This window comes from Hevea brasiliensis, chromosome 9, assembly GCF_030052815.1.
Source record: "Hevea brasiliensis isolate MT/VB/25A 57/8 chromosome 9, ASM3005281v1, whole genome shotgun sequence".
NCBI lineage: Eukaryota > Viridiplantae > Streptophyta > Magnoliopsida > Malpighiales > Euphorbiaceae > Hevea > Hevea brasiliensis.
Genome location: NC_079501.1, coordinates 20,993,667 through 21,054,614, shown reverse-complemented (window position 1 = coordinate 21,054,614; position 60,948 = coordinate 20,993,667). Strand labels below are relative to the sequence as shown.

At 33.0% G+C, this 60,948-nt stretch overlaps 4 protein-coding genes, 1 long non-coding RNA gene and 1 pseudogene across 5 annotated transcripts; all 6 read left to right on the top strand.

The window, feature by feature from the left end:
- Positions 1-1,030: 1,030 nt before the first annotated feature.
- On the top strand, positions 1,031-2,607 carry LOC110656021 (transmembrane ascorbate ferrireductase 2). The gene is made up of 4 exons (XM_021812533.2): positions 1,031-1,335; positions 1,496-1,544; positions 1,853-2,052; positions 2,146-2,607. The coding sequence occupies exons 1-4, from the start codon at positions 1,192-1,194 to the stop codon at positions 2,449-2,451; spliced, it is 699 nt and encodes a 232-aa protein (XP_021668225.2). The 5' UTR covers positions 1,031-1,191; the 3' UTR covers positions 2,452-2,607.
- A 14,188-nt stretch (positions 2,608-16,795) lies between these two features.
- Positions 16,796-20,111, top strand: LOC110656020 (cyclin-B1-2). Its single transcript, XM_021812532.2, has 4 exons — positions 16,796-17,056; positions 17,145-17,245; positions 19,286-19,383; positions 19,814-20,111. Exons 1-4 carry the CDS (start codon positions 16,931-16,933, stop codon positions 19,912-19,914), a joined length of 426 nt encoding a protein of 141 aa, XP_021668224.2. The 5' UTR covers positions 16,796-16,930; the 3' UTR covers positions 19,915-20,111.
- A 61-nt stretch (positions 20,112-20,172) lies between these two features.
- LOC110650745 (probable translation initiation factor eIF-2B subunit delta) lies at positions 20,173-24,774 on the top strand (annotated as a pseudogene).
- Positions 24,775-29,116: 4,342 nt separating this feature from the next.
- LOC110650743 (uncharacterized) lies at positions 29,117-29,623 on the top strand. The gene is made up of 3 exons (XR_009151316.1): positions 29,117-29,251; positions 29,403-29,497; positions 29,586-29,623. It is a non-coding gene; the product is annotated as an uncharacterized LOC110650743 (long non-coding RNA).
- A 3,613-nt stretch (positions 29,624-33,236) lies between these two features.
- LOC110656006 (small polypeptide DEVIL 3-like) lies at positions 33,237-33,828 on the top strand. Its single transcript, XM_021812513.2, has one exon. The coding sequence runs from the start codon at positions 33,448-33,450 to the stop codon at positions 33,586-33,588; it is 141 nt and encodes a 46-aa protein (XP_021668205.1). The 5' UTR covers positions 33,237-33,447; the 3' UTR covers positions 33,589-33,828.
- Positions 33,829-50,547: 16,719 nt separating this feature from the next.
- Positions 50,548-52,147, top strand: LOC110656018 (allene oxide cyclase, chloroplastic). Its single transcript, XM_021812531.2, has 3 exons — positions 50,548-50,858; positions 50,959-51,080; positions 51,576-52,147. The coding sequence occupies exons 1-3, from the start codon at positions 50,627-50,629 to the stop codon at positions 51,975-51,977; spliced, it is 756 nt and encodes a 251-aa protein (XP_021668223.2). The 5' UTR covers positions 50,548-50,626; the 3' UTR covers positions 51,978-52,147.
- Positions 52,148-60,948: the final 8,801 nt, after the last annotated feature.

Here is a 60,948-nt window from a genome sequence, read left to right as displayed (position 1 = left end):
TAATACATGTTAAGTCACACCCATAAAAGCAATATGAAATTTCAAATGACAAAAAATAGAGCTCTTTAAACTTATATAAAAAAAAATTAATACTCTCTCGAAGAAAGGAGGTGAACTCTATATATAATTACGAATAAATATGCATTTGAACTAAAAACGCCCAATAATTACTCGTGCAATGTTAGCCACCATATAAAACTTCTTTGCTCTAAAATTTTTGTAAATGAGAACTTCTCATTTGCTCTAAAATCGAAAGGTATGCATATATTTTTCTTTAATTCCCTATTGCAATATGTCGATTAATTGGTATTTGTGAATCATTGAAGGAAATTTTTTTTTTATTTTTATTTTTTTGGGGGGGAGGGGGAAATTATTTTATTTTATAGTAAAGGGTGTTTTAGCCAAGTAATATGCAAGACAACATTTTATGATGCTTTTAGGTATAAATTTCAGCTATTGCAAATTTTTTACTCTCAAATATTATGAATATTAGGTGATTGGAATTCTTAATTGGAGTGGACAAGACAAATAAATAATTAAACTGTCAATTTAAAGTTTCAAAGGCAAACCCAATTTAAAGTTAATTGAATTAATTTTGTAAAAAAAAAGTTAATTGAATTGATAATTTCAAATAATTTTTTATATGATTTTCATTTTATTAAATATTTCATTTAAATAAATGGATAAAAAGAGAAGAAAACATAAAAAAAAACTATAAAATAAAATTCTCCTTTTTTTTTTGGAAGTTTAATAAAATTGGAAGAAAAAAAAAGGCTTTATTTTTTGTTTTTTTTCAAAAATTAACAGATAAAAATGTTTATTTCTCGCTTAGTCTGATTAGATTTACTTCTTAAAAACATGTCACCCAAGATACATACCTAAATTTGAAGCCCACCCCGGCTCTACCTATATACTAAAAATTGAATTTCCCTAGAATCGAAACGCAGCGAAGCAAACGTGGATCGGGGAACTCTGAGTGGTCCGAGTGGGACCGAGGAAGGCACCGAGTTGAAAATTTTGAAAATGGTTAGAAACTTCCTTTTATGATCTACCAGCAAACAAAGCAAAGCACAGATCCAATACCCAATTCAACTCAAAAACCCTAATTACAAAATCTATATATTCCTCTCTCTTTCTTTGTCTTCGCCCTCTTTCCCTTGTCTACCTGCAATTACAATTAGAGTTAAAACAATGGGAGTTCCGGTGATCAAATTCCCAATCTTCGCTGTAGTCAGGTTACTGGGGTTGGTAGTCGTGGCTCTTGTGCTCATATGGACGGTGCTTTACAGGGGAGGATTGGCTCTCGCCTCCGATAGCAAAGATCTCATCTTCAATGTAATGTGAAGCCTCCAATGGCAATGTTTCTCTCATTTCATAATTTTCTATCTGCAATTTTAATTTGAAAACTGGATTTCATTGTTGACTTTCATTTCTGTTTTTTGGGTTTTAGTGTTTGGCTAACTTTAAAGTAGTTCGTTGTCGTGCTCTCTTGTAGGTCCACCCTGTTTTAATGGTGGTAGGGTTCATACTCATGAATGGTGAAGGTAAGTACCCGTTTTTTCCTTTTTAGATATAAACGCACACTAGAGGGTGGAGCAGAGATAATTAATTTAAATGGGGAGGATTTATAAATCTAAGTGAACTGTTGAATGCTTCTATAATTTTTCTTGAGATGCTCCCAAAATTATGGACATTAGTGATAACTTGGTCATTAGTGAATTATGGATTTGAGAAGTAAATTAATAACCTGTAGACATTCTTAACTAAAATCATGGATTTGAACCTGGTCATTAGTGATGCCATGCTGGTATTTCTGAATATTGTTTTAAATATTTGTTGTGGAATATTACAGCCATGCTAGCCTACAAGACAGTTCCGGGGACAAAAAGCTTCAAAAAATTAGTTCATCTTATACTACAGTTCCTTGCTTTTTGTTTAAGCTTGATTGGTGTATGGGCTGCTTTGAAGTTCCACAATGATAAGGGCATTGAGAATTTTTACAGCTTGCATTCTTGGTTGGGTCTAGTTTGCCTGTTCCTCTTTGGCATCCAGGTATTTGAACATTTCATCATCTTTTTTGATGACCCAATTCTTTTTTTCCCCCTTGTAGCTAAATAATTTTTCAAAACCATTTCTTGTTCAAAGTGGGCTGCAGGATTTGTGACATTCTGGTACCCAGGTGGCTCAAGAAATAGCAGAGCCACTTTGCTGCCTTGGCATGTATTCTTTGGTGTATATATTTATGCCCTGGCTGTTGCCACTGCTACTACTGGTATCTTAGAAAAAGCCACATTCCTCCAAACCAACAAAGTAATATCACGCTATTCTACTGAAGCATTGCTAGTGAACTCGGTGGGTATCTTGATTGTTGTTTTAGGTGGTTTCGTTGTCCTCGCAACAATTTCACCTCTGCATGCCAAGGGTGATGTCACCAGAAATGCAACAGAATAGGCATAAAATGTATATTACCATTAAATTGTCATTGTCCAGCAGCTGTATTATTTACTGGGTGTGAATCAGGGGCTTGTTCTTGTTACAAGATGAATAGATCACAGAAAACTAATTGAAAATTGTGTTTGAATAATGGTAAAGAAATGATTAACTGGATTTTGAGTTTGGTTGGAGTGGTTTGTCTGTTCTTAAAACTGAAACTATTGCTTGGGTTTAACTGGCATAAAGGAAGGCTAAATGTTTGTTTCCTTTCTTTTTCCCTTGCTAATCAATGATTTTCAGCAAATCTGATGGGAGTATGAATGTAGTTTATCATAAATGTATGTATAGTTTAACATAGTGGTATTAAAGCTATCTTCAAAATCATAATGGATTGAATTCGAATTTTAGTTAAAGCCAAGTGAATAGATAATTAAAAAAAAAAAAAAAGGTTCTCTGGGCGAGAAAGAAAAACGAGATTGTGTCAATTGCAGAATTGATGGTGAGGTTATCCTAAAATTTCAATTGTCGCATCAGCGAATATGTCAATATAAAATTGTAGATTAGGGTTTCTCTAATAATTGCTTTTAGTTTTTTAATCATTGAACGTTTTTAGGTCGCAAATTGTATTTTTCATAACGGATAGTGGAGGATGATAAAGATGGAAATGGGCATTACAAATTACCTTAAATGTATTCTTATATTTTGATAATGAACCAAAAGAGTCAATCTTCATAGCTCTTTTAACATTTTATCATCTTTTTTGATGACCCAATGCTTATATTTTTTCCCCTGATGATGATTGCATGCAAATTACCTGGAGGATTGAACTCTTGAGTATTGAGACCTGAATTGTTCTATTCAATGTTCATGGCTCTGTCAAAGAACATGTATCTACCTCATTTCACTGACGATACCATTATCATAGAACGCCAGCATGACACTCCTTCAAATCTCAAACTCCCATATAGTGCCTCATTATGGTAAATATCATACACGATCGCTCAACTTGTACGTAATTTTATGTGTATTTTTATAAAAGTTATTAAACATTTATTTTTTTCATAAAATTAACTGAATTTTAATTGAATTTTAATTTAATTCTATAAAAGTTATTGTGACAGAAAATTAAAGATTTTCTGGTTAACTAATTTACCTTTCAACTACTTTACAAGAAAAATTACCTAATTACCCTTACTTTTTCTCTATTCTATTCCCCACCTCTTCCCAGCTTTCGCAAATGGCCGATACCAACCAAAGCAAGAAAAGTTGCCAAGCCGATTTAGAATCCTCCTCCTCCAACCAATCCCAACTCCTTTTCAAGAACCACCTGAAGCCCAATTCATTAATCCTTGTGATATTAGATAAATAAACAAGCTTTTAGATAAGTGAGACATGTTTGTATATAAAGTATTCGTATGTATGCTATCAAGAAAATTGGTGTGCATATGTCCTTGGAAGGAGTCGGACATCTTCAGGGCACAAACATATGAGCTTATATAAACAAGGCCCCATCTTAGAAGAATCTGGATTCTCCTTAAGCCTGATGAGATAGAAACCTACTTAGCAACACTCCTATCTTTTTCTCAATGTCACCCAAAACCTGAATCAAAGAAGGACGCCTGGCCAACTTTCACATCAAAGCAGTCGTATAGTTCTCATAATGAAAACTCCAGATGACTGACAGCCTCGTTAGATGAATTCACCACAACAAACACTAACCCACATTGCGGTAAACGTCATCAAAATAACATAACCAACATGTTGGGAAACTATATGGACAGCATAATTAACATCTATCATTATGATTACACCACAATCTACTTACAAGAAACAAGAAATGGAGATTCGAAACTACACAAGCATAATCCTAGTAATATTCAACTTGTTTAAAGCCTAAAGCCTTTCATTTATAAGACCAACATATGCACTCGTTTGGATAAACCAGTCAGATGAGGAGTTTAATATGCTCATATGACTAGTTATCATGCGTCTTTGTTGGCCATCTTGTACTAGGACTATTATTACAAAAGACAATCTGATGGGACCTCTTAAGTATATTCCTAGGATTAAGATAGCTCACTTGCAATGACTTTACACGTGTGAGATGAGTATTGGCGTGTTAATTCTATAAATAAAAATCCCTCCATGGTAGAAGGACAAGATCCAAATTCACCTTAGCTACTTGATGCATACTAGATACGATCTGAATCTTTAATTATCACCTTGAATCCATGTACTCGCTCTTAAAGTCCACTTCATCCAAGCGCTTAGTCCTTTCCCTTACCCGCTCCATCTTATTCAGCTTAGGCACATAGACACCTTTTTTTTCTCGATTAAGCATAGAAAGCTCATTTATGAGACTCAATATGCAGACAATTTCTTTAATTTTGTGTTATCTAGGGACCTGGATGAAGTTTTGGTCCCTACAGTTCTTGTGCTTGAGATTGAGCATGTTTTGAAGCCCGGTAGAATTGGGGCTATGTTTGTGGGTTTTAGTGTTTGAACTTAAATAGCTTGATTAGGTTCGTTACAATTGTGTCATCATTAGTAAAAGCCTTCAGTATGATACATGTTGGTTAAGTTCATGAGTATGCATTGGTGGCTTTCTAGAAAAGATTTGAAAAAGTTGGTTATTGAGCAATTCCATCTACCTGTTGATTGCCATTCTTTTTTGAACTTATGGAACATCCAGAGGCCCTTGTGGAGGAGAGGGAAATGGGATTTGAGAAAAAGTGTCACCACCCAACCTATGGGCCGAACCGGCACTAGGACCTAGGCCAGCCTAAAGCTCCCGAGGCCCGTAGTAAGCCTAACTGTTCATTAACCCAACTCTAAGGCCCATTTGGGCCCAATTTCAAGAAATCAACCGGACAGAGTCCGGCCATAAAGTGGACCTTTCAACGGGGAGTTTTTGACTCACCCGACCTGTAAACAAAATAAATACTCAATTGGGGAGCTCAGTTTACCCTTCACATACTCATAACATCATAAAATAAATGGGAGCTCTGCTTCCTCATCCAGTCCATCAACATGCATAGAATAATAAGTTTACAGGTCCAAAATAGCAATTTATATTACAGACCCAATTAACATGAATATTTTCAACACATACGAAAATTCTAGGAATAAATAAAATTACACAAATATTGATAAACAACCTGCAAAGGAGAAAAGCAGGTTAACCACAATAAAATCCTCTTATAGCCTGAAAAAAAAATATTGAACAGGAGTGAGCGTTCGACTCAGAGAGTAAAATATCAATTTTAACCATAATCTCTATAACTATCTAAAACTAATGCACCCTGTAGAGTGAAATGCAACACCAGCAATAATTTCACATCATAACATCAAAAAGGTAATTTGGAGCACTCACGCATCCAGCAATATCAATCATATATATATGGGAGCTGATCCCCTATACAACTCTCTTAGTTCCAACTGTGCGAGCGAAGAACTCAGCTCGGACTTCCACTTAATAACCAAATCGGGGTCCCAGCGAAGAACTCAAGCCGTGTTTAACCCGAAGGACCGGGTCCCAGCGAAGATCTCAAGCCGTGTCTACCCGTTCTATCCATAGTCCACACCACATCACACGCACGCCAACGCACGCACACTGCTCCAAATTACCACAACAACATACATGGCACTTTCACAGTTATGAATGTAACATAAATCGTGCCTAAAGTTTATCTACATAGATATATGCATATAAGTGATGCATGGGCATGCTTGAACATATAATAATAGTGAAATTACAATTAAAATTAATATTTTACTCACAGACTTGACAACGGTCATTGTGGCGGCTGGGCGGAGGAAGAAGGCTGTCCCGGCTCACCTGACAATTACATTATAATTACTTAACACAATTGACTCAATACAATTCATGAAAAGACCAAATACGTTCTAAGTCGTGCCGAAAATCCGGCAGAGTCTCCCCTATACCTAGGACCTACCCAACCTGCAAAAGAACTCAAAACACACTTCTATATTCACAACTCATATATCCACAATTCAATCACATCACACAGCCCCTCCTGGGCCCATCAAATCAGTCATCCATCACAATATGTAAAATTTCAATTTAGTCCTTATAATTGATCGTTTTTGCAAAAACTACCCAAACAAGCTCTAAAAATTCTAAAACTTTTCCCCGCGGTCCTTAGCAATATTACTAGACTATTGCAAAAAGAATCATAATTTTCTGAGCTACCACGAATATTTTATGAATTTTTAATCCTATTTAAGCACTAAAAAATTACGAAAAAGTAAGGTTCGGGTTTACCTTTTCCGATTCCGACTTCGGGGACGCGCTCGGGACGTCTGACAATGGGGGGGTAGCCAAAATCTCGGTCCAATTCGGAGACTTTTTCAGAACGGTGCATGCGGCGTAAATTCACGCATCGGTCAACTGTCGAATTTCCGCGAATTGAGGATACCTACACGGAGCCCACAACACGAGGGTTAGTACATAAATTTTTCAGAATTTTCTAAGCTCATTTAATGCTCGAAAAGACACTGCGAAGTTCCGTGGGACCCACCGAAAAACGGTGTCGAAAAAATTTGAAATTTATGTCGCCGCGAAGCTCTCGACGAGTGAAGCGCTCTGGTACTCTCAGTTTTCTCGTGGGATTCACGGTTTGCGAGAAATCTAGCCGAAAGTCAAAATGGGCTAAAACTTCCCGGGCAAAAATTGGACAAACCGCTGGATAGATTTCGGTGTTCTTGGTGTCCATGGAAAGCTTTTGACGAGTAGATGAGTTTAGACACAAGACCTGGTCCGATTGGTGGCCGGATCGGTCGGATTTTGGCCGGGAAGACTAACGGTCGCGCGCGCGCGTCGCTCCACTTCGGGCGCTGTTTTCCAGCGTTCCAGGACGCGGCTGGCCGTGGGGGAGGGGTGAGGCCGTGCGCCGGCGAGCTGGGGTGGCAGGAGAGGTGGCGGCGCGGCAAGGGGAGGAGGGAGGAGAGAGAAAAAGAGAGAAAAGGGGAGAGGGGTCAGACGCGCGCGGGGAGGAGGAAGAAAAAGAAGAAGACCGGTCTGATTCGACCGGTCCGATCTGATCCTGTTCAATTCGGCTGGTTCGATTCAAAATACAAAATTTTGAATTTTTACTCTGCCTCAGGACCGAAAATGAGGTCCAAAAATTCCGAAAAAATTCTAGAAAACTCAGAAAAATTTATAGACTCCAAATATATTTTTAGTTTTGCCACGTGGTTTTTAAATTAATTTTTTAAAAATCATCAAAAGTTATATTTTCGGAAAATCTAACCCGATTTTTAAAATTCGAAAAAATCTCAAATAATTTCTTAAAATTTAAATAAAATTAAATTACCAATATTACTCATAAAATAATAAATTTAAAATTTTTGGGGTGTTACATTCTTCCCCCCTTACAAAAAATTTGTTCTCGAATTTTACACAAGGCAGAATAAAGTACATGATTACACATTGAACAGATAAGGGTACTTGCTACGCATGTCCCGTTCTGACTCCCAGGTGCACTCTTCCACTGACTGACTCCTTCACAAAACCTTAACCATAGGGATCTGTTTTGACCTTAGCTGTCTCACTTGATAGTCCACTATGGCTACGGGTTGTTCCTCAAATGTCAAATTCTCTTTTAGCTCTATTACATCTGGCTGTAGTACATGAGAAGGATCTGGAATGTATTTCCTGAGTATGGAGATGTGAAATACGGGATGAACGTGAGAAAGGTTGGGTGGTAGCTCAAACCGGTAGGCAACTGCTCCAACTCTATCAGTAACCTCAAAAGGTCCAATATACCGAGGTGCCAACTTGCCATTCTTTCCAAATCTCATCACTCCCTTCATCGGAGAAACCTTCAGGAATACATAGTCGCCTACTGCAAACTCCACATCCCTCCGTCTGGGGTCTGCATAACTCTTACGCCTCGAAAAGTTTTCAATCGTTCCCTGATTAAAGGAACTATCTCTGAAGTGTACTGCACTAGGTTTACGTCATGCAGCTTCGCTTCTCCCATTTCCATCCAACACAGAGGAGACCTACACTTTCTTCCATATAGTGCCTCATAGGGTGCCATCTCTATGCTGGAATGGTAACTGTTGTTGTAGGCAAACTCCATCAAAGCTAGCTGATCATCCCATTGACCTCCAAAATCCAAAACACTCATGCGAAGCATGTCTTCCAGTGTTTGGATTGTCCTTTCAGACTGTCCGTCTGTTTGAGGGTGGAAAGCCATACTAAAGTTCAACTGTGTGCCAAGTGCCTCCTGCAACTTCCTCCAAAACTGAGAAGTGAACTGGGGCCCTCTGTCAGATATTATGGAAGCCGGAACTCCATGTAATCTGACTATTTCTCGAATGTAGAGTCGGGCGTACCGTGCCACAGAATATGTAGTCTTCACAGGCAAGAAGTGAGCTGATTTAGTTAGACGGTCTACAATTACCCATATCGAATCATATCCTCGCGTGGTACGAGGCAACCTAGTCACAAAATCCATAGTGATCATTTCCCACTTCTATTATGGGATAGGGAGCTCTTGCAGCTTCCCTGACAATCTCTGGTGTTCAAACTTCACCTTCTGATAAGTCAAGCACTTGGATACAAAGTCTGCTATGTCTCTCTTCATGCCATTCCACCAGTAGCTATCTTTCACATCATGGTACATCTTGGTGGAACCTGGGTAGACATTGTACAGGGTATAGTGTGCTTCTCGCATGATTTCATCTCTGAGATTGTCCACATCGGGCACACATATCCTAGAACTTTGCATAAGGGCGCTATCATTGGCAAACCCGAACTCACCACCTTCACCTTACTGTACTCTTTCTATGATCTTCATCAATTATTGGTCTCTGTGCTGGGAAACTCTAACTCTGTCTCGCAAGTCTGGCCTCACCGAAAAATGAGCCAACAATACCCCCTCATCTGAAAGATCTAGGATTAAACCTTGATCCATTAACTCATGTACTTCCCGAATCAACGGTCTTTTCTCTGCTGATATGTGTGCCAAACTGCCAGAAGATTTTCTGCTCAAAGCATCTGCTACTACATTGGCCTTCCCAGGGTGGTACTGGATAGTGCAATCATAGTCTTTCAGAAGCTCCATCCATCTCCTCTGTCTCAAGTTTAAATCCCTCTGTTGGAAGATGTACTTCAAACTCTTGTGGTCGGTGTATATCTCTCACACTTCACCATACAGGTAGTGTCTCCAGATTTTTAGTGCAAAGACTACAGCCGCCATTTCCAAATCATGGTTGGGGTAGTTCTGCTCATGCCTCTTCAGCTGTCTTGAAGCATAAGCCTCTACTTTCCCATTCTGCATCAAAACACACCCTAGGCCAACTCTGGAGGCATCATAGTACACGGTGTATCCTTCACCACTCATAGGTAGTGTCAACACAGGGACGGTGGTTAGACACTCCTTAAGCTTCTGGAAGCTCTTCTCACAGTCATCTGTCCAAATGAATGGAACATTCTTCCAAGTTAACTTAGTTAGGGGAGCCGCTATCCTGGAAAAATCTTGCACAAAATGCCTATAGTAGCCAGCTAAACCCAGAAAACTTCGCACCTTAGTGACTATTGTAGGCCTAAGCCAATTAGTTACAGCTTCAATTTTCTTGGGATCCACTTGAATGCCATCACTAGAAACCACGTGTCCCAAGAATGAGATGCTTTCTAGCCAAAATTCACATTTTGAAAATTTGGCATATAGCTGGTGCTCCCTCAAAGTCTGCAACACCATTCTCAAGTGCCACACGTGTTCTTCCTCAGTCCGAGAGTATACCAAAATGTCATCTATGAATACGATGACAAAACGGTCTAAAAATGGCTTGAACACCCTGTTCATCAAGTCCATGAAGGCTGCTGGTGCATTAGTGAGTCCAAAAGACATCACCAAGAACTCATAATGACCATATCTTGTCTTGAATGCCGTTTTGGACACGTCCTCATTCCTGATTCTCAACTGATGGTAGCCTGATCGCAGGTCTATCTTGAAAAAGAATCTAGCCCCTTGAAGCTGATCAAACAGATCGTCAATCCGAGGAAGTGGATACTTGTTCTTCACAGTCACCTTGTTCAGCTGTCTGTAGTCAATACACAACCTCAATGACCCATCCTTCTTTCTCACGAATAGAACAGGAGCGCCCCAAGGTGAAGTGCTCGGACGTATGAAACCTTTGTCCAACAGCTCCTGTAGTTGCTCCTTTAACTCTTTCAATTCTGCTGGGGCCATCCTGTAAGGTGGCATTGATATGGGGTTTGTACCCGAAACAACATCAATGCAGAACTCTATTCCCCTTTCTGGTGGCAACCCTAGAAGCTCTTCAGGGAAGACATCCATGAATTCTCTGACAACATGAACATTTTCCATGTTGACACCTTCTACAGATGTATCTCTCACTAATGCCAAATACCCTTGGCATCCACGCCTCAATATTTTTCTAGCGCTAATTGTTGACACCAAGTTATATGGAGCCACGCTCCTGTCACCATCAAAGCTAAACTCTTCCACACCGGGTATGTGGAAATACACCTTTTTGTTCCTGCAGTCTAAAGTGGCATAATGAGTTGCCAACCAATCCATCCCCAAGATTACATCAAAATCTATCACTGGTAGAGGAACCAAGTTTGCTGGGAGGATATTTCCATCCACTACCACTGGGCTACCCGGAAAAACCATATCTACATCTATGTTGTCACTAAGTGGGGTAGCTACCGACAAAGGGCACTCTAAAGTTGTAGGGTTTCTACCCAATCTCATGGCAAACACAGGGGAGACAAATGAGTGCGTAGCACCCGGATCTATCAAAACACGAGCCTCATAGGAACAGACCAGAAGAATACCTGCTACAACTGCATTTGAAGCTTGAGCATCCTGATGGGTCAAGGTGAAAACCCGAGCTTGACCCCTACCCTGAGTGGCAGAACCCTGATACTGACTTCTACCTCCTAATCTGCCTCCAAATCCACGCCACCCTTGTCCTCGGCCCTGTTGGCCACTGAACTGACTGCCTGCCATGCTGGAAGCACCCGGATACAACTGACGAGGAACATTTGCAACAGAACCCTGTGACCCCATCTGTGGCTCACTGAACACGGGGCATTCCCTAGCAAAGTGACCTGGTTAGCCACACCTGAAGCATACTCCTGGACCCATCATACAAGGTCCTGAATGTCCTCTTCCACACTGTGCACAAGGTGCCAAGGAGGATCTGAACTGCACCAGGCTGCTGTACCGAATCGTGACCACCGCTGGATCAGTACGCACTGCTCTGAACCCTCGAGATTTGTGTCTAAAACCACTCCTCTTATTCCTGCTTCTTCCTCTGTAAGTAGTTTGGCCACCACTATCCATAGTACCCATGTGGGGAACACACAAGAACCCTCGCTCTGTTTTCTTTGCTCTTCATTGTCATCCACAAAGATAGCTAATCTCTATCTGTCTGCTCGATCAACCACCACATCAAAAGATCGATCCGACATCATGGCCAGTTTGCATACCTCTGTCAAGCCCCTTTAGGAATCTCTTCACCTTCATAGTTTCGTAGCTACTGCTGTAGGGGCATACCGCTCGCCTGCAAATTCTCAGCATACTCATCTCTGCACTGCCATTCTATCTTAAGGCCTCAAAGGCCCACTGCTTTTAATCCCTGAAGCTTTCTGGCACAAACCGATTGATGAACAATTCCACAAACTGAGTCCACGACAAACCCTCCATCCGAGGTAATATGTAGTCATTCATCCACTGTCTAGGCATAGGCCCCATGACATGCTGCATACACTCTATAAGTCTTCTATCACCAATCAGAACTGCTCCTCGCCGCTCATAGAATCCAAAAACCGATATGCATCATCGGACACATCATAAGTACCAGGCACTAACTTCTTGAAATTTATTATCTGTTTGTAAGGTTCTCCTCTTGGTGCGGTGGACTGCTGCTGCTGTGGAGGGTAGACCATATATTGCGCCATCATATCGATGGTTCTCTGCAACCCAGCTAGAGTAGCTGCCATGGGGTCCATGGGACCCTATGCCATGAAATACTGATCCTGAACTGTTGGCAGCTGCTCTTCTACTTGAGCAGCTCTAGGCCTCCTACCCCGCCTCCTCGGGGCAGGCGCCTCATCCTGTGCTGACACCTCGTCAGGCACATCTGGTTCTGATGTAGTGGTAGCTCTCCTGCTTCTACGCATTTTCCTGAAATTCAGCAGCATTAGCCCATAAAATTCAAAACTGCACATTACATAGCTCTATAGACTCATATTTACACACAATATTTGAAGCAAAAACTAGAAGCAAAGATGACAATGCAAGACGAATGTGGACCCTATTTTTCCGCATGTGACTCCTAGTAGACTCTTCCCAACACTTTAGATGAACATTCCCTAAGAATCTGGAGCAAGCTCTGATACCACATTAGTCACGACCTAACCTATGGGCCGGACCGGCACTAGGACCTAGGCCAGCCTAAAGCCCCCGAGACCCGTAGTAAGCCTAACTGTTCATTAACCCAACTCTAAGGCCCATTTGAGCCCAATTTCAAGAAATCAACCGGACAGAGTCCGGCCATAAAGTGAACCTTTCAACGGGGAGTTTTTGACTCACCCGACCTGTAAACAAAATAAATACTCAATTGGGGAGCTCAGCTCACCCTCCACATACTCATAACATCATAAAATAAATGGGAGCTCTGCTCCCTCATCCAGTCCATCAACATGCATAGAATAATAAGTTTATAGGTCCAAAATAGCAATTTATATTACAGACCTAATTCACATGAATATTTCTAACACATGCAGAAATTTTAGGAGTAAATAAAATTACACAAATATTGATAAACAACCTGCGAAGGAGAAAAGCAGATTAACCACAATAAAATCCTCCTGTAGACTGAAAAAAAATATTGAACAGGAGTGAGCGTTCGACTCAGAGAGTAAAATATCAATTTTAACCATAATCTCTATAACTATCTAAAACTAATGCACCATGTAGAGTGAAATGCAACACCAGCAATAATTTCACATCATAACATCAAAAAGGTAATTTGGAGCACTCACGCACCAAGCAATATCAATCATATGTATATGGGAGCTGATCCCCTATACAGCTCTCTTAGTTCCAACTGTGCGAGCGAAGAACTCAGCTCGGACTTCCACTTAATAACCAAATCGGGGTCCCAGCGAAGAACTCAAGCCGTGTCTACCCCGAAGGACCGGGTCCCATCGAAGATCTCAAGCCGTGTCTACCCGTCCTAACCATAGTCCACACCACATCACACGTACGCTAATGCACGCACACTGCTCCAAATTACCACAACAACATACATGGCACTTTCACAGTTATGAATGCAACATAAATCGTGCCTAAAGTTTATCTACATAGATATATGCATATAAGTGATGCATGGGCATGCTTGAACATATAATAATAGTGAAATTATAATTAAAATTAATATTTTACTCACAGACTTGACAACGGTCACTGTGGAGGCTGGGCAGAGGAAGAAGGCTGTCCCGGCTCACCTGACAATTACATTACAATTACTTAACACAATTGACTCAATACAATTCATGAAAAGACCAAATACGTCCTAAGTCGTGCCGAAAATCCGGCAGAGTCTCCCCTATACCTAGGACCTACCCAACCTGCAAAATGGCTCAAAACACACTTCTATATTCACAAATCATATATCCACAATTCAATCACATCACACAACCCCTCCTGGGCCCATCAAATCAGTCATCCATCACAATATGTAAAATTTCAATTTAGTCCTTATAATTGATCGTTTTTGCAAAAACTACCCAAACAAACTCTAAAAATTCTAAAACTTTGCCCCGCGGTCCTTAGCAATATTACTAGACTATTGAAAAAAGAATCATAATTTTCTGAGTTACCACGAATATTTTATGAATTTTTAATCCTATTTAAACACTAGAAAATTACGAAAAAGTAAGGTTCGGGTTTGCCTTTGCCAATTTCCGACTTCGGGGACGCGTTCGGGACATCTGACAATGGGGGGGTAGCCAAAACTTCGGTCCAATTCGGAGACTTTTACGTAACAGTGCATCTAGCCGGAAATTCATCTTGGCCAATCGTCGAATTTCCACATATTGAGGATACCTACACGAAGCCCACAACACGGGGGTTAGTACATAAATTTTTCAGAATTTTCTAAGCTCATTTAATGCTCGGAAAGACACTGCAAAGTTCTGTGGGACCCACCGAAAAACGGTGTCGAAAAAATTCAAAATTTATGTCGCCGCGAAGCTCTCGACGAGTGGAGCGCTCTGGTACTCGGTTTTCTCGTGGAATTCACGGTTTCTGAGAAATCTAGCCCGAAAGTCAAAATGGGCTAAAACTTCCCGGGTAAAAATTGGACAAATCGCTCAATGGATTTCGGTGTTCTTGGTATCTATGGAAAGCTCTCGATGAGTAGATGAGTTTAGACACAAGACCCGGTCCGATTGGTGGCCGGATCGGTCGAATTTTGGCCAGGAAGACGAACGGTCGCGCGTGCGTGTCGCTCCACTTCGGGCGTTGTTTTCCAGCGTTCCAGGCAGCTGCCGGCCATGGGGGAGGGGTGAGGCGCCGCGCCGGCGAGTTGGGGTGGCAGGGGAGGTGGCGGCGCGGTAAGGGGAGGAGGGAGGAGAGAGAAAAAGAGAGAAAAGGGGAGAGGGGTCGGACGAGGGCGGGGAGGAGGAAGAAAAAGAAGAAGACCGGTCCGATCCACTCCGGTTTGATTCGGCCGGTTCGATTCGGAATACAAAATTTTAAATTTTTACTCTGCCTCGAGACCGAAAACGAGGTCCAAAAATTCCAAAAAAATTTTAGAAAACTCAGAAAAATTTGTAGACTCCAAATATATTTTTAATTTTGCCACGTGGTCTTTAAATTAATTTTTTAAAAATCATCAAAGTTTATATTTTCGGAAAATCGAACCCGATTTTTAAAATCCGAAAAAATCTCAAATAATTTCTTAAAATTTAAATAAAATTAAATTACCAATATTACTCATAAAATAATAAATTTAAATTTTTTGGGGTGTTACAAAAAGATTGCATTTTGCCCAATTTCATTAGTGCGCTTTCTAAAGAGAAGTTGGTATATATTGAAATTAGGGTAGCAAAGTGTCTGAACACTAATGTTGGTAATTGGTTCATTCCATCTTATCCTGTGGATCATAAGGCTTTCGATATTTATTTTGTTTATCACAACACTTTAGTTCTGCTTTCTTATGTTGAAAAGTTTGGTGTTACCTTCATTTACTATCTTGGCCTTGCTAAAGACAAGATTACTACTTCGATTTTTGATATTAAATATCTAGATCCGTATGTGGAAGATGAGGGATTTGATTTCCTTTCTTGGTTTAGATAAACAAGCTGCATGTTTCTCTTCTGCTTTGTTACTCTATCAACTTTCAGCTAATTTAGGTGCAATTGAAGAGGGTAAGCAAGTGTTTGGGCTTTTCTTCTACCCTATTACTCTATCAACTTTGTTTTAAGCTTGCTATTATCTATTGATGGTTGTCTTGTTGACTCGATGAATATTGAAATTTTGGGGTTTTTTTGCTATTGATGGTTGTTAAGTGTGGAAAAGGAAAGAGAAAGAGAGAGAGAGAGAGAAAAAAAAAGAGTGTAAGTCAGAGGGAAAAAAATTTAATGTAAGGGAAGGGTAATTAGGTAATTTTTTTATAAAATAGTTGAAAATTCAACAGGTAATTTAGAAACTTTTAATTTTCGATTGCAATAATTTTTGTAAAATCAAATTAAAATTCAATAAGTATTATGGAAGAAATTGAAATTGAGTGATTTTTATAAAAACATTCATAAAATTAATTTTATGAATGGTCACGTGTGATATTTACCTTTTTTTTAATATTTATAGTACCTCACATTATCTTGTCCACATTAGCCTAGCTTTCAAGGCCAAAATTTTCCATTATGCTCCTCTGTTTAAATTGTTTATAACAATAGGGTTCATGTGTAGATTTATCTGACTATTCCTAAGTTTGTTTTGTAAAATTAATCTTCATTTTGATAGTTTATTGCATGGATTTTTTTTTTCTTTCTTCTTTAATTAGAGCCAAAATCTATAAATTAATGGAGGGAAAAACACTTTTTTCTCCCACGGGGCTTTTTGGGTATTAAAAAATGTTAATTACATTGATCAACTAGTAATTCATTTGATTAACAGTGAATTACCTTTGATTCTGGTATGAATTAATTTATTGAATTATTAAAACATTAAGAATTAAAAAAGTAATTTTTATAAGTGCAAGGATTAAACGGTAGATTTTACTAAATTTTAGAGGTTAAATTTTTATTTAGTCACAAATAAATCCTGATGAAGCGGATAATGAGCCACTGGATGCACGTACGACGACGTTTCTTTGAGGACAGTTTAGAGCCCGGCACTCTTTTTCCTTGGCCGCAAAGTCAGTCGGACAATAAACCGGGTGAAGGAAAAGAAGACAGACGGAGAGGAGTTCAGAGAAGAGTGAAAGAATGGAAACGCCAAAGACAATTGCACATGAAATCGGAGGGATCCAAAACGACGCTCTTCGATTCGGCCTCCACGGCGTCAAAAGCGATCTCGTCGGAGCTCACCCTCTCGAATCCGCCTGCCAAACTGTAAGGATATTTTTAGTGCACTTTGTATTTTATTTTGTTGTTGCCTGTAATCGAAACTTCAATTAGGTTTTGCTTTGTTGGGTTTTAGGCGAAGAAGACTCAAGAGGAGATGAGAAGAAAAATCCTTGCAAACACATATGGCTCTGCCTTTCCACTCAAGATGGATCTTGATAGGCAAATTCTTTCGCGGTATGAGTTTTCACTGCTGGGTTTTATCATGATTTTTTTTTATTTAAATATTTTGTATCTAATCATTTCTCGGAAGGAGAGATGTTTTTGTTGTCAATTAGGGTTTTAAACAATGATTGTTGGAAATAAGGCCAAAATATTAGAATTAGATGCGAAGTGATAGTGGCCATGACATCATGGGCATTCAATGGTATCATAAGGACTAGTATGATTCCCACTACAAGAATTGAACAAGCAAATAAATCTGTAAGCCCAAGCGGGAAAGTTGAAAGTAGCTGCAGTTAATTGCTGGCAACAAAGTTGCATACTGTTGGATCTATTTGGTTTTTATGCAAGGGTTTGATGTCGTGCAGCTTCATTGATTTTAGTTGTTGCAGAAGACAAGACTTTAAAAGATTGGCTACCTACTTTTTTAGATTATGTTTTCTTTTGTAATTTGCAACTGGGACGAACTTTCTCATACTGTTAATACGCCCAGGGCACAAGGGGCACAATGACTTGAGGTCATCCTCACCTTCCTCCAGCAGTTTTCCTTTTAGAAGGGCTAATAAAATCATTTATTTTGGCTTTTTGACCCATATTGTAGGGAACCTTATTTGAATTTTTGTTGCGGAACATAAAAAAATGAATTTGAAATTGGGTTGAGTGAATAAATGGATAGACTCCTATGATCTGGCAAAAATGAAATATTCTCAGAATTCTTCTTTGACATACATATTATATATGTATATTGTTTATTTTACCAACTCTTTGTTGGTGCTAAAAGGGGGCAATGTGGTACCAGAGTCATTTTTGAAGATGTTCATGTTGTAGTGGTTAGATTTTTCTTATTAGAGATCTGAATTTCTGAACTCTTGCCAATCATATAAGGACTAATTTAGGGGCATTATTTTCGTTTATATGTTGATTATTAGAGGAGGATGTCATGGTCATATGTTTTGACGCCCTGGTGAATTATGCTATAGCTATTCAGTTCAAGGAAGATTTTGCCCCTACCTTTTGTTGGTGCCAGAAGGGAACCTTGTGGGATCTGCAAATCATGTTTAGAGATACTCATCAGTACTAACTAGATGTATCTGATCAGATCTGTACTTTTTGTCAAAGATAATAGGCATTCATTTTGAGGTGAGGGTGTCTTGGCTGTACATGTTGAATACCCTGTAATTCTGTGAATAAACCTATTCATCTGAAGGATACTTATGCAACATTTTTCCCCCCTGAAAGAGGAAATTATAGGATTAGGAAGTCTTGTCTAGAGCTGTTCATCTTGTATCAGTTAGATGTGTTTGATTAGAGCCTAAAATATTTCTGCAAAGCAATTAGGCTTAAGTTAGAGGTGTTATTTTCATATATATGTCATTTGTATTTTACATTTTATAATCCTTGTGAAAATAGGATATTCATTTATGCTGATTTTACAGTTTTGGGAAAAAAAATTTGTCAATTACTTTTTGGAAATCTGTTAGAAGGCATTTTATTAATAATGAATATCCATAAAGTTAAAATCACTGTTTAAGAACATAGTGTAGTTTTGCCGATGTAATTGAGATATTTTTTGACACGATGAATTAGGAAGGATAAATATGATGCTTTGGTACCATGGCATGTTTATCTTAAAAGTTACTTTGATACAATATTTTGGATTCTTGATACCTTGGAGACTGGATCAAAGAGAAGGTTGGTACGTAACTTGCTTATAAAAAGCCATCTTTTTGTTTTGGTTTTCAAAGGTATTTTTGTTGCTTATCTTCTTAGGATGAAAGGTCTGCACAAAAGATAATGCGAACTTATGAAACAAAAGATGAGAGTTGTAGCTCTCATTTTTTTTGAAAGATTGATCTATTCTGTTTTCCTTCTCTTTATGGAGATTCTCTCTCTCTCTCTCTCTCTCTCTCTCTCTCACAAATACATTTTCCATACGTATGTTATTTATTAATACAGAGCCAATTTTGTTGCATTCTTCCTTCTCCTTTCCTTTTTGTTGAGTAAATTATCTTTCTTAAATTTCTAGTCTTTCTATTACCTACAATAACTTTGCAGATTTCAGAGGCCACCAGGACCAATTCCATCTTCAATGCTAGGCCTTAAGGCTCATACAGGAAGACTGGATGATTTTGGTTTTGAGGACTATCTGAATGGTAAGTAGTTATACATTTGAATGCTGCATAAATGCTATTTCGAAGTTGATTTATTATTTTGTTAAAGTTGGTTATTTACTATGCAAGATGTTGAAATTTTTGAATAAAGTTGTTGAAAACTATCCTCCCAATTGCTGTTGTAGGATGATCAATATAGGCTATTTATCATATGATGGAGGTTTCAATTTTTGGTCAGTTATTCCTGAGCTAGATTATTCAAAGATTCGAGCATATGATAGCCAAATTCCAGTTCCTAATGAAATTCTAAACCCAAGCGGAACTTCTTTTTGTTAAACTTTTCTTTCCTTGATCGTCTATGTGCCTGGTTAAATTTGGAACCTCGGTATCAAATGAACAATAGAATTGCATTTGACAGGTGTGTTGTCTATGAATTTCGCTGATTTAAGTGTTTCCTGGGGGTTGCTTGCAGATCCTCGTGAATCTGAAACTTTCAGGACGCCAGACATGCATCATGGGATGGAAGTACGTCTTGGACTTTCCAAGGGACCCGTCTGCCCAAGTTTCATATAAAGCAGTGCCCAAACGAGTGAAACAGTTATTCACTTGTCAATTGGTTGTAGTACTTCAAGCCAAGTATGTTTTTCAGTGTCAGACAATTTCATTGACGACCTGTTGCCCAAATCTGTTTTATTGTATTTAGTTGTAATGACATTTTATTATCACTATTGCATTTAAATTAATATGGTCGCTGCCTCTTTGGAGTTGAAGGTTTTAATGTTTGGGATGGAAATGCCAGTGTACGTTGCTGGAAATACATTTGGACCGTTGATTTAGGGTTTTACATGTATTAAATTTTGAAATTCACATGAATCAACTATGCAAGCACAATTTGATGTTTTAAAAAATGTTAATGAAACATATCTTATAAAAGTTCCAGAATTTCCACTAGCAACAGTTTGACAAGTTCGAGGATTTCATAATTTGTTTAACCTTTTATGATTCAATCTACGAATGCAAAACTTTACGATTCAATCTAGGCCTCGTAAACGAATACGTATCCAGGGAGCCGGCCTAGGCGATACGGAAATGGCAATGCCTCAGATTTTCCAATAAAAACAAATTACACCGTCTCTGATTTTCCTTTACATGTCTTACTAACTGCCCTCTCCACTCCATGGACCCTCGGCGAGCACCACGCATCGTCAGCGACCCGAAGGTCCGCCAGGTCGGCTTCTTCGCTCCCGGAGCGTCCATACCCGACCGATCCCAATAGGGCCCACCTGACCATCTCTCTTCTTCGCCTCCAACAATCGCCGACCTCTCTCCTTCCGGTGCCAACTCCCTCTCTCCAGTCATGATCCCTCCGCCGCGTCACGCCTCCGCCCGTTTGTCTCCTCTCCATCTAGACTCCGTCCGCGTTGGTAGCTACAACTCCAATTTCATTCCGGCCACTTCTCCTACTGCTACGTTCTCGGATGACGTAGCTTGGGTGGGGAGGGGAGGAAGGGTTGGAGCTGCGTCGAATAGTTTTCCAGAGGGAGGATTGGATATGCCAGCAGCGAGTACGTTTCCGGCGAGTGGATTGACGACTGTTTCCGTGGTCAATTTACCTTCTGGTATATCTGGCATGCTTGTAAATTTGGACCTCTCTATATTTGAAGTATCATTTACTTTGTTCTCTGCAAGTGGGTTGGGTTTAGTAATTAAACGGTGTTCAACTTAGGATATCGAGTGGAGAATGAAATTTGGGTCTTATGGATCTGCTTCTGATCTTAAGACAGGTCAGAATAACCTTTGTCAGTTTAGTAGGATACCTATCTTTTTTCTGATGAACAATATTAAGATATTGGCAAAATCAGCTTCTGGGCTATTGCTCTAATAACAATTCAACTGCTAGGACTATAATTTGCTTATTATGTTTGAAAGAAATAATTGCACATACTATTTGAAGAATGAAGTTGGTATTTTCAGTTCTTCTTCCTCTTTTAATGAGGAGAGTGCCTCAATTTCTCGCGGCATGATACTGCATGCCCAATGCGCGTAGTATTGGTAGCCCTGGCTTAGCCTTCAATCTTGAGATTTGCATTCAAATTGCTATATTGAAATATTTGCTTCTATCTCATTACTTGAAAATGGTACATGCAAAGAAGGATGAAATAGGAATACAAGACCTATGGGGATTTATTTTTGTGAACTACTTCTTGACGGTAATTTATTTGGTGATATGCGTAAATAAGCCATTTACTTATACTTTGTTTCTTCTGCATGCAACGCTGGTATGACATTCAGCATGCAAGAATCTAGGATGGAAAAGGATTTGTTGAGTTCACATTATTCAATGCCCTTCACAGGAAACAAATGTGTTTATTGGGATGAATTACAGTGATTGATGTGATTGCTTGAGTTATTTATTTGAAGGTCATGATTGGTCTAACAAAATGTAGCATTAAATGACCATAAAAATATAATTGCAGAAAAGGCTGGAGTGACAGCAGAAGTTCAAAATAACCGACCTATACATTCAAAGCCTTTGAAAGGGAAAAACACTAAAGCTGAAAGGCATGCCCTTCAAGAGGTTCAACAAGCTGCAAAGGGTGCGTATGATTATTTTATTCTTTAGTAAAGTAATGACAAAAAATCGTGACATGCTTTCACTTGATTAAATTTTTGAAAGGGCTTAGCTTTTACTCCTATTTTACATGGTTGGACACCTCGACACACTTCCATTTTCTTTTCTATATGCAAAGATGAAGTTTCTTATCTTGCCTTCATTGACTTGGCTTTTATGTTGTCAAATCACGAGTTACTTGTGTTGGTTTATGATTTTTAGTTTTCAATATGCCTTTATATCCTCTTATGCTCTCTCATGATATGTGGATAACCTTTTCATGTTGTTTATGGCTTTGTATTCTGGATTGTTATTAGCTGAGGGTGGCAAGGCACCTCCTGCTGCATCTGGGGCTGTGTCTTCAGCAAATGCAAAATCAGCTAAAGCTGCGAAGCCTCCTTCACAAAAGAATGATAATGTTACAGTTGCACCTTCTGAGAAGAAGGGAAGTGATCCCCTGCCAGAAAAAGATAGAAAGAAAGAATCAAAGATGTTCCTCAACCACGGATGCAATATGACAACAAGAGTTGAGTGGAGAAGGCAAAAAAGTGTGCAGTGGTAAAACAAAATGAAGCTAGGAACATAGTTGGGTTGTTCAGGCATCTACCTCAATATGAGCATGGAACTCAGCTTCCTGATCTTGAGTTGAAGTTCTTTCAACTAGATCCAATGCATCCGGCTGTGTACAAGGTATTTATTTGAAGTTTTTAGATAACACTTACAATTGAAATGTGTTCTACTTGTCTGCTTTAGAATAATTTTTAATGAGCACATAGACTGAGGTGACAAGTTCAAAACACAATTTGTGTCCTCTTTTTATGTGGTGTTTACTACCTGCTTGAGTTTGCATTGTGACTCTATAGAAGAACTAAACGTGATTTAAAATTTTTTGCTAGATGATCTCTGTTCTGAACTGTTGGCTAAATAATCAGGAGTGGGTGTTGTTTTAGGACCTATGCTGAAGGTCACCACACAGAAAGTTGAGCATTCTCATGTTTTTGTCCAATTATGAGCTTTTGTTGTTTTTCCCAGGTTGGTTTACAGTATTTATCAGGAGATGTATGTGGTGGCAATGCTCGCTGTATTGCTATGCTTCTAGTATTCCGAGAGGTCATTAAAGACTACTCAACACCACCTGAAAAAAAAAAATCTCATTAGAGACTTGACAGCAAAAATTGGAAGTTATGTTTCTCTTCTCATTGAATGCCAGCCCCTTTTCAATGAGCATGGGGAATGCAATTAAGTTTCTGAAGAATTGAATTGCCAAGTTACCTTTGACTTTGTCCAAGTCAGAAGCAAAAGCGATTCTCCATTCAGATATTGATTGTTTCATAAATGAGAAGATCATGCTTGCTGACAAGGTGATATTCAAGCATGCAGTCACAAAAATTAGAGATGGTGATGTTCTTCTTACCTTTGGCTCATCATCTGCAATTGAAATGGTTCTACTGTATGCCCACGAGCTTCTCAAACAGTTCCGAGCTGTGGTCCTGGACTCTTGTCCAGAGCTTGAAAGGCAGCTCTTACTTTGTAGGTTGGTAGGAAAGGGTATCAGCTGTACATACACTCATATGAATGGCGTTTCATATATCATGCATGAAGTTACTTGAGTGTTTCTGGGTGCATCATCTGTGCTCTCCAATGGAACAGTTTGTTCAAGAGTTGGGACTGCATGTGTTGCTATGGTTGCCCATGCATTCCGCGTACCAGTCTTAGTTTGTTGTTAAGCATACAAGTTCCGTGGGAGGGTACAGGTTGATTCTATTTACTCTAATGAGCTGGGTAAGCATGTCTGTTTTTATAAAGGCTTCATAAATTAACTACTAATTCGATACTCTGCTCACATTATTTCTGTTGCTTGCAGATGATCCACATACCGTTTCAAAAGTTCATGGCGGAGAAGAAATCAATTTTTTGGATGGCTGTGCCAAAAGTGAAAATTTGCAGCTTTTGAATTTGATGTAAATGCTTATAAAATTATTAAAAATTCGAGAGAGTTATCAGGTTGCCCAACTGACCGCATCTCATATATCATATTGTCATTTACAGCAATGATGCAACGCCTCTTGAGATTATGTTTCCATGATAATTACAGATTATGGCATGGTAAGTGACTGCATAATTTATTTATGTTATTAGTCTATATAGCCAATTCTAACCAGTTTAAGATTAAAGTTTAGTGTTTGTTGTATTAGTACGTGTATTGCACTTCTTGTTATTTGTATTCTGAGCCTCGAAATGAATTTTATTCACATGTCAATTTACAAAAGGGTGTATTACCTATCTGAGCCTCGTACAGCAAATGTGTCCATATGGGCCATGGACTGATGGAAATGGGAGGGAGAAGAAACATTTCGGTGCTTCAACTTTCTTTGTTGCCCTTGCAAAATGTTGTTTATTTTTCATTTTAACTTCTGGTGAATTTGCATTTTGTGCTTTTATAAGGTTCCGCCCACAAGCATGCCCGTCATTGTGGGAGAATATTGGAGGGAACAATTGTGAATATAAATGTTTGGCTTGTTGATGGATCATGGAGGTTTCTCTGGAATTTTGTTCACGCTAATGTCCATGTTCCCTGCCATTGGTTCTTCTTTTTCTTCATCTTTTCTCATCTCCTGTTCGGAGTAAGTTTGAATTTCTAAGATTTTGTCTTCTAATTTCCTGACTCAATGAAGAGTGCGTTGTTCGCCTCTCCGGGCAGATCGAGTCATGCATACTCTTCTAGTTATCATTTTTTTATTTCCTGGTTAGGCATCGCTTGCAGGCAATGACTAATAGTAAAATGGGTGTTTTGTTGTCAAAGGCACATCTTCAAATGTAAGTAATTTCTGCCCACGGAAAATTTCTTTTGAAAAAGAAAAGCGTCATTATTTTTGAAACTATTTGTATTATGTTGGCAATGTCTACAATTATTTAATTTTTTTTGTGTATATTTGATTCCAATTAGAATTTCAACTGTCTTTTTTTGGCATGAACATGGTACATTTAATTGTGATCATGGTTTCTTTTGGTCAAATGTAGATACTCAACTCAAATGTCAAATGTAGATAAATTAAAATGATTACTAAATATTTAAGTCAAGTAAACTTGAAAATATATTAACTCCGCCTAAGTAGTTTGCGCTTAGCCGGTCCCAAGCCCGGATAAAGGAGGAGGGTTGCGGTAGGTGACAACCAGCTTAAAAATTTCGTCACACTCTATGATATGGATTCAAATGATATAAACGTTGGGGCGTCCTCTACTAACGACGCTACTACATCGAGCCGGTGTAGTGATAAATATGCAAGGGTGTAGGGCGTTCACCGAAAGCGACGCGCTATGCCGGCGCCCGGGTGTGGTGTTAAGTGAGCAAGGGTTCCCACATCATGGACGGGTGTGGGTAAAGAAGTTAGTCCATAGGACAGATAATAGAATAAATAGTGGAACAGAATACAAAATAGACATAGAAAATAATAGAAGATATCATAGAAGGAGACCAATTAGGAAGGAGCAGGATAGGAGGAGGATCAGGGTTGGTACTTGGAATGTTGGATCACTTACAGGAAAATTAATGGAGCTTGTGGATACCTTGGAAATGAGAAGGGTGAATATTGCTTGCATTCAGGAGACTAAATGGGTAGGAGAGAAAAGTAAGGAAGTGGGTAATTCAGGGTACAAATTGTGGTTTACCGGAAAGGAGAGAAACAAGAACGGAGTGGGTATAATCATAGAAAGGACATTGAAAGACGCAGTAGTAGCTGTGAAAAGAGTAGGAGATAGAAGTATACTAGTAAAGCTAGTACTAGACGGAGAAACAATAAATATAGTTAGTGCTTATGCCCCACAAATAGGACTAGACAAAGGAGAGTAAACAAAGGTTTTGGGAAGATATGGATGATTAAATGCAAAGCATACCAAATGAAGAAAATGTTTTCATTGGTGGAGATTTGAATGGACATGTAGGAAGTGATAGGCAAGGTAATGAGAATGTTCATGGAGGTTTTGGTTTTGGCAATAAATGAGGAGGGAAAAAGCATACTGTATATTTCTATGGCATACAAACTAATACTAGAAAATACCTACTATATGAAAAGACAGTCACATTTATTGACTTTCAAAAGTGTTCAACATAGAAGCCAAATCGACTTCCTCTTAACCAGGAAGACAAATAGAGCTCTATGCAAGGATTGCAAGGTCATTCCAGGAGAGGCTTTAACAAGTCAACATAGGTTGGTGGTCTTGGATGTCAAGTTTAGGAACAATTCAAGTAAGGTCAGAAGAAATAGTGTAGCTCGAACAAAGTGGTGGGAGTTCAAAGGAGTAAAGCAAGTGAAGTTCAAAAATGAGCTTCTTGAGTCCAAGTATGGAAGCTAGATATGGAGGCCAATGATATGTGGATACAGATGGCATCAAAGATTAGAGAAGTAGCTAGAAAAGTACTTGGGGAGTCTAGGACATGGACCACCCTCAAAAGAGAGATGGTGGTGGAATGAGGAAGTACAAAAGGCGTGAAGAGAAAAAGGGAATGGTATAAGAAATTACCTAAATGTGATAATAATGAGGCATATGAACAAGACAATATAGCAAAGAAAGAGGCAAAAGGCGATTAGCCAAGCAAGAGCACAGTGCCTTTGAAAAGTTATATGAGAAACTTGGAACTAAAGAAGGGGAGAAAGATATTTATAGATTAGCAAGGAGTAGAGAAAGGAAATGTCAAGATCTCAATCAAGTTAGGTGCATTAAGGATAAAGAAGGAAAAGTGTTGGTGAAAGATGAGGACATTAAAGAAAGATGGAGAAATTATTTTAATGATCTCTTTAATAATAGTCAAAATGGAAATAGCGTGAATATAGATTATAGAACAATAGAAAAGAATGTAAATTATACTAGAAAGATTAGATCTTTAGAAGTAAAGGAAGCACTTAAGAGAATGAAAGTAGGTAAAGCCTGTGGACCCGATGAAATACCAATTGAAGTGTGGAAGTATTTGGGAGATATGGGAGTGGCATGGTTAACTAAATTATTTAATAAGATTCTAAACTCAAAGAAAATGCCTGATGAATGGAGGAAGAGTATTTTAGTACCTATTTTTAAAAATAAGGGAGACATACAGAGTTGCTCAAACTATAGGGGAATTAAACTCATGAGCCATACTATGAAGTTGTGGGAGAGAGTTGTGGAGCATCGACTACGTCATGATACTTCTATCTCTCTCAATCAATTTGGTTTCATGTCTGGTCGTTCAACTATGGAAGCGATCTTTCTCATTAGAAGCTTGATGGAGAAATATAGAGATAGGAAGAAAGATCTACACATGGTTTTTATTGATTTGGAGAAGGCTTATGATAGTGTTCCAAGAGAGGTCTTATGGAATGCGTTAGAACAAAAGAGGGTATCTATTAGGTACATACAAGTATTGAAAGATATGTATGAAGGAGCAACTACTATTGTGCGCACAGTGGGAGGGGACACAAGAGATTTTCCGATTTCAATTGGATTACACCAAGGATCAGCCATAAGCCCTTACCTTTTTACATTAGTTTTAGATGAACTGACGAAACATATACAAGAGAGTATTCCTTGGTGCATGATGTTTGCGGATGATATTGTTCTGATAGATGAGACACGAGAAGGAGTAAATAGGAAGCTAGAACTTTGGAGAAGCACTCTAGAGTCAAAGGGTTTTAAGTTAAGTAGAACGAAGACAGAATACATGCATTGCAAGTTCAGTGAAGGCCAAACTGGTGATAGGGAAGGAGTTAGTTTGAATGGAGTGGCACTGTCCCAAAGTAATCACTTTAAATATCTAGGCTCAGTCCTTCAAGTAGATGGGGGATGTGAGGAGAATGTTAGTCATAGGATTAAAGCCGGATGGTTGAAGTGGAGACGTGCCACGGGAGTTCTATGTGATCGTAAGATTCCCAATAAATTAAAAGGAAAATTTTACCGTACAGCCATACGACCGGCTATGCTATATGGTAGTGAGTGTTGAGTACTGAAAGAGTCGTATGCATCTAAGATAAGAGTTGCAGAGATGAGAATGTTAAGGTGGATGAGTGGCCATACTAGACTAGATAAAGTCTGTAATGAAAGTATTAGAGAAAAGGTAGGAGTGGTGCCAATTGAAGATAAGTTGAGAGAAGGGAGATTGAGGTGGTTTGGTCATGTGAAGCGTAGACATACGGAGGCTCCAGTTAGACAAGTAGAGCACATTAGGCTAGAGGATAGAAAGAAAAAAAGGGGTAGACCTAAATTGACTTGGAGGAGAGTAGTACAGCATGACTTAGAAGCATTACACATTCTGAGGATTTAACTCAAAATCGTTCAGAGTGGAAAAAGCGAATCCATATAGCCGATCCCAAATTTTTGGGATAAAGGCTTAGTTGAGTTGAGTTGAGTTAAACTTGAAAATATATTCAAATTAAAAAGAATATTTAACTAAATAATCTGAATTTGGATAATAAAAAAATCTCTTATTAATTTGAATGTGAAAGTTTGATCTGGATAATCGGATTTACTGTAGCCGTCGGCTACTTTTTAAGTTAGAAAAAATCTTGTTTAAGTTATTGAGCTTCAAAGAATAGCATCACTCTTGATAAGTTAAGCAAGAATCGCCATTTTCAGATTTTTATTTTTATTTTTATAAATTTTATAAATAAAATAAATAAAAATTAATATTTGTCATATTATCCCTTAACTTTAACAATTTTAATTATAATAAAACACAACTTTCACTTTCAATCAGCATAACTGAGACGGTATGGGTATCGTTGGAGGATGCCTTAACTTAGTGATGGAGTTGTGGGTAAAATGGAAAATGTATGAGAAATTAATTAAGTGTTTCTTCCTAAGGAAACCCAATTGTGAAATTATCTTGTACCACCCAAATAATTGGTGGATTATTTTTCACAAATTTGACTAATTGAATATTGATTACTAGAGATGAGTTTCGATAATTATTCATTATATTATAATTAAACTCAGCAATTTGCACCTGCACTGCTAAATTACTATGTTCTGTTGCCCTTTTCTGTTCCCTCTGGATTAATTATTGCTGTTCAATGATAGAGGATATTTTTGTAGTTGATGCAATATTTGATCAAGTTTTCTCTTTTTTTTTTTTTCCTCTTCTTTTTATTTTTCCTTCCTTTTGTAAGTGTTTCCAGTTGGCTCTTTTTTCTGTAGTTTCTCGGATAGATGGAAGAAGTGAGAGGCTTGAAATGTTCATGCAGCTAGATGTGAATACGAAGATTTATCCCATTAAAGAAGAAGAGAAGTATGCATTGCTAACAACTGCCACTCTTCATGCTGATGGAACAGGTGATACTGGTTACTATGACAGGGTAATTTTTCTTTCTTTCAAGCTTCCTACTTAATTACTTACTATTGAGATGCTTTGGTTGGTCATTGGTACGAATCTCCATGACCTAATAGGCTAATATTGATGGTTACACGATTGCTCCTTGTATAGGGCAAGCAAGGATCCATAGCTGGCAAATATGAATATGTCATGTATGGAAAACTGTACAAGATCCGGGAGGAAGGTTCAGGAGCTGATATTAAAGCGTATGTATCCAAATCTTGGCAAGCTTTTTGTTTCCGAATTTCTGCTATATTAACTTTCACCGGGTTTTCCTTTTGTTCTTGGCTTTAGGGAGTTATTTATTTCCTTTTGTGGCCTTTGGACGTCGCTGAAGGGAAATCCTGATTCTGTTACAGAATTTCGACTTGATTAAAAAGCACTTCCTTTGCATGAGGAAATTGGTTTAGGCGCATTCTGCAGATTCTTCTTCCTAGCGTGCGTGTGTGCTGTACTTTCTGCAGAATTTGAACTTCTGCAAGCTGAGGGTATAGTTACGAAGATTAGGCATAATAATCAAGTTAATAAATACCCAATTTTACATCCCCTTTTTATTTTATCGACTCAATTAACAATAAGTTAATAGTTTTATTTGAATGGATATTTTTAAACTCGATTTATACGTATGTATTTTTAGAGAGGTGGAGATGGAAGAAATTATTCGATATCCACAGTGAATATAAAGATTTCTTCAGCATACAACGGCCATTTAACATATCCATCACACTGCAATAAACAACCGTTAAAGAATATATATTTTTTTTTATATAGATTTGATATGGTTTTATAGTAAATTGTATATAAATAAAAATTTTTCAAAATATATATTTACAAATTATTATTTCTGCTCAATATTTTATATATATATATATATATATATATATATATATATATATATTTTTTTTTTTCTTTTTCATTATTTAACCCTGTTAAAAACACACATGTTTATATATATAAAAAACAAAATCAGATAATTATTTGCCTTCAAAAGTCCTTCCCAAGAAATCAGATATTCTCCATTGATATTTACATTGAATTTGAACCTTTTTCTCTAATTCATCACCATCTCATCCACATTCTCAGAATGTAAAGTTTCAACGCACGTATAATACAGCAATATATGCATATACAAATCTGAGTCTTGATAAAATTCAAATTTCATCATCTGTAAATTTGTGGCCATGCTGATGACTTAGTTCAATGAACTATTCCGCAATTTCCAATATCTTCGTGTAAACCAAGAAAGAGACACCATCATTAAGTCCTTAATTATAATTACATTACTTAAACACTAAGTTGATGAAAACTGGATTAAGCTTATAAATTCAATGAACCGTACAATTTCTGAGATGTCTGAACTCCGGACACGGATTAATTACTTTTGAATAAACCAAGACAAATGTACGAGAATTTATATTGAAAAATTAAAAAATAAAGGAAACGAAAATCATATGGAACTTGAAAATAGTTGCCAAGAATATGTATTAAGCTACCAAAAGAAGATGGAAAAAGCACCTAAACAAAAGTCTAGGTTGTCTACTATATGGAGGACAGAGACCATGTCTCTCACGAGATTGTCACGTGCAGGTCTTGCTTGTCTTCCATGCACAGTACAAGCTTGTAATTTTTTTTTTTTCTATTGTTATATATACAAAACAAGACCAGCTGCCTGCAACCAGCATTTTAGACAAGATTGTTTCTTTATGTAATGTCAGAATTTTTTATTAATTTAGCATGCGTTGTCTCCTTCTCATCTTTATTCAAACTTTTTTTTTTTTTTTTTTGAGGTTCATATAAATTGGTTTAGTGACCCTACCCAGCTCAAGCTGCATTACTGGCCTTGCAATGGAGGCTTCAAAGGCATGCCAAATCCTGATGGGCCATCGGATAAGGGTGGGAGTATTCACTTTTTTTATTTTGAGGGTTGTGGTTGGCCAGCTACATATAATAGACATCTTAATTGGCAATTTATGTGATTCTTTTTTTTCTTTTAGTGGGTCAGATGCACCCTTTAAAATTATCAACAATAGTGCTTGATCCAAGAAAAATCAAGAACAGTCCAAATATATATAATTGGTTTAATTACTAAGGAAAAAAAAAGAGAAATTTTGATATTATTTTCACAATTTTAATTTTTTTTTTAGTAAGACAATAAGTGATGAGCTATCAAAACAAAAAAAAAAATCTAAATCTGAAAAATGCTGAAATTTGAAATTGCCAATCAAGCAGTGAAAGGTGTAGATTCGTGGAGTGTGGAATTACAGGGGCCTTGTCCCAAAGCCCACTATAGTCATTTTTGTTAAATGAATTGGGAGGAGCACAAGACAAGACATGTGGGATTATGGTTTGCTTTATGTTGATTGAGTTAATCACAAATTTAACTTATGTTGGGATTAAAAGATCTACCCAATTAAATTATAAGGCAATTTTTTGAGCTTTGAGCATTCAATTGTTAATGTCCCCTTACTTCTTCACAATGAGAGCTAGCTGCCCATTGGGAACATCCATTACAATCGGAACTTCTCTCTCTCCCTAAGATTTATATTTTTAGTCACCTATGAATAGATATTAACATTGAGATATATAAGGTTATATAATGTTGGGTAATTGTTTCAATTCTATAAATATTAAAATTGAAATTTAAATATGATTCCATCCAAAGAAAACTTAAATTCAATGGATGGACGATGGGGAGTTTTCTTAAGTAGATATATGGCTAGCAGTAATCATTTTCATATTTTATAATCATTTTATTAAAAATATAAAATTATATAACATTCATGTACACTATTTGTAAATAATGATAGCAAAATCATTAAATTTTAAATTACCTAAATTTAAACTGGTACGTTACACAAATTTATCACTTAAATTTATTTTAAATTCGATCAAATTTTTTATATTATTATCTTTTCAAATTTGATATCAACTGCTTAACTTGCTTATATTCTTTTGTATTTTCTAAAAATTTGAGCAAAACACAAATATAGAATAATAGACATATTGAATTCAGATCACTACGTTGTTTAGACTGGAGAATTACTAACCCTAAACCTAAAAGCGCGTCTTCTTCTTCTTCTTCTTCTTCTTCCTTCCCTCTCTCTCTGGGCCCTACTACTTGCATTCGATTGCCTACTCCACGCCACTTATTTTGCTCTTTTCGCTACTGCCTCCACTTTTCTTTCATCCAGATTCCAACCATTAATGCATCACCTCCACGCCGCTTCTATTGTTCTTCTCGTCACTGCTGCCTCCACAATCACAAGAAGGCGAGACTTAGTTGCCTAGCTTAAGCTTCCTATGTTCTTGTTTAATGTGTGACTGAATCCATAATTTTCATGTTCTTTTTACTGCTTTTGGATTTCTTAAAATTCTTTTAGTTGCGTTTTCTTTACTATCTTGTAAGTTCAAAAATATCAGTTCAACTATCATCACTAATAAATTTAATATAGCAAATGGGCACAAGTAAAATCAATATGACAAAAACAATGGGAGGATTTTCCTGCCAATGTCTCATCTCAATTTGATGGGGCTAAGAGAAAAAGGTGAGAGAAATACGTGGGTTTCCTCTTTCTTGGTATTTGTGCACAGAAATGGTTAAGTAAGGGTGCCAAAGAGATGGTTGCTGAAGCTAATAATATAGGCTTTATGCCATAAATAATATATAAAAATCCAGTCCAAGGACATGAAAAGGAAACATCAGAGCTTCTTCCTCACCTTACTGTAGAAAAAAAAATACATATATAATTCTTTGTCCATGAAAACACGCATGCAAGCTGCCCACATATCTATGAAACTTTATTAACTTCCCTTTTTTTGAAAAAAAAAAATGGTCTCTAATAAAAATCAAGAAGCAATGAGTTGCCGACCAGTTGTCTTGGTGGTTGTTACAAATATCATAAATGTTGGTGCAGAGGATGATGTGGTATCCACATAATCAAGAATTTGGGTAGGCTTAAGGGCTGGGGCTACGTTCATGTTCTTGTGGGTCTTGGACCACACAACCTCTCTTTATAAGGAGCACTTCCTTCTTTGTCTTCTCACTTCAAAGTTTTCATTTCAGCACGCTAGCTACATTCCTCTCTCCCAAAAAAAGGAAAAGCAAGTTGAGCTATATTTATAGGCAGCTAGATAGCTAGTAGCAGTGAAGTGAAAAATGAAGATGAGCAGAACAACCATGGAAGACTCCAAGAAAAAGATTTCATGTAGAAGTCTTGGAGGCTACCTTAGAGAACAGAAAGCAAGGCTCTATATTATCAGGAGGTGCATAGTTATGCTTCTCTGCTGGCATGACTAGTGAATTTTTGGAGTTATAATTATTTCCTATTTCCGCCACCATCACCATCACCATCATCATCCATTTCCATGAAGACGAAGCAAAGTATTGATCTATTTCTCTTCTTGGAGCTTGCATAGAACCATCGACAATGCAAGCCTCTCTACTTATTCTTCCACTTCTACGTCTTCTTTTTCATGTTTCTTTTACTCAAATGTAAATAGAAAAGAGAAGTGCTATTATATTAAGCTTGTTTTCTTACATTCAAGTTCTTCAAATTAAATGGTTTAGAAAAGCAAGTTTCTAAAATTTATTAATTTCCATGCACAAACCTACATTACCTAATAATTAATTAGCATAGTTGACGATTTTAATGTCATTTAATATATAAAATAAAACTCATTGATGATAGATTGTAATCTCATAAGAAAGAATAATTTCTAATAGTTAGTTGAATGGGAACTGGGAGGCCTCCTTGCAGCATGTTTGCAGAGAATGCAATTTCTCAGCTGATTGGCTTGCTCATTTCGCGCACTATTTGCTGGTGGGCGTTCATCATTTCGAAGCTCCTCCATCGGCTTTATGTGGTCTCCTGGTGCATGAGGCTTGTGGTGTGGCTTATTCCAGGAGCTGCATAGTTTTATTTAATATGATAACAAGGGATCCAAATGTCTCATTCTCGGATGATCTTGATTTTACTAGATACATGTTCATTTTTTTTTTAGCAAATTGTTATTATTTGTAGTTATCTATGATTTTTTCATCTCAAAAGAGCTCACTAATTTATCAATAGCATACGAGGGCAACTTCTTAAAAAAAAAAAATAAAGGAAAAAAAAATTAATAAAAAAAGCATGCGATTTGTGAGAGCAATGCGACCTCATGCAATGCAAATTGTCCTGCAAATTTAATTATATGGAAACTATAATTTTATAAGAATTTAATTTAATTAATTTTTTTTATTAATTTTTATATTTAAAATAAAAAAAATTAATTTTTAAAATTTTTTAATTTAAAAAAAATTAATTTATTTTAAAAGAAATAAAATTAATGGATGATTGTGTAAGAATTTTTAAAAATTTTTTCTTTTAAATGATTTATTTCAAGTAAATATTAAGATTATTTTAATTTATTTTTAAAAAATTTTAGTGTCTAATATAACGTTTTAAAAGCTTAAAGTAATACAAAATTTTCTTTAAAAAAAAAAAAGAAAAGAAAGTTGGAGGAGTGTGAAATTTTAACTAAAAAAATAACCTTGTTAATATATAAATTGAAATATGCAGCAATGTTCCATCATGTTAAGCCTGCGGATGAAATATATTTTTAACTAATAATAAAATTTCTAACCACCCATTTGCAGCAGAAGTTATTGATAAAGTACTTGAAGCATTCCTATTATACAGTTACAGAAGAAGCCATGAATTGAAGGAGCACGTTACTGATGACTATGCTGGTGTGGTCTCTGGTCTGGTCAACTCAAAGCTGTGATACATACGTGATGAACATGGAATTTCAAAGCATCGATCGGGGGTCACATGTGCTCTGTACTAAATGACAGTCCATCAGAACAAATATATTTAATCTCTTTTAGATGTTAAATTCCAACAAAACAACAAACTTTCTCTTCTATTTCTATTTTTCACATTTTCTTTTACTCCCCACTCTTTAAATCAATGTCAGTACAGCTGCAATTTCTGCTCATCATCATTTAAATCTCCTTCCCTATTAATTCAGTGTGTTTCATTCCATTGGTTACAGAGTCCAACACTATCCATCAACCAATGGACACGTTAATTTATTCATTGAGTTGATGAACACCATGAATTTAAGTAGGAGAGTTCATACTAGAAAAATCATCATACCAAACTACATTGAGTGTAGATATATTTTTTTAATATATTTTATTTTAACTATAATTTGAATTTAAACCTCAAAATCCTTAATACAAGTCTGCTATTAAATGAAAATTTTTTCCATTTAAAAATTACATATCCATGTAAAAAAAAATCTTTTAAATTAAAATATTTAAATTATAAACTGATCTTTTATATTATTAATAATTACAATCAGCTCTTTAATTTTATAAATAATAATGTCTAGAAAAGACAAGAATATTGAAAGAAAAGTAAAACTTTTATTAAATTTTTTGAGTTTATATTGTCACACCTTACCTCTCAATAAGGCATAACATGATCCCGTAGAATACCTAATGAACTACCGAACTTCACCTATTGATAACTCATTAAGTACCCTATAAGGGATTTTAAAACAATTTTATTATTTTTGATAAGTGGTGAGCATTTTCTAATAGGTATTTAAAACATTTAATTAAAATTAAAACTAGTTAATATTTTTGGTCCATTTTGTTTTTCCGCAAATTTTATAAAAATTTTGACAGAGTTCTGTCTGTATTTTGAGAAACCAGTTCTTCAAATACCTGTAAAAAAGCACTTCTAAAAATTTTTTCTCAACAACTACTTCAATTTCACAATCAAACTCAATCCATTTCAACAACTCCACAATCATTTCAATCAATTTCTCAAGTTCAAAATTCAATAATCCTCAAAATACTAGCAATACATTTCATTCAAATTAAATAAAATAGTTTCACTCATATTTCATTAGAGACGAAACAATTTATATTCATCCTTACAAAATTTACATCAAAAAAAAAAATACAAACTAAACTTTATTACAAACTTCATACAAATTTTGTACAAGCTGCTCAAGACCCATTTACATGTCCATAAATTTATATGCAATACATACATCAAAAGAAATATTTACAATTAGGGTATAAATTATACCCGATGACTTCAAGCTGATAGCTCCTCACACCTCAGCAGCTCAGTCTGCTGCTCCTCTAGTCTCTAAATTTGCGACAGCAATAAAAGCTATCGCTGAGTACTAGGACTCAGTAGTGCACAACATACTAAAATAATCTTTATGCAGAACTTAAATCACATTTATTCAAAAATTTGACTGAACATGAGAATTAAATACAAATCATGCATTATGAGATTTTAATCCCAAACAATTTTATTTTGAAGTATCAAATCACATTTCATAAAACCCACAGTTAGATCATGCCATTCGAAACAAATAGAATCTCAATATCCAGAGGCTAAAGAGAAATCACATCGCAAGGCTAGCTAGCTCAAATATATGGATATCCATTCATATCCTCTTCTATTGGCACACCTCAACACTTCTCCAGAGAAGGAATCAAAATTCGAAACTAATTATCCCCACTAGTCATGCTAGTGAGGTGTTCAAATATATGGTCATGACACTGTGGTTTCAAAACTTATCTTAACAATTTGCTAAACATTGTCATTTCAAATATACACAATAATTTTCACAATTTTAATCAAACATCATAAGAATGCCATAATTCAATATTTCACATTATTCAAAACAGTATGCAGAAGATAATTATAAAAAGTATACGTTGTGCACAAATCTCAAGCGAGTCACCTCTTGGCCTTGACTCGGTTCCTTGGGTTCTTTTCCAGTATTCTTTTCAACTGAAACACACAATTTCACAATGTTTCAGTACTAGAACTTAACATAAATCCAAAATAAATTTAGCTTCACTTTTACCTAGCTCTAAAGTGCTAAACTCGACGTTCTTGAAATTTTGTGTTTCGGGGTTACTATTCACTATACTATTCAAGTCAAATTGTTGACTTTCTAAGGCTTAATAGGTATGGGAATTCCAACTTCACCCACATACCACATTTTGGTCACTAAACTTGTTGGTTTTGGTCATTTTCTCAAAACTTAGGTTTTTTAGGCAAAATTGTCAATTTTCAATTTTTGATGTCTAGGTTGCACTGTTCCATTGGTCACTTTTCTGTTAGAATTTTGGCAAAACTTCCTTCATAGAAAATGTTCCCTATTGTCTTAAGTTTATTCTCCTTTTTGAATCACTCCAATTGGAGTTTTGTAGCTCAAGTTATAGCCAAAATACAGTTACTGTTCATGCTGCAGAATTTAGTTCTGCAGATATATTGATCCAACTTCGTTCAGCAATTTGATCAAGTTAAGTCCATAATTTGGTCTAATTTTCTTCATATGAAATGTTCTACTATGTCTTAGGTTTCCATCGGTTCAAGAATCGCTTAAATCAAAGTTTTCTAGAGAGAGTTATAGCCATTGAAACTTTACTGTTCATGTGGTAAATATGCAGTTTTGCAGATTCAGTGAGTCAACTTTGCTCACTAATTTGATTGGGTTAATGGCATAATTTGGGTTTGTGTTCTTCATAAAAGTTTTAGGCCTATATCTCATCTAACCACTGGTAAAATTTCAGGTCATTTTGATCTGCCTAGCTCGAGTTATGACCACTGTTCATTTGGTCAGTTTGTGCAGGGCAGCCTTCAATTTTTCAACTTTGGTCAATTTGTTCACTAGGTTTTAGTCAGTTTTTGGGCATGCTTCCTAAATAAAAATTGTGTCATTTAGTGCCTATTTTCATCCCTAATTGGTCCCATATCCATTGGACTTGTAAAATTTCATTTTTGGTCCCTCAAAGGAAATTTGGTCATGCTGCCAGCAGCATGACTATGCTCCATCCGAATTTAACTTTAACTCTAACACTTCTAACACACTTAATTAGGTCACAAATGACCATTTCTCACTTCACATTAGGTCAAAAATACCATTTACTAGTTCCTCACATTTTTGGTCTCTAAACCCTAATTCACAACTCATGCATTTAGCTACTTTCAAAGCTTTTAATTATAATCATCCATATAATTAAGGTTCATATACTCCTTCCAATCCATCAAACCATGCAACAATACCCTTATACCCAAGTTGGCCGAAAATCATTCATAGTCCCTCTACACATCTTTCTTTTCATTTTTTGTTTATTTACAAGTAATTCAAGTTAAAACACAACAATTAAATCTCAAACGTTCAAATTGATGCGCTTACCTCACTTGAATTTGAATCCTCTAATTTCCCTCTTCTTTTCTTCTTTCTTTGATGACCAAGCTTCTTCTAAAGTGACTAAAACAAGCTCTAATAAGGTTTTTATGGAAGTGATTAAGGTTTAATGAAGGATTTTAAGCTTGAGAGCAAGCTTTAATGGAGAAATTTTCATGGAGAATTAAGGAAGAGAGTGAGGCGGCACTTTGAGGAAGATGAGGCTTTTAGTTTTTTTTTTCTTTTCTTTTATCTTTTATGTATTAGGAAGACCAAGAATTCAATTTAATTAAATATACAAATTCTTATTTTTATGACATCATGCATGATGTCATCATCTTTTGACTTTTCCATTTTCTTCTTTTTTTTTCTATTTATTTTTCTATTAATTCTTTAATTTAATTCTCGATTCTGAATTTTTCTTTTCTCCTATTTTATTTCACAGTTAGGTCAGGAGTCAGTTCTCGGGGTCAATTGACCAAATTGCCCCTCGCCGGTTCATCCCGGTTTGCAATTAATTCCATATTTCTTCTGGCTCTCTGACCTAATTATTTGACTGGCTTAACAGTTCTTTTTCGTGATTTTCTCTTTTCCACTGTGTTTATAAGGGTCCTAAGGACAGCAGCGTCACATTTTATGGTTCGAAATTTGAGTTTAAAACGACTTCGCAGTCCTTCCCGAGAAGGTCACCCATCGCTGTGACTCTTGGCTCGTTTAACTTCTTATGTTCTGTTTTTTTCTTGTTTATACTTAACTAATTGAACATTACTAATTATTTGTGTTTATGGCTTCTCTAGTTGTCTTAAGTGTGGTTCTAATCCCCTTAATTGTCCGGACCGACACCGATCACCGGAACAGTGAAATATACTAGGCTATACAAATAGGAGTGTTACATATATTATTAATAATTACAATCAGCTCTTTAATTTTATAAAAAATAATGTCTAGAAAAGGCAAGAATATTGAAAGAAAAGTAAAACTTTTATTAAATTTTTTAAGTGTGTTTAACATCTACACATAAGACATAAGTAATAAATTCTTATGAATGGTTATATTGAATACTTTAAAAGAATATGAAAAAACTTGAAAAATAAAGAATGTAGATACAATAAACATATAGAATAAATACAAAGAGATTTAAGAATAGAAATTTTAATGGACATCCATAATTAAATTATTCATAATACTTTCCAAAATAAATAGATACAAATCATACAATTAGTTATGCACATAAAATTATAAGTAGGGTTTGTGCAAAAAAAAAAAGTAATATATAAGATTTTTTTTAGTATGATTTATAATATTTTTACAATTATCCTTTTATCACTTAGACCCTATTTGATAGTAACTTTTAATATAGTACTTAATATTTTAATTTTAGACAAAATACTATTTCTCTTATTTACACTATTCGGTGATATAGTATTTATAATAATATTTAAAGATTGAAAAAGTAATTTATGATAAGTTACACTCCTGATTTTTAAAAATTTAAAGAGTATTTTGACAATGATCAATAAGGTGATATTATTATTTTTACATTTAATAATTAATTTAATAATTATTTTTATTAAATATTTTTATTTTAAATTATTATATAAATAATTAATTATTAATAATTAATATCTAATTATTAATAATTACTAAAAAGATTAATATTACCAAATGGGACTTGAAGGGATAAAGCCATTTTAGCTAAGTTAGGGCCCACTAAATTACAAAAGCAGAATAAAATGGCAGAAAAACTCAAACGAGCCTGATGCACCTTTCTCAATGTAGCTCAATAAATTAGATTATAGTCAGTGGAGGATAGAATAATTCTTCCTTTTTTTATTATAAAAATAAATAATTTTAAAATAAATAAATAATAAAATTTAAATTTAAAATCTCTTTATTTTCTGCATTCTCAAAATAAAAGAAAATTAATCAAATTATTCTCTAGACAAAAAATAAATAGATATATTCCAAGTTTTTCTTGGGCTTTTCAAGCACTTAAATAAAAATTTATGCTTATAAAAAAAAATAGATAAATTGAGGCGCCGTAGGGCTAATTTGCTCCCAGCGTAAATAATGCAGGATCTTTCTACACCGCAGTGTAATAGATTCAATTTCTTATCCTTTTTGCGTTACGGAATATATATTGCATCATAGTTTATAAACTTGAATTGAATTGATCGGTTAAATTAATAAATTAATTTTTAAATTAATTTAAATTTATAAATGAATTAAATAAAAAAGTAACTCAATGATTAAACTGGTATGGCTCAATTGATTAGACCGATTTAATTATTGAATAGAATTTTTTTTTAGTATTAATATTGAGAATTGAACTAAAAATCTCATAAAAAGTCTTTAAAATCAAAATTAATTAAGCTAATTTAGTAATTAGATGTTTTTTCATTTTAATATATACTTAATATTTCATAAATATTTAAAAAAGAATTATATATTTATAAAATTTTTTTATACATTATATTACTTAATACTTTTATATAAAATTTAAAAATACTTTAGAATTTATTAAATATAACTTAATAAATGTTAAAATTTTTATTTAAAATAATTAAAATTTAATTATATTTATTTATATTAATAGGTGTTATATTTAATTAATTTTTAATAATTTATTAATTGAATTATTGATATATTGCTTAAATTACTGAACTATTCATTTCATCACTTCACTATGTCAATCTCCATATCGAGTTTAATAACACTGTATTACATATTTATGATCGTCTCAAACTTTTTTTATATTAACCAAAAACAAAAAACTTCAACATGAATCCCCACATAATGTTGAGGCATGGTTGTTGAGGCTGTGGGTGTAGAATATGTTTTGAGGCGTGATGAATCACTATCTTTAAGGTATTAATTGCCCCCACTAGATTATTGCAAGGTTATGGCAATATACCTCTAGGATATAACAAAACCTGAAATTTGCAAACAGCAACTCTTGAAGATTTCCCTTAAGAACTTTTTATACGAACCGAATTTAGAGAGACTAGAAGAAAAGAAGAAGAAGTAGAAGTAGTATATGTCTGGATTGAAAAACTCATCCATATTTATAAAGAATGAAAAGTTATAGTACCTTTTATAGATAGACAAATCTATCTATTTTCAATAGATATAACTATTTGTGTAAAAGACGTGTCTGTTTATTAACAGACACCTATTTAAATAGTTGTGATAGTTTGTATAGAATAGACACGTCTATTTATTAACAGACACATATACAAATAATTATGACTTTTTACATAAAATAGACATGTCTGTTTATTAACAGATACTTATACAAATAGTTGTGACTATTTGTATAGAATAGACTTGTCTGTTTATTAATAGACACCTATACAAACAGTTATGACTTTTTGTATAAAATGAACATGTCTGTTTATTAACAGACACCTATACAAACAATTGTGACTGTTTGTATAGAATTGACATGTCTGTTTATTAACAGACACCTATACAAACAGTTGTGTACTTGTTAATAAACACATATGTTCATAATATATTTATGAAAATTACAATAAGATAATTATTTTATTTCACATATATACGTGCCAAATGCCATAATAGAATAATATATATTTATTTATATATATAATTCTATACACATTTCACTTTTATGATTCCATCACTTTCTTATATTTTAACAATATAGAAATTATTTCTCTCTATACTATCTAGCATGCAAGCTATTTATAATAACCTTCCACTTAGCTTGTATTGTTAGATCCTATTGTTTCACGCATAATGAAAAGTATCTTTCGATTTAAACTTTTCCTTAGTATAAGTATTTCAAAGTTCTAAAGAAATCATTGTGACCTTAACTTAAACCTAGATTCCTATTAAATAGAATCGGAAATACTACACATACAAATCAATTAGTTCGACTTAAAAAGTTTACCAAAATTTTAGCACGAATATGGCATTTTGTTACCTCCTATTTTCATGAACATTTACAAAAATTATTCTCACTTTTGTTGAAGCAGCACCACTTTCTATGTTCATACAGGTGAAGTTTCCTTTGTAATAATATTAAACTTCATTAAGAATATAAATACTCGTCCTCATTCCATTAACTTAGTACATTAAGTACTTAATTACAACATTTACTAATGACTTGTTGTTACCCTTTAAACTTTATTTAGTAATAATACTATAAAGTAGGGTTCCCATCGCCTGTAAATTTAATAGAATATTCTAAATCATAATCAGCACATTTACTTATGATCATAACTCTCGAGAGCTCTTTTATTAAATGATTTGCTAGATTATTATAGGATTTAACATAAACATGGTAATAATACCATTAGAGACTAATTGTCTTACATTTTCATATCTTAAGCTTATATGTATATACTTTCAATTATACATTTTACTATAAGCTTTAGCCATATGATTTGACTATCATAATATAAAGAAATAGATGGCGCAAGTTGTGGCCACAACGTAATATCTGGTAACAAGTTTTTCAGCCATTCTACTTATTTACCAACATTTGCTAAAGTTATAAATTCGGATTCCATCGTAGAATGAGTTATACAAGTTTGTTTCTTTGATACCTAAGAAACAGTACATCCACTTAAAGTGGACACTCAACCAAAAGTTGGCTTATTATCCTTAGCACTAGTTATCCAACTGGCATCTATATAACCCTAGGATCTTCACTATAATTGTTTCACTAGTTTACCATGCAATCACATGTTTATAACATGAACTATATAAATAATTCACAGTTTAGATATATACCTTATTTGCATAAATAGATTGCTCCATAACTTGTTTAAAATGAGAGTATCCAAAAATAAAGAACCAAGCTAAATTTGAACACACACACAAATGCATACTCATTTGTCCTTTTGTTACTTCTTACAAATGACTTGTAAGGCTTTTATATTTACCACTCAAAATGTACCAACCTTTTGGCCAACAAATTTATCTCTTTATGCATGTAACTATTAAGAAGAATAGCATCTTTCCATTTGGTTACATCTTTTGGCCAAGGGACACAACTCTTTGCATGGATACAACTCTTTATATGGTTTTAACAAAATTGAAAATTTATCACAGAACAATCGATAGTTTATAATTCATTTTTTAAATATCCAAAAACCCTTGAAATTTCTTTCCAATATTCCACACTAGGATTATTAGTATATCTTGACAATTTGCATACTATAAAAGCAATATCAGGAGTAGTGTAATGCATAGCATACATTAAGTTACTAATAGCACTAGCAAACTCAATTTGAGCAATTATTCTACCAAAATTTATAGTCAATTTGCAATAAATATCATATGGAGTATTTGCTTCCCTCAATATAATGAAATTGACAAAGAGCAAAACCCCCACTATGTTACAGCTAGGTAGTTTAGGCAGATCCCTCAAGGATAATAATCAAAATATAAATCTAGACAGCAATTTTAAAATTCTCCCAATAATAAATTAAAAAATAATAATATTGATTGTAGGTAAAAATAAAGAGAAGAGACAAAAAAGAAAAGTTAATAGATTTTTGTTCAAAACTGCTATTTATAAAATATTTGCACCTCTTTGAACATATAGAACAACTCACTTTATCTATTAGAATAATTATATATGTTCACTTATACCTTTTAGAATATAAATAATTATTCACTTTGTATCTTTTAGAATAATTAAATCTATTTACTTAAACCTCTTATAATAAATACAACCGTTCACTTTGTATCTTTTAGAATAATTATATATATTAACTTATACCTCATAGAAGAGATTTAATTATTAATAATAATCAGTTTATTTTGATGCCTTTTAATGAACAGACATAACTCTTTCAATTATGGGATAACTTTTCATATCACTAACTATTTCTAACAATATTCTCCACTTTGTTAGTGATAAACACAATCAACACGAATTAATATTTATGCATACAAAAAGTGTCTTTCAATTTATGCACATAAATCTTCTTTATCACATTCATCGTGAGCTTTAGCATTGTATTATAGCCTTATATTTCTTTTAATTATAAGCATGTCATCAACATAAAGACAAATTATTATATAAAAAACTTTTTAATGTGTAAGTGTTTCTGAATCTGTTTAAGAGAAAAGTCGTATGTGGCATACAACAATTTCTTCCTATAATTATTCAAACTAGAAGTTGATATACTATTATTCCTCCTAATTGTAGTGATTTAGGACTACCACTTTCGAATCCTTAAACTTTGAAACAAAGATATGCAACTCATGGACTTATCTATAACAGGCATATTATCAAGTATTTAGAATTCAAAATTTTTCATAATGAGAAATTTATCCATACATTTTTTTTCTGTATTGTATTCGAATTCTAACGAATTTTAGATTTCCTTTGGAGACTTGACAGAGGTAAATAATTCTTACAGCCTATCTGATGAGTTATTGAGAATATAACCTCTGCATGGCAATTCATATTCTTTTCCTGATCTGCTTTCACCTTCTCAGTAAACATAATTTGTTCCTTAAAATGATCAAGTTTCACGAACTCTTGATTCATCACGAAAACAGCCTTAGACTCTATTGCGATTAATACCTTAAAATTGTTGAGGCAGTGAGTGTAGAATAGGCTTTGAGGCGTGATGAATCACTATATTTAAGGTATTAATTGCCTCTACTAGATTACTGCAAGGTTATGACAATATACCTTCATGATACAACAAAGTCTGAAATCTACAGACAGCAATTCCTGAAGATTTCCTTTAAGAACTCTTTATACGAACCGAATTTAGAGAGACTAGAAGAAAAGAAGAAGAAGTAGAAGTAGTGTATGTCTGTATTGAAAAACTCATCCATATTTATAAATAATGAAAAGTTATAGCACATATTTTAAATAGACACGTCTATCTATCTTCAATAGATACAACTGTTTGTGTAAAAGATATGTATATTTATTAACAGACACCTATACAAATAGTTGTGACTATTTATATAGAATAGACATGTCTATTTATTAACCAACACTCATACAAATAGTTGTGACTGTTTGTATATAATAGACATGTATACAAACAATTGTGACTTTTTGTATAAAATAGATATATCTGTTTATTAACAGACACCTATACAAACAGTTGTGATTGGTTGTATAGAATTGACATGTCTGTTTATTAATAGATATATCTATTTATTAATAAACATATTTATTCGTAATTTATTTATGAAAATTACAATAAAATAATTATTTTATTTCACACATATATGCGCCAAGTACTATAATAAAGTAATATATATTTATTTATATATATAATTCTATACACACTTTACTCTTATCATTTTTTTACTTTTTTTATATTTTAATAATATAAAAATTTTTTCTCTTTATATTCTCTTATATACAAGCTATTTATAATATTGATTATTGATTGGAATTAATTAAATTGGATTCTGTGAACAAATTTTCACTCCATGCCTATTTCTTTTTCATGCATTTAACAGCTGGACTATCTGGATCTTTGTTCATTTTTATTCCATATTTTCTTTTTCCTAGGCCAATCAAGAAGTAGCCTTGTTGGAATTTGGGGATTGCCTTGAATAGACATAAAAAATAGTTTTCAACCATCATTTTCTTAGCAACCAATGACTTCTCCATGGTGGTGGTGGTGGGGCATATGATATATTAATTCACCCACAAAATATCTTCTAAATTCCCAAATGGACGTATTTTTCACTCGGAAAGCCAAAAAGCAGCAAAAGCCTTAGTTGATTCCTGTGTGGAACCGTCACTGTGTTAGGCCTAAAACGCCAGTGTCCCCTACGTTACTATACGCTAGTTTTTGTGCCTATCTATCTTGTTCTTTTTCTTTCTTTAGCCCAGCTGATGTTACTGTTACTATCCAAATTAAATAATATCCATGTTTTGACTGCCTATAGTGGACAAATGTTAGCCATATTTTTGGCTGGGGTGGATCATCCCTTTTAATTTCTTCTCTTTGGCTCCCCCTCCCTCCATCTGTTACAGTTTAGAAATTTAGACCTTAATCAATAATAACTTTTTAAAATAGTATTTAATATTTTATTCTTAATTAAAATATTAATTTTTTTATTTATATTATTCGTAGCATAATATTTATATTAATATTTAGATATTAAGAGAATAGTTAATAAAAAATTATCCCTCTTAACTTTTAAAAGTTAATAAAGCGTCTTTATAAGTTAATAAGATAATATTATTATTTTTATATTTAAAAATTATTTTTATTAGATACTTTTATTTTAAATCACTATATAAAATACTTAATAATTAACAATTAGTAAAATAATTAATAATCACTAAAATAACTAATAGCTATTAAAATAATTAATACAGTTAATTAGGACTTAAGAAAAAAAATTTAAAATAGGTGTTTTAAATTAAAATAAGTTAAATAACTTTTATTATGATTTGAATTTTTAAATTAACAGATTTATAGATGGTGTCACGACCCAACCTATGGGACGGACTGGCACTAGGACCTGCCTAAAGCCCCCGAGGCCCGTAGTAAGCCTAACTATTCCTCGACCCAACTCTAAGGCCCATTTGGGCCCAATTTCAAGAATTCAACCGGACAGAGTCCGACCATAAAATGGACCTTTTAACGGGGAGTTTTTGACTCACCCGACCTGTAAACACAATATATAATCAATTGAGGAGCTCAGCTCACCCTTCACATACTCAAATGTCACAAAAATAAATGGGAGCTCAGCTCCCTCATCCAGTCCAACATACATGCATATAATAAGTTTACAGGTCCAACATGGTAATTATATTATAGACCCAAATCAAATAAATATTTCTAACACATGCGAAAATTCTAGGAGTTAATAGAATTATACAAATATTAATAAACGACCTGCGAAGAAGAAAAGCAGGTTAACCACAACAAATATCCTCCTGTAGCCTGGAAAAATAATGAACAGGAGTGAGCGTTCAACTCAGAGAGTAAAATATCAATTTTAACCATAATCTCTATAGCTATCTAAAGCTAATGCACCCTGTGAAGTGAAATGCAACATCGTCATAATTTTCATACAAATCACATCAAAAAGGCAATTTGGAGCACTCACACACCCGATAATGTCAAACAATACATATATGGGGTGATCCCTATCTGACCCTCTTAATCCAACCTGTGCCAGCGAAGAACTCAAGCCGGACTTTCGCTTAATAAACCAAATCGGGGTCCCAGCGAAGAACTCAAGCCGTGTCTACCCCGAAGGACCAGGTCCCAGCAAAGATCTCAAGCCGTGTCTACCCGTCCTGTCGATAGCCAACACCACACCACACGCACGCCAACTCACGCACACTGCTCCAAATTACCACAACAACATCCATGGCACTTTAACAATTGTGAATGCAACATAAAACGTGCCTAGAGTTTAACTACTTAGATATATACATACAAGTGATGCATGGGTATGCTTGAACATATAATAATATCGAAATTACAATTAAAATTAATATTTTACTCACAGACTCAACCGAAGTCACTGTGGTGGCTGGGCGGAGGAGGAAGGCTGTCCCGGCTCACCTGATAATTTTATTACAATCATTTACAATTGACTCAATACGAACCAAGAAAAGACTAAATACATCCTAAGTCGTGCCGAAAATCCGGCAAAGTCTCCCCTATACCTAGGACCTACCCAACCTGCAAAAAGGCTTAAAACATACTTCTATATCCACAAACCATATATCCACAACTCAATTACATCACACAGCCCCTCCTGGGCCCATCCAAACAGTCATCAATCACAATATGTAAAATTACAGCTTAGTTCTTATAATTGACCCTTTTTGCAAAAACTACCCAAATAAGCTCTAAAAATTCTAAAACTTTGCCCCGCGGTCCTTAGCATCATTACTAAGCTAGTGCAAAAGGAATCATAATTTTCTGAGCTACCACGAATATTTTATGGATTTTTAATTCCATTCAAGCCTAGAAAATTAAGAAAAAGTAAGGTTCGGGTTTACCTATGCCGATTTCGATCTCGGAAACGCGCTCGGGACGTCTGACAACGGGGTAGCCAAAATCTCGATCCAATTTTAAGACTTTTTCGGTAGCCTGTCTGTCTGGCCGGAAATTCACGAACCTGGGCAACCGTCGAATTTCCATGAATTGAATGTACCTACACGAAGCCCACAACACGGGGGTTAGTATATAATTTTTACGAAATTTTCTAAGCTCATTTAATGCTCGAAAAAATACTACGAAGTTTCGTGGGACCCGCTGAAAAAACGGTGTCAGAAAATTTTGAAATTTATATTGCCGCGAAGCTCTCGACTAGTGGAGTGCTCTGGTACTCTCGGTTTTCTTGTGGGGTTCACGGTTTGCGAGAAATTTAGCCCAAAAATCGAAATGGACTAAAACTTCCCAGACAAAAATTGGGCAAACCGCTCGATGGATTTTAGTGTTCTTAGTGTCTATGGAAAGCTTTCGAGGTGTAGATGGTGTTTGACACAAGACCTGGCCCAATCGGTGGCCGGATCGGCCGGATTTCAATCGGGAAGCTGAAGCGGGGCGCTGCGCGTTGGGTGGTATTCGCGCGCGCTTTTTCGGCGTTCCAGGAGGCGGCAGGCGAGGCGGCGCACCGGCGAGGTAAGGAGGCTAAGGTGGCGGCTGGCCAGCGAGGGGAGGTGAGAGGAGAGAGAAAACGGGAGGGGAAGGAGGGACGTTGGGCACGCGAGGGAGAAAGAAGAAGAAACAGAAAAGGGCCGGTCTGATTCGACCGGTCCGATCCGGTTCGATTCGATTCGGCCAGTCCGATTCAAGATACAAAATTTTAAATTTTTACTCTGCCTTGGGATCAAAAATAAGGCCCAAAAATTTTGAAAAAATTCTAGAAAACTCAGAATCCAAATATAATTTTTAATTTTGTCACGTGATCTTTAAATTAATTTTTAAAAATCATCAAAGTTTTATATTTTCGAAAAATCGAATCTAATTTCTAAAATCTGAAAAATTTCAAATAATTTCCTAAAATTTAAATAAAATAAAATATTAATATTTATTCATAAAATAATAAATTTAAAAATTAGAGGCATTACAGATAGCTTTAATATTCATACGTTGATTACACTGAAATTTTATGTGGCAAATTTGCAATGATTTGCACAAAGGTGGTACATTTTAGTGTTTAATCCATGTGATCCACAAGGCCTGCACTCACTTCACAAGGTTTGCAGAATCTAGATGATGATGATTCACATTTGACGCGCGTGTTGCGCTTTTTTATTTATTGATTTTTATTTATTTTGGACGCTTATTTTACTGGGAAAGCTAACGTAACACCCCGCTGTCATGGCTTCAGACAAACCCATACAACCATTGATATGTGATCTCAATATTTTAAGGTTATTCAGTGGCCCATACTGAATAAACTTAAATAGAGTGGGAGATTCGGGCACTCCATACCTTACCTCCAAATCAAAGGCTCATTGGCCAGTTGCTCTACTTATTCATTATCTATTCTTTTTCTTCTTTATTATTAATTTTTATTTAATATTTTATTTTTTAATTATTATTTTTAATTCAAATTAAAATCCAATGAGACGCTTATGATAAAAGTTTCCTTGAATCATAAATTAACTAACCAAATTTTCACAAGTCTACTGACATATTGTGTATTAATGAAAAACTCACATTTTTATAAATTGAAGAAATATCGTATGGAATATAAAATCTCTCTTCTCGTTCTATCAATCAGTGTTCAGATTTGCATCATGCAATTCGTTGAAGCCGAAAACAAGCTCTCTTATTCACACATTGACGGTGGCATTGACAAATTACCCATGAAGACATTTTGCACTTTCCTCCACTTTTTTTCCGTCCAAACACCAAATCACGTGTTCAGAGCTAATATTGGAACCACGTTAAATAAAAACGGCCGCCTAAGGTGCGAGGCTGAAGACTTGGTTGACTATTCTTAAAAGCCATGGCATGGTCCACCCACGGTTGCACCGTCCATCCGTATACCCAAAAACCACCACCCCCACGTAACCCCACCCACCTGGCACTCTTCTTCTATATAAACCACCACTGTCACTCCTTTTTTCCTCACTTTCTCTCCTGCCAAACGCCAAGAATTATAGAATCTAAAAACTATCATCATCAGGATCAATGGCTTGCTCAACTTCTTCTCTCAGTACCATCTCTTCTGTGAAGGTGACCAGCCCTTCAAGATCTAACTCTGCTGCCACTGTGCCCACCAAATCAGTAGTCTTGCCTTTCAAGATCGCAACTCCATCTCTCACTCACCTTTCAAAGACTTCAAGCTTTAACCACTTCTCTGTTCCCAAGAGATCTTTCCTCTGCAGAAGCCAAGCGGCCTCATCTGATGATGCAAGACCCGGTAACTGATCTTTCTCTATCTCTGTCAATTATTTTTTTCCTTTGTTTTCCAGTTGAGTTTGTGATTCATCGAATTGGGTTCTGTGTTCTTGGCTTTGCAGCCAAGGTCCAAGAGCTGTATGTGTATGAGATCAATGAGAGAGATCGTGGGAGTCCTGCTTACCTCCGCTTGAGCCAGAAAGAGGTTAATTCTCTTGGTGATCTGGTGCCTTTTAGCAACAAAGTAAGTTTTTACATCTCAGTTTCGTTTGTTTCCTGAGAAAATCTATCTTGTTTTGTGAAGATTGTGATTATAATCTGCTTTTTTGCTCTCAAATCATTGTCCCTAAGTACCAATTGCGGATATTCCCTGTTTCAAAACCTGAAAATTTACAAGTTCACTGTGTTTTTCACTCTGCAGTGAAATTTCTCCTTTTCTCCCCCAAAGTGTCTTTACAAGTCTTAATAATGGTAATCATCTTAAAATATGAAGAGAAAATTACTAGTTAGCAATATTTATTATTGATTGAGATCCAGTTCAACAGCATTGTGATCCATGCTATGAATTAATTCAATAATATTGAAGTGATTTATAGGACCATTAAATTAAAAAAATAAAAATAAAAATAAAAATCTTTTGCGTTCCATGTTTGAAGTAGAGACAATTAAAGTATGTCAGTAGTGGGTAGTGGTTACATCATTGACGGTGTTCTTTCTTCTTTTTGTTAAAATATTACAGCTTTACACCGGAGACCTGAAGAAACGTATAGGTATAACAGCAGGAATATGTGTATTGATCCAAAACAAACCGGAGATGAAAGGTGACCGGTACGAAGCCATCTACAGCTTCTACTTCGGGGAGTACGGGCATATATCGGTGCAGGGATCGTACCTGACGTATGAGGATACGTACCTGGCGGTGACTGGCGGCACGGGCATTTTCGAAGGGGTTACCGGTCAAGTTAAGCTCCGTCAGATAGTTTTTCCGTTTAAGCTTTTCTATACATTTTACTTGAAGGGAATTAAGGAGCTGCCAGAGGAGTTGCTTAGCAATCCTATTGAACCACATCCTGCTGTGGAGGCACACCCAGATGCTAAGGCTTGCCACCCACATGCTGCAGTTCCTAATTTCACTGATTAATCATGATGAGCATTGAGTTAGTTTCTGAGAATGTTATTAATCATGATAGAAATCGTTGGTGGATTTGATGGTTTGTTTTTTGAATTTATCTTTTTGCATAGAAAACTTGATATTGTCAATGTCGTTTTTCCTTTCGTTAATGCATTTCATTGTCTTGGAGTGCTTGGTGATGTTGGTGAAAGCACGATGGCCAGTCGGTGCCAATTCTAGTGAAGTGCGAAGCTTTGTGGAAAATTTTAAAATAATAATTATAATAATAATAAAACAATTATAGGGAAAATTAAAAGAAGTGCAGCTTTACAAGTGCCCACTTTCCTTTTGGTTAAAAAAAAAAAATAAAAAGAAGGCTTTATATTGAAAAAATATGATTATAATCACGTGCTAATAAATCAAGGATTTGTTTGGATGTGTGAAGTCGAATATAGATGGAAGTGTTTTTCATAGTTAAGCTTTTGCTCTAGCTACGGGTTTCTTGGGTGTTTTCGATGGTCATTGGTGAAAGTGTTGCTAGAGATCTGAGCTTGCTTGGAATCTTCATTATCATGTGGTTAGTGTAGAGAACGATGATCAAGCAGAGTTTGTGTGACTTACTGTTAAGGGTAATTTTTACTCAGTCGTCCTCTAATTTTGGGCATTGTGTCATTTTCTCTCCATAATTTATTATAATAAAATTACTAAACTTTAGTTTTAGTAACATGAAAGTCCTCATAATCCTATTTGACCTATTATAACAAGTTTTCATATTAACAAAAAGTAAAAGTTATTTAAATACCCTCTCTTTAACAACTCTCATTCTATTTATAAAATAATATATTTATTTTTTATTTATGAAAATATTAGAAATAAAAATGTATAGTAATAATTGTTGAAATTTGGATATTATTGTATAAATTTTAAAAATATTATTAAGAATTTGAGATATATAATATTGAAAATTTGATTAGTATTAAATTTATTTATATTATTATTAAGAATTTAACACATGCAATCTTTCCCTTCTCTCTCTCTCTCTCTCTACATGGTTCTTGGAAGGATTTTGGGGTTTTGATGATGTGATTTGTTGTTTGAGCTTGTTGCACAAATAGAGAGAGAAGTTTTGCAGGAAAAGATTATATTTTAACAGAATACAGAGAGTTTGCAGAGAGAAGAGAGCAAGAGAGGAAGATTGCGAGAATAAAAGAGAGGGATGAAGGGGAGAGAGAAAACGAGATTAAGAGTGAGATATAAATGGGAGAGGAAGAGAAAGCGAAAGGCAAGAGAGTTAGGCTTTTTATTACAACATCACATTGTAACAAATTAAAGTTAATGGCTAAAAATGAAACTTCCTTCAAAATTGAAGGACATTAATAAAAATTACCCCTATTTTTAATGGTGACGTTGATGTTGAATTCAGCGTCCCTGATTCTTTCTTTGGGTATATTCTGACTAGAGCATGTTCACATTATTAGAATTAGGGCTAGTTAGTAATTATCGTTAAAAAATATTTTTTTAAATATATTAATTAGAGGTATTAAAAATAATTTAAAATTAAATTTGATAAATTTTAGATATATAAATATTAAAATAATAAAATAATTTTTTTAATTATTTTTTTAATAATATTTAAAATTATACTCTTATTAAAAAAATAGTTTAAACTCTCAAAATTTAATGTCAAACAAGCACTTATAACTTTTAAATTCAGAGGGTAAATAGTAATAATGATAAATGAGAAACTTTAATATTTAAAAAGTTTAAATAAATATTTTTTATTTTAAAAGTCTTAAAAAATAAAATAGAATCTCAAAAGTCAAATAAAAATTTTCAAATTTAAAATATTACAAATAAAGAGAATAATTAGAAAAAAAAAATAAAAGACTTCAATAATTACAATAACATTTTAAAAATTTAAGAAAATCGAGTATATATTTCTAATAAAAATAATAGAACATACAAGATTAAAATAAAAGATTTGCAAGGTTAGGAGATAAAATAATATTTCTAATAAATTTTATAAAAAAAAATAGAAAGACAAATTATCCAATGGTTAAGATAATTATCACACGCTATGATTCAATTTTATGAGTTTTCTTATAAAAATTATTAAATTTTAATTTTTTTCTTAAAATTTATTAAAATTTAATTTAATTTTATAAAAATTATTATAATAAAAAATTAAAAAATTTCAAGTTAATTTATTAACATGTGAATTATTTCAAATAAAATTATTTAATTAGTGGTTATTGATATAGAAAAAATATAAAAATAATATTTAATGATAAAGAGGATAATTGGATGTATTTTATGTAATATATTTTTATTTTTTTAAATTAATAAAATAAAATAATTTATGTGTAAAATAATTGATAAGTTAATAAGTTAATTTAAAAAAAATTTAATTTTTAATCACAATAATTTTTATAAAAAATAAAATTTAATAAAATTAGATAAACGTTTATGACACTTAATAATTAATGTAATTTCGCCTTTGAAGGTTCAAGTTTAGCACTTGCTTGGCGAGGCAAACTATTATGCTGATTGGCTTCGGGAACATATCGGTTGAACGCTCTTAAAAATGGCTTTTTACCATTTTTATTTCAATTTAATTTCTTTTTGCATCGTTCCCCTACCTATAGGTCTAAACGAAGTTAGAAAAAAAAATATATATATATATATATATATATATATATATAAACGAAGTCAAATCAAAATTTAAAATTAAGAGTTTAGATATTTTAATATTATATTAATCGATTTATATATTTATATTTTATTAATTTGTTATTTCGTATTTTAAGACAAATTTAATATATTTTTATTACGAAAATTTTAAAGTAGTTAAATACTTTATTTGTATATTTTTATCTTTTTATAAAATTTAATTTATTCATCGTTTTGAGAAAATTGAGTAGCATTATTTTTTTATTTTATAAAGTTACTATTTTGACATTTTTTTATAACTTATTTTTTTATTTCACTTTTAATTAAGTGAGTTAAAGTGTAATTTATTCAAATTAAAGAGTATTTTATTATAATTTAAATGATTTAATTATTTCATTCATTATTATTAAAAACCTTAGAATTTATTTAGTATTACTATTGAAATTATTATTAAAAAATATTTATTAAAATATATTAATTAAAAAATATTAAAAATTATTTAAAATTAAATTTATTAAGCTTTAATTATAAAAATATAAAAATAACAAAATAATTTTTTTAAATTTTTTTAATAACATTTAAAATAATTTTTTTTTGAAAAAGTAATTTTAACATTTTAATCATAATGTGTGATTTCAGTTCAATTCGGGATTTGCTTATAAATCAGAACCAAATTAAAATTTTAACAGGTTCTTATTTGGTTATTCATTGTTTCAATTTTGACTCGGTATAGTTCTCAATTCTTCAATTCCGGTTAGGTTTTAGGTTTTTTAAATAATTTTATATAATTATTTTTCTTAAAAAGTCATACTTAAATTAACATTTAAGTTTAAAATTAAGTTAATAATATATAATATATAATATAATGTATCTTTTAGCTATTTTTAAATTATATAATCTTAACTTACGAGGTGCATATATAATTTATGATTAAGTATATTATATAATATAATAGCATAAATATATTATATAATATACATTTTAGTTATTTATTAATTATGTAATATTTAACTATAAGATACACATATAATTATAAATTAACATATATATAATATAATAGTATATTTATAATTAAAAAGTATAAAGTAATTTAATATATTTATAACTAAAATTATTAAAAAAAATATAGAGAAATAAAATATGATATGAGGTTGTACATAGTTTTACACATATATGTATATATTATTAAAAGTATATAATACATTTAAAAATCATAGAAAAATATATGTATAAGTTGGTTTTAATACGATTTCAATTCAGTTCTTGGTGAATAATCATAATCAAATTAAAGTATAAAAATGATTTCAGTTTGGTATGATTCTTATTGGTTCGGAACCCTTGGGAACTATACACAACCTTAGCTGAAAACTCAATATGTACCTAATTATACAATTTTATGGACAGTTGAAACTTATAATCTAAATTGAATTTTGATACCATGTTAAATTTGAAGAAAGTGTTGATCAAATTATATTTTAATTTATTTTAATTTGAATTTATATAAATCATCAAATTACTTTACACATCAAAATGACTAATCAATTTAATATTATAATTCAACTATTTATATTTACCCTTTCATTTTTATATTTTATTAACATGGGATATTCTCAACAACAATAAATAAAATCCAATCAAATTACATTAAATTAATTTGATTCAATTTAATTATTATTTTTTAAAGTTTATTTTGAGTTCATTTCAATTCTAATTTTAATTTTAATTTTTTATTATAATTTTAGACCGAATAATAATTATTTAAAAATTAAACTATTTTATTCAATTCCATTAATTTTTTCTTAGAGCGTTGAACCAAAATAAATATAACATTTTTTTCAATTAAAAACCAACCCTAATTGATTTATACAAAAACAAAACTTAAATTTTCAAATTAAATTGATTCAGCTAAATTTTTCAGGTGGAATTAAATTATGCTCACCCCAATAATAACCCATTTAATAAGAGGTCTAAAATAAAAGGTACCAATTTTCATAAAATCCCATATTTTAGGCTAAAAATAAAATAATCCACCACATAAATTAGATGGTGATAAATTTGACACGTCCACCAAACTATAATTTTATTGTAACTAGTTTTTATCTTAACTCGTGTTGTATGTTAATTTACTCGTTATACAAACTCGTGTTTTAAAACTTTTTTATATAATTTTTTTTGAATTTTTTATATAATACAATATTATCATTATATATTATTTTAAATAGCTAATTAAATTTAGTTATTTATTAGCATGATTTATTTTACTTTTAATTAAAGTTGATTAAAAAAGTTGTAAGAAAATAAAATTAAAAAGTTATATTACTTTAGTCAATTGAAATTGAAATTATATAAATAAAACATATGAAATAGAATTTTTAATATACATTATTTTTGTTATTAAAATATTATAAATAAAAAATCACAAATATTGTATGAGAATATGAATATTTTGATTTTACAAATTAAATTTTATTATTTACTAAAAATTATTTTCAAAATAGTTACTTTTTTTTAATAAAATTATTATAGTCCATTTAAAATAGAGATTGTAAGGCAAATAATATATATTTTATTGTTTGACTTTACCTGATTGCAATAAAAAATTTAAAACTAACAATTTTGTATAAAAAAATGGTTTTTAATATTTTTATAAATAATAAAAATAATGAAGATTATTTTTGAAAATATCGATGTTCCCTCCTTTCCGCTTTTTATTTTTTTTCAATATATTACAATTATAGTCAATTTTTTAATTTTTAAGAATTTTAGATTGATTTTAAATATTTATTATTTTTAATGAGTAATGAAAATTAAAATAAATTAATTGTCAAAATTTTAACTAGAAGAGAAACTAATAAACAAAATTACATATCTTTAACTTATTTAAATCAATTTTAAGTATAGGTTAAAAAAGAAACTTTTAAAACTATGCTAAAATTATTAAAAAAATAGCTATAATTATAAAAATTTGAATATTTTTAATATTATGTATTTAAATTATATATTATCATTTACTATTAATAAAATTATTTATGAGTTATAATTTTTATCTCTATATGTATTTTTTAAAATAAGATTTATAATAAGACTAAGACTTTAATATGTTAATTATTATCTATTGTAAATTAAAAAAATTATAAGATAATTTAATCATTTCGTAAATTTTTCCATTCATATTTTTATATTTGTTAATTAATTATTATAAAAGAATATAATACTATAAGTAAAAAAAAGTTAGATTAATGATTGAATAAATTTTTATTATTTATTAATATATATATATATATATAATTATATGTAATGTAAATAAAAAATTGAAAAAATTTGAAATATTTAAAAAAAAGTATATATTGTAAATATATTGATGAAAAGTTAAATTATATAATTTAAAAATACATTGTTATAATTATATATCATATATTAATTTTATTATTTAATATAATTTTAAATACTCATATATTTACAAAATTAATTAAAAGATAAAAAAATTAAAACTTTTATGCCAATTATTAATTTTAGTAAAAACTTTTAATTATATCAATTTAATCTTAAACATTTTCAAATGTTTTCAATTTTTTATAATAAATTTAATTAAAAATAATTAACTCATAAAATAGTAAAAATAATTTAAAATTTTTAATTTATTATCAATTTTAGTTATTTTTTAGTTTTATTAAAATATTCAATAATTTTAGTATTTTTATTAATTTTAAAAAACTCCATCTTGAAATTAATTTTTATTAGCTAAACATATGAATTTTTTTATTAATATTTTTAAAATTCTCATTTAATTTAATTTCTTATAAGTTCATTAAAAAAATGTTTCATATAATAAAAATTTATATTTTTTTAATTATAGATATATTTCTAAAATTATTAATTATTACAATACTGTATATGTTAGTTCCAATTAAAATTAAATTTCTAAGTCTTATGTAAATACTATTAGGTATATATATATATATATAAGCAATAATGGAAAAAAATTCAGATTCGTTGATTTATAAAAAATATTTTATTAGCATGTAATATATATTAAAATTATGAATCTAAAATTTTTAAATAATATATAATTATGTAGAAAAAAATAAAATTATATACATTAGAAAAAAATTTAAATAGATAAACATATATTATTTAAAAATTAATAATTAACAGAATATGTTAAGTTTGAATTTAATTATAAAATTAATATAATTACTAGGATGATTTTAATTTATAATACTAATTTTTATTTTAAAATGATATATTATTAAAAGTTTAAAAATATTAACATTTACATATATAAAAAAAATAATATTTTTTAATTTTTTAATACTATAACGTTATTCTAACTTAATAGATAGTAAATTTGTATAAAAAGAATTAGAAATCATATTTTAAATATAAAATTATTATTTTTATTTAATAAATTAATATTTAAATATAAATATAAATAGATAATTTGATTCAAAAAAGTCACAATTTTTATATGAATATAAACATTATATCATTTAATAAAATTTTTATTCATTTGGATTCATCAACTTTATTTATTGAAACTTGATATTTACTTCTAGAAAGATGATTATAAAAAAAATAATTTAAAAATGCATTATAAGTTAATTTAATAAAATATTTTACTATAAACTAAATATTTGTCTATATATTTTTTATTATAATTATTTCAATTAAAAATATAATATATTAAAGTAAGTGTTTTTTATTCTATTAGTATCAATTTTTTATTTTTTATAGAAAAAAAACATTTTAGTTATTAATTTACTATATAAATAATTTATTAGTATTAATATATTTTTTAATTTTATTTTTAAAATTTTTCTCCATATCATAAAAAAATTTTAAAATTATGTAAAATATTATATATCAAATAAAAATTAATAATATTGATACTTATTAATATAGATGTGCACAATTAATTTTACCAAAAAAATAAAAAAATTTAAATTGAAAATAACTAAAAATAAAGAAAAATCAACATTACATGAAATTATACTAAATTAAATTTATTTTACTAGTATATGTATAAACTCTTAAATAATGTTGAAAAAAGTTTAAATTTTTTATGTTAATTACATATTTTTATAAAAATTATAAAATGATAAAAACTAATTAGTCTTGATAAACTTAATACTTATAGACTAACAAAATAATAAATAGTTAAGTTTATATATTTATAAATCACTTATAAATATATAACTATATTATAGTAATAAAATTTTCATTATAAATTTTACCTTTATAATTTTTTATTCTCATTGATATACTTTTATTTTCATTAATATAATCTGAAAATGATGACCGCATAGACAACATACATATCACAAAAAATAAAAAATTATTATATTATCATAATAATAATTAATATATCATAATAATATTATATCATATAAAAAATTAATAAAAAATAATATATAAAATATTAAATTATGGGTACATATAACGAGTATAGAAAACATGCAATACACATTTAAAAAAAAAGTATCTATTAAGAATATAATCACATCTGAAGTACTTTTAATTAAAGATTAAAATTAATAAGTCAATAAAATTGGTCAATATTCTAATAAATGTTTTAAGTATTTTTAAAATTTGTGTGTAACATCCCATGCAGAAACGAAGGTCTTGGATGGAGTGGTCCTTTAGGGGGAAAAGGCTCACTGGTGTCCTTGTCCAAATGGGGGCACGAATGAACCGAGTCTCACATCAGAAAGGGAGGGGAAGGTGAAGGGCTTTTTGAGGTGGCAAACCTCTAACTTGGTTAGCGCGCTTTTAAGCCTCAAAGAAGGGGTTTAAGGAACAAAGTCGTAAGGTTCAATGGGCCAAAGCGAATAATACTATCTAGTTCTAAGAGGGACATTACAGTAATGGTATCAGAGCCGACCTCCCTCAGTAAGGTTTGGTTCAAGGACAAATCAGGTAAAAGCTGGTGGGCCTGTAACATTCTGTGTAGAAAGGAAGGTCTCGGCTGGAGTGGTATTCTAGAGGCGACAAGGCTCGCTGGTGTCCTTGTTCAAATGGGGTTCAGGAATGAACCGAGTCCCATATCGGAAAGGGAGGGGAAGGTGAAAGGCCTTAGAAGGTGGCAAACCTTTAACCTGGATAGCGCGTTTTTGGACCTCAAATAAGGGGTCCAAGGGATAAAGCCATGAGGTCTAGTGGGCTAAAATAGATAATATTATTCAACTACAAGAGGGATGTTACATTGTGGATATTGGACAAAGGTCACATTAATAAATTTGATATTAAAAAAGTTAGAATTGAAAAATTTTTAAAATATAGACTACATATGTCATGACCCAACCTATGGGCCAGATCGGCACTAGTACCTGGG

What these genes read in the sequence shown, in the direction of transcription:
- LOC110656018 (XM_021812531.2), top strand. Translation starts at nt 50,627, where the DNA reads ATGGCTTGCTCAACTTCTTCTCTCAGTACCATCTCTTCTGTGAAGGTG. An exon ending in ATCTGATGATGCAAGACCCG is followed by an intron (nt 50,859 to 50,958) that starts GTAACTGATCTT and finishes TTGGCTTTGCAG; the next exon opens with CCAAGGTCCAAGAGCTGTAT. An exon ending in TGGTGCCTTTTAGCAACAAA is followed by an intron (nt 51,081 to 51,575) that starts GTAAGTTTTTAC and finishes AAAATATTACAG; the next exon opens with CTTTACACCGGAGACCTGAA.
- LOC110656006 (XM_021812513.2), top strand. Translation starts at nt 33,448, where the DNA reads ATGAAGATGAGCAGAACAACCATGGAAGACTCCAAGAAAAAGATTTCA.
- LOC110656021 (XM_021812533.2), top strand. Translation starts at nt 1,192, where the DNA reads ATGGGAGTTCCGGTGATCAAATTCCCAATCTTCGCTGTAGTCAGGTTA. An exon ending in GCAAAGATCTCATCTTCAAT is followed by an intron (nt 1,336 to 1,495) that starts GTAATGTGAAGC and finishes GCTCTCTTGTAG; the next exon opens with GTCCACCCTGTTTTAATGGT. An exon ending in CATACTCATGAATGGTGAAG is followed by an intron (nt 1,545 to 1,852) that starts GTAAGTACCCGT and finishes GGAATATTACAG; the next exon opens with CCATGCTAGCCTACAAGACA.
- LOC110656020 (XM_021812532.2), top strand. Translation starts at nt 16,931, where the DNA reads ATGGAAACGCCAAAGACAATTGCACATGAAATCGGAGGGATCCAAAAC. An exon ending in TCGAATCCGCCTGCCAAACT is followed by an intron (nt 17,057 to 17,144) that starts GTAAGGATATTT and finishes GTTGGGTTTTAG; the next exon opens with GCGAAGAAGACTCAAGAGGA. An exon ending in GATAGGCAAATTCTTTCGCG is followed by an intron (nt 17,246 to 19,285) that starts GTATGAGTTTTC and finishes ATAACTTTGCAG; the next exon opens with ATTTCAGAGGCCACCAGGAC.